Source organism: Xyrauchen texanus, chromosome 29 (genome assembly GCF_025860055.1).
Source record: "Xyrauchen texanus isolate HMW12.3.18 chromosome 29, RBS_HiC_50CHRs, whole genome shotgun sequence".
Lineage (NCBI taxonomy): Eukaryota > Metazoa > Chordata > Actinopteri > Cypriniformes > Catostomidae > Xyrauchen > Xyrauchen texanus.
The window spans coordinates 38,053,777-38,125,865 of record NC_068304.1 but is presented as its reverse complement, the minus strand read 5'-3'; the positions used below and the strand labels follow the sequence as shown (position 1 = coordinate 38,125,865).

At 39.1% G+C, this 72,089-nt stretch overlaps 3 protein-coding genes across 3 annotated transcripts in view; 1 reads left to right on the top strand and 2 right to left on the bottom strand.

The window, feature by feature from the left end:
* gcsha (glycine cleavage system protein H (aminomethyl carrier), a) overlaps window positions 1–3,567 on the top strand; it is a 3,646-nt gene extending 79 nt beyond the window's left edge. The window contains exons 1-5 of the mRNA XM_052097752.1: window positions 1–80; window positions 371–450; window positions 2,326–2,389; window positions 2,502–2,633; window positions 2,951–3,567. The exon at window positions 1–80 is cut by the window's left edge and continues 79 nt beyond it. Coding sequence (XP_051953712.1) covers window positions 1–80; window positions 371–450; window positions 2,326–2,389; window positions 2,502–2,633; window positions 2,951–3,048 — 454 coding nt within the window. The 3' untranslated portion in view covers window positions 3,049–3,567. The remainder of the gene's footprint in view (window positions 81–370; window positions 451–2,325; window positions 2,390–2,501; window positions 2,634–2,950) is intronic.
* Window positions 3,568–7,890: 4,323 nt separating this feature from the next.
* On the bottom strand, window positions 7,891–8,309 carry LOC127623071 (uncharacterized). Its single transcript, XM_052097268.1, is given in 3 exon segments — window positions 7,891–8,033; window positions 8,036–8,126; window positions 8,205–8,309. Coding segments are annotated over 3 exon segments (339 nt in total).
* Window positions 8,310–46,617: 38,308 nt separating this feature from the next.
* On the bottom strand, window positions 46,618–69,427 carry LOC127623328 (zinc finger homeobox protein 3-like). The gene is made up of 8 exons (XM_052097741.1): window positions 66,692–69,427; window positions 65,106–65,331; window positions 57,521–57,610; window positions 57,267–57,388; window positions 56,220–56,417; window positions 54,345–54,453; window positions 48,657–53,975; window positions 46,618–48,494 (listed from the first exon to the last, which is right to left on the bottom strand). The coding sequence occupies exons 1-8, from the start codon at window positions 69,425–69,427 to the stop codon at window positions 47,236–47,238; spliced, it is 10,059 nt and encodes a 3,352-aa protein (XP_051953701.1). The 3' UTR covers window positions 46,618–47,235.
* Between the last annotated feature and the right edge of the window lie 2,662 nt (window positions 69,428–72,089).

The window sequence follows — 72,089 nt, the reverse complement described above, 5'->3', positions numbered from 1 at the left end:
AAACGCTCTGAATCATGCTAGACTGTTGGCGAGGACAAGCTGTAACAGATCCCTGAGCTCAACCACTCGATCCTGCGCAGGTATCCACACTTATGAATGTTTATGGGTGCCACGTGTAAAAGTTTGTGTTCACACTTATATTGACGTTTGATATTTTGAGAGTAGAGTGTAAAACACTTACAAATATTGCTATAGTGCTGTTGTGGCAGTGATCAATAAAGTTACATCCGTGTTAACAACATTACATGCATAAATGACAGCATATTTATGGACATACTGTAGTTATGTTAAATTTAGGTTGTCTAGGTTACCTGTTATCTTGATCCAGCTGAGATCCAAACAAACCTGCTCTCTGTTTGTATCTCCGCAGCACTGAAGTTCACAGACAAACACGAATGGGTTCGTGTGGATAGTGGCTTGGCAACCGTGGGCATTAGTCATTTTGCTCAGGTGGGTGGGTTAACCTTGGGAAACCTGTCAAAAACATGTCCGAGTGCAGGGGCTGAAATTAACTTTACCATTAATTGACAATATTTGCGTTTTATTCTTTTAAAGGGCAACCAAAATGTATTTTTTTGTGTGTTATCATTCTTTGTCAATTACTTAAATGTAAACAATCCATTATCATACAGTGCATTCTCAATATGAACTAATAGATTAAGAATTTACCTCTTAAATTCAATCAGAACTTTTGTCAAAAATATATTTTATAAACCTCATAAAGGGATCACCATCCATTTTTATTGTTTTTTTTAACTTGTTTTTATGGTGTTAAAACCAGTGCTGTAACATATTACATGTAATCTAAATTATGTAATCGGAATTCAAAAATCAAGTACTTGTAATTGGGTTAAATTACATTTTAAAATACTCGAGTTACTTTTTTATAGATTACATGATGTTAAGTAGGCTACGGCATTAAGTTGCTCATAATTTATTGATCACAGTAAAAAAAAAAAAGATGTCACTTTAAATCAGACTACCTACGAAATACATTCTGTAACTCTTTGAGTGTTTTCAGAAGAGAGGGGGAGGGTTGTGAAATTGCACATGTGTGAAATTATACTTCTCATTAGCTATGTGTTTGGAATGGTTATTAAAATGCCCAAATACACATCATTTCATGTTCACAATGTAAACCAATTAGCGCCGTAAAGTTTTAGTTTCGTGAATTGCTTTTGCACAAGGCTTTAAAAATGTAAATGAATGCACTTTTGCATTAGTAATAACTTTGAGGCCTTTTTTGTGACTTTCATTCTTAAATTTAACTGGTCTGGGCTGCGTTTCCCAAAAGCATTGTAAACCTAAGTAGATTGTCGAAATCTTTGGCGCCAATGGTCTCTACGATCAATTTAATTTTACGATGCTTTTGAGAAATTCAGCCCTGATCTCCTACCACACATGGATGTTGTTTGTCCAACATTTCCATATTTCTAGAAACTCCCATAAGAAATGCCTGTTAAACGCAAACATAAACTCAAATAAAAGAGTTAGGATGGAAGAAATCCAAAAGTAATCGGTTTAGATTACCTCAAAAATGTAATCTGCGAGATTGCGTTACTGACTGCAATTTGTGTCATGTGTTTTGTAATTAGTATTGATTACAATTCAGAAATAATCTACCAAAGCACTGGTTAAATCACTTAAAAACAAACCATGTAATCAGTCAACATCAAATTATTACATATATAAATATGCTTAAATAAAGGAATTATTTTTTCCCCAATTATTTGAATTTTTGGCACTTTCAGTGGCATTTTTGCCCAAGCCCCCACTTAATTTCTGACCCTGTATGATAGGTCATATTTTATCCCCAAATTAAAAACATATGAGGTAATTATATTTTGCTTAAAGAAAATAAGTCCCATTTTAAAAACCCAGTTACCATAATGCAGAACAACAACAACAACAACAAAAATGTCATGACAAAGTCTTATTTTATTTAAATTATAAAATATTCATACATAGTGGTAGAATTTGTTGTACTGCTTTAGTTTATACTTTTTGTAAATGTATATATTCACCCTATTCCAGTAATGACAATCAAATGAAAATCACCATAATAGGAATTGCATGTAAAATGTGTGGGCACGTTACTGAGGCTTTGGGGAAAATGTGCCGCCTTGTCATGAAAATAATATCACATTACAAAAGCCAAAGATAATTTCTTTTTTTCCTTTTTTTGGGGATTGTGAGTTGAAATTTATATGTCCTGGATTTGTGTTTTTTGTGTGAAGCCCTGTAGTGGCTTTATTTGTGTAGCCCAGTGTTTGTATTAACATTGAATGAGGTATACTCACTGTAGTTGTGTTCTGATGCTTTCAGGAAGCACTGGGGGACGTAGTGTACTGTGGGCTTCCTGAAGTTGGCACAAAGTTATCACAATCAGGTATATCTGCTTCTTAAACATTTACATAAAATAGTTTTGTAAGCATCTGTGAATGTAATGCATAATCAGCTGTTGTTTTATTTGGTATATGTACACCCTGTTTGTGCTGTAGATGAATTTGGTGCTCTCGAGAGTGTTAAAGCAGCGAGTGAGTTGTACTCCCCTTTGACGGGGGAGGTGACGCAGGTTAACCACGACCTGGCAGACAACCCTGGACTGGTAAACAAGTCCTGCTATAAAGACGGTGAGACCTGTGATGCATTTATCCTAACTTATCTTGACTCAAACAAGCCTGAAGTCTTTTACCTTAAAAGGATAGTGCACCCAAAAATGAACTGTATGTTTTCTTCACACAAAATGAGATGTTACCCAGAATGTTCACGCTGCTCTTTTCCATGCACTATGTTTTCTAAAGCCAGTTATTCACTGAAAATCTGAGCATAAGAGGGTACATTGTTGATTTTCTGTAACAGTATTATAATATAGATGTACATTAACAATTCTAGTTTTTCTGAGTTGTTACTTTAATGGATTTCAATGAAGAGTGTGTTTTGATTTCAGGCTGGTTGATGAAGATGACTGTGTCTGTTCCTGAGGAATTGGATGGGTTAATGGATGAAGCTGCTTATGAGAGATACATCAAGTCTATAGAAGACTAGTGTGTGCTGCTGGGAGAGTGAACTGGGGGAGAATGTATAAAGTATTGAGGAATGTGCATTTCATCATCAAATGCATTTCTATTTGTAGTTGATTTAGTTTAGATATACTTATCTGAAATAAATATCCACATGAACCCACACTAAGTGAATGAGGACCACATGGACAACATTATGCACTAGGCTTGAAAAGAAACAAGCAGGTTCTGTTCATTATGTTTTCTAGACACATAGATCTGGATGTCAGATTTGCAGCTTATGTAACAGTTTCAACTCCTTTACAGATGTTACACAGATGTTCCTGTGAAAGTGTGTCAATGCTTGGAATAAGCTAGAAATAAAATACATGGAAATTTGTATACTAAGCATTTGTCTGGGTGACTGAAGAGTGGATGACTGCTATTTTAGGAGGTGAAATAGTCTTTCTAGATTGGTAAAGCTATTAACATTAACACCATGAAACAAATATCCAAACTCACATGTGTTAAAGGGATCGGAAATAAAACAAAACAAATTAACTAAAATATATAAATGTAAGAAACCCTCCTTATAGAAACAATTCAAAAATATTTTTATGTTACATTTTGATGTTTCAAGACCGTTTCGAACACCGTAAATTGGGAGTGTACACAGATTTTATAATACCACCAACAAGGGATCCTTAACTATATCACTCAGACAGTGTGTCATTACTTTGATCCATAAACCTAAAAAAGATATTGTATTATTAGAAAATTGGCGACCTATCTCATTACTAAATAATGATTATAAAATAATGGCAGCAGTTTTTGTAAAACGTATGAAAAATGCTTTAAATGAGATAATTGATGAAACTCATTGTGGATTCATGAAAGGACGCCATATTTCCTCTAATATTCATTTAGTTATTGATTTAGTACAATATAGCAATTTACTAAATTGAGACCCTTTAATATTTTTTCTAGATTTTAGAAAAGAGTTTGATATAGTAAACCAACAGTTTATATTTGATTCCTTAAAATGTTTTAGTTTTGGACAGTATTTCATCAAAATGTTAATCCTATGTACTATGGTAGTAATAGATCTATTAAACTTGCTAATGGAACATCTTCCAGATTTGAAATAAACCGAGGCATCCGACAAGGCTGTCCAATTTCTGTATTCCTTTTTTTGGTTGTAGCTCAAGTGTTAAGTAATATGATAAACTAACACCCCTTTAAAGGTATTGAAATTCATGAAAGACAAGTATGGTAACCTATTTGGAAATTAAAATCTCTAAAAACACTGATGTAATGGTCAACTCTAATTTAAGGCATGTTAATGAAAGAATGCAAAAGAAATATAACTCATAGTTGACAAGAAATCTTTCTATTCAAGGGAGAATTCTATTGAGAATGGCAGAAGGTCTCTTGAGAGCCGCATACCTTTTCTCTTCACTTAGTGCCCCAAAGGATATATGCTCACAAATGGATAAAATAGTCTTGCATTTCATCTGGAGAAGCAAACCTCATAAAAGTAAGGAAAGCTTCCTTGTTACTAAATTATCTGTTGGTGGGTTAAATGTTTAAATTTTACTATTTTCAACCAAATGTAAAAATAATTGGCTTAACATTTTTTAAAGAATCAAAAAAGTATGTTCAATATCATCGCATATTATTTATTTGAAAAACTTGGGGATTACATTTTATGTTGCAGTGTGCTTATATAACTGGTAAACTTCCTATTGCTTAGGCCAATTATCACAAACAAGCATTACTGTTCTTGTCACGATTCACTGTTGGCCTGTGTTTCTCCTCTGTCATCTGTTACCGGAATACACTTCCCATAATTCTCTGCTCTCATCTCTGCTGTCCTTCATTGTCCTCACCTGTGTTTCATTTAGTCATTATCCTATGTGTATTTAAGCCCTGTTGTATGATAATTTGTTGTCAGTTGTTGAAGGTATGTGTTTGACCTCCCGTGGTCAACCAGTGCCCGTCGTAGATGTTGGTGCCTGTTTATGTTCTTGTTTCCCCATTGTGGATGTTTTATTTGTTCCTGTGTCTACCAGTTATTTATATTTGTTTATTTTCATTAAAAATCCTTAGCTGCTCCTAGATCCAGCTCTCTTGACTTCCCATCGTTACAGTTCTGGTCACTTTTGTACAAACACAATTTTTCTCCTTGCAGGTGTTTTATATGGAACAATGGTAATATGATTCATAATAAGAAGTCATTGTACATGAGGAATTGGATTTGGCACAACATATAAATTGTAAACCAGCTTATTGACAAGAATGGGCAATTATACACATACCCTAATTTTATTTCAATATATGTTGTTGTTTTTTTTTTTCTTGTAAATGAAAAAGTAATTAGGGCTATCCCCAATGGCATAATAATCTTAACCAAATTCTCAAATGTAGATATCAATAATACAACCTTACAAAATCCTCAATTTTGTGTAAATGGTCTCTCCTTCTTTGATAAATGTTTTAATAACAATTTTATAAGAAATTCCTTTAATGTCGTATCCAGTCCTCCATGTAGATCAAAATGGCTTAAACCTCATTGTATATCTTGGCGCAGCATTTGGACATTACCATTTAAATGATCTATTTCTAATAAATTAAAAAAATATATTTTACTAAATAAAAAACTTTTTTTTTTACATATATGTTCATTTTAAGTTTTAGTTGTTGTTGTTAGTCTCTGTTTCACATACTCTGAAATGTACCACAATGCCTTATATTTGCCTTTTACTTGTCTGTAATTGAACTAAATAAATAAAATAAAAAACTCTGGATAAAATGTCTGCTAAACGACTAAATGTAAGAGTCTCTTAAAACAAGGTTACTGTCTCTTTAAGAACAGCGCATCTCCTCACTGTGAAAAAATGGTTCTTCTGTGCAGAGTTTTTGAGAGATGGCGATACAATGGCATGATGTAATACTATCAAGTATGATATTGTTTTGTTTTGTGAAGATATTAAAGATGTTTCTCATCAGCCTACATAGGCTACACTGTCCTGGATTTTACACAGTATTACCATATACTGGGACTGCCAAATGCAATAGGATTATTTAATTAAACACTGCTATAAAATATTTTTGCATAGTTAATGCATTTAGCCTACTTACTTTTATTGGACATTAAAACTGTTTTTGCGGTTGTGGCATCAAAAACTTGAATTGTACTTTTGCTTCTTTCTTAAGAGTGCATTAAGGCTGAATGCATGACATTATTAAAAAGGAAATAAAAGCTATGATGCATATTTCTCCAAATGAAAACATTGAGAGACCTATTCATTTCGATGACTCCAAAACATGATTATGATTAAAGAACCTGCCCAAATATGGCATTGTATCTTTTATGGTTATTTCAAAACTTGCAGCTATCTGTTTTTTGACAGATAGTTGCAGGGTTGGAAGGATTACTTTTTAAATGTATTCCACTACATATTACAGAATACATGCTGCAAAATGTAATTTGTAACGTATTTAGTTAGATTACTCAAGGTCAGTAACGTATTCTAAATAGGACCTTCAAATGAAAATTCGAATTTCGAATATTCGTCGAATTGAAAAAAAAAGTGCACATTCGAATGCAAAAACCGTGCATTGGAATTTTAGATGTGTCAGCAGGTGCGCGAGACATGATGATGACGTAGCTGACGCGGTTTGCTTTTGTTTGCCTATCCAGTTCAACCCATTAGATGCGGCACGGCTACGTTGTGTGGATTCGAAGAGGACGGTCAGCCCTTGCTGCAGATCAAGTTGACCGTCTGGTATTTTTAACAAACAATATGTAGATGTATTAGTGAGTGGATAGTTTAAGAATAACAGTTTGCCATTTTGTGTTAACATAATCAATTACGCTGTCTGTTGAAGCGTGTTTTCTCATATTACTCATGCTCTTCCACTTATATGCACTTTTGTTACCTCAATTTCCTTGCGTGCACATTTAGGAAATTATATTTGATCTGTGAACGATTGTTTAAAACGTTATGCACCTTAAACAAGTCATGCCATTTCATTTCAATAGAAAATGCGATGCTTGATTTTGATATTTGCTCACTTGCGCCCTCTGGTGGGCTTAGGAGACAATGCAGTACCTTTTTTTCTCTAACATAAAGTCTTTAGAATTCGAATATTACTATTATTTAAGGAAGAAATTAGAATTGAGTTTTTCAGAAATTTTGACAGACCTAATTCTAAATACTTTGGATTACTTCTTCAGCACTGGTCGTATTTTTCTTGGTTTGACTATAAAAACTTCAGCCAGTACAGTCAGACAAAATACACATGTTAAAAATACATTCTCTGAAAAACCTAAATATCTTATGCAGTGTTGTTTCTAAAACAAGATAAATCAAACTGATCTTGTTTTAAGGATTCTTAGATATTTTACAGGAAAATACTACAACAGTTATGATCAAGAATATTATTTTTGACCTAATATCAAAGGTCTTACTAGAAAAATACATTAACATTACGATCTATGTACTATTGGACAATGTTAGAAGACAAATTAAAGAAAAATATTGAGTGTGAAAAATGCTTTTACTTAATAAAAATCCAGTACTAAAAGTGGCCAAAGTTGTAGGAACACCCTTAAACAATGTCACACTGAAAAACCTCTTAATGTGCCTAAAAACCCAGAATCAACTTTGGAGCCATAATAGAGAAACGACGTTGATGTAGTCATCAAAGGTACTTAGATAGCTAACATCATGCTAATGGGAGAGTTAAAGCAGGCTCAGGCTCTTAATTATGTGAAAATTGAATAATTTGTTCACTCAAAATTATTCAACACTACCAACTTTCCTTTTAAATGTGATATTATGTGATTTACGAACCATTTGCATGTGATATTCACTGTATATATTTAATCTGAGTCAAGGTCTGAGATAACTGTGAGGTATGAGGATAAAAGACCTGTCCTGCGAAGCACTGAAGCCAGGCACTTCCAGAACTTATAGATGAGCTCATCAGGAAGTGCCGTCAATTCAGGACACCACTGCCTCACATCAATGCTGCATCAACAGGGTGCTCCAGACCACACATTCCTCCATTCTGCCACATCATGGCATCAATGGCAACATCAGCGTCTACCAGTGTGTCCTTTTCAAAGAGAGATTACATTGTTCATTTCTGTCAAAGTTAAGGGGTTTCTGCACAAATGAGGACTTAATGTTTCACATGAAACCAGCGGTATTCTTCCTGCCAAGGAATGTCCAGATAGGCGATGAGGAAGGAGGCCACCGCGTGTCTCATGTAGTTGTTCATCAAGCCAGTTAGCCACATCTGTCACATCATGTCGAAATTAGAATTAAAAGAAAATGTAACGATACCAGTCTTTTAGCAGCATCAGTAGCGCCAACTTCATTTGGTACCAGGGTGCAGTCACCATTGATAGGTCAAGCCAGTTGCAACTAAAATACTGGTAAGAAAATTACAGCAATCTCCAAAATGAATGGTCTGACTAGTGCGTCTTTTAAACTTGTCTATAAGCTGTAAACACATGTTGGCTTATAAATAGAGTTTGAACAATGACATTGTAAGTGTTTTCAATGACCATAACTGTAGACTGCTGTAGACTACATGCCATTGCTATAACATAATCCAGAAATATTGATATTACTATTGATAATATTAGTGTTTAACATAATAAGGAAGTATAAGTTTTGCTGTGTATCAAAATTGGTATCAAGAATTTTACTGGTATTGGTCTCAACAGACATTTTGGTATTGTGACAGCCCAACAGCCACCTATATATTACCACCAGCATACATGCACCATACACGCATCGGCCATTTAAAGAAATACACATAAACTGATTGATCACATGACGCTTAAAGGTATAGTTCACCCAAAAAATGAAAATTCTCTCATCATTCACTCACCCTCATGCCATATCAGATGTGTTTGACTTTCTTTCCTCTGCAGAACTCAAATGAAGATTTTTAAAAGAATGTCTCAGAATACTTCACAATGCATTGGTCTGGGTGAGAAACTTCAACTGTCGGTCCTTCAATATTTAAAGGGTAACTAAACCCTAAACCAACTTTTTTTAGTTAATGATCTGTAAGCATGGGGCTTTATTAGTACTGGTCATTGATTCAAGTAATTTTTTTGACATTTGTGTATAAAGTGTTTTAATTATACAATATATGGTGTAAAAACGTCTGAGTGCTGCCCTCTTCAGGTTGAACGGTGGCTACTGCAGTTGAATTTTCCTATTGGCTGTTGCGGTACTTCGTGACGTAAGCGGTGACAGCTGACGTAAGCAGGTTCCAGCTCACCATGCCAGATTCATGTACATGTCGTCTTGCGACCGTGTGAGGAATAATGATTACATAGAGTCTGACAGCAGCTGTCAATTAATCCGTCACTACGAGTCTCAGGTGCCAACCCCCCCCCCACCCCGCTCAGCCCCGCACTCGGTTCGTTCCCTCTATCCCCGCCGGGGTCTGCCCACTTTTCCAGCATTTTCAAATATTTCTAGTGGGTGGAGTCAGACTCTGAGCAGGTGTTTAGTTACCCTTTAAGCATCCAATCCACTGACAGGGTTTTGCAGGCAACAGTTAGAGACAGAGCCAATACCTGGAAAATAAATGAAGAATCCCTGCGTAACATTTAAACTACATTTTTACGTTCTCTAAAAAACACGAACAAAGCCTGTTAGTGCAAAAGTTAAAGACTTTTTAGGGAGTCGCAGGTGGTTGACAGGATGTTGCTTAGTGGTTGCTTAGATGTTCAGATTCATTAATTCACAAACTGCATTTGTAGCATAATGCTGATAACCACAAAAATAATTTTGACCTCCCCGTTTATTTATATATTACACTCACCTAGAACTTTATTAGGAACAGTATGGTCCTAAAAATAGTTCCCAATATGGTCTTCTGCTGTCGTAGCCCATTCGCCTCAAGGTTCGATGTGTTTGCATTCTTAGATGCTATTCTGCACACTACAAATGTACAGAGTGGTTATCTGAGTTACTGTAGCCTTTCTGTCAGCTCAAACCTGTCTGGCCATTCTCCGTTGACCTTTTTCATCAACAATGTGTTTCTGTCCACAGAACTGCCGCTGACTGTATGTTTTTTGTTTTTGGCACCATTCTGAGTAAACTCTAGAGACTATAGTGTCTGTTGTGCATGAAAATCCAAGGAGATCAGCAGTTATACCAGTCAAACCAGCCTGTCTGGCACCAACAATCATGCCACCAATTTTCCCTATTGTGATGGTTGATGTGAACATTAACTGAAGCTCCTGACCCATATTTGCATGATTTTATGCAGTGCATTGCTGCCACATGATTGGCTGATTAGATAATCAAATGAATAAGTAGGTGTACAGGTGTTCCTAATAAAGTTCTAGGTGAGTGTGTATATATATATATAAATGGTTACAGACAAGTAAGGCACTTACAATGGAATTAAATTTCATAAACACTAAAATACAAACAGTTTTAAAAGTACAGCACAACATGTAACATAAAACATTTAAAACTTTTGTTTAAATCAAATGTTTTTCAATAACTGTCCAATAAGTAAAAAGATAGTATTTGAGGTAAAAAGCTTTGCAGGGGCTAAATGGGGTGGCCAGGCTTCGGTTCATGGTGGCCATGGCAACCCCCTAGCTCCGCCACTGGAGTGGAACAACCTTCTGTTATTATTTATTTTCACACAAATTATGTTGCTCCATTAATTCTCTAAAAAAAAAAAAATTCAGTCTTGATAGGGTACAATGTGGTGAAAGACTCCGTGGGGGTGAAAGGATCCATTGATTTTATTTTCACCCAAAACATTAAATAGCATCAAAATCTAAAACAGTATTTTCCTAAACATCTGTTTGTCACTATGAACTGCAAACATTTCCAGCTCTATGAGATCTTTGCGTGTGGTATCTAAAGGATGATTTTGAGGCAATTTGATCTATTTTGTTTACAGTTACATTTATTCATTTGGCAGACGCTTTTGTCCAAAGCGACTTACAAAAGAGGAAAACATAAGGGAATCATCTTAAGGAGACATTTGTACAAAAAGTGCCGTACTACAAAGTTTTACTAGCATCAGAATAGTATACAAAACAGATTTAAGTGCACTTTTTTTTTTTTTTTTTTTTTTTGTAAGTGACTGGTTAAGTGCTCTTGGAAAATGTGTTTTTAGTCGTTTTTTGAAGACAGAGAGTGAATCAGCTTCACGGATGGAGTTGGGAAGGTCATTCCACCAACGTGGTATGATGAAACTGAGAGTCCGGGAAAGTGTTTTGCTGGCTCTTTGTTTTGGTGTAACAAGGCGACATTCCTTAGCCGACCGCAGGCTTCTGGTGGGAACGTAGCTCTGCATAAATGTTTTTAGGTATGCTGGAGCAGACCCAGTGACTGTTTTGTATGCCAGCATCAGGCCCTTGAATTTAATATGTGCAAGAGTGGTGTAACATGCGCTCTGTTTGGTTCATTAAAGACCAGATGTGCTGCTGCGTTCTGGATCATTTGGAGAGGTCTAATAGCACATGCAGGAAGGCCTGCAATGAGAGCGTTACAGTAGTCCAGTCTAGTTATGACAAGGGACTGAACGAGCAGTTGTGTGGCATGCACAGAGAGGAAGGGTCTTATCTTCCTGATATTGTAGAGTGTAAATCTACATGACCTTGCAGTCTTTGAGATGTGGTCTGTGAAATTTAGCTCATCATCAATGGTTACCCCTAGATTTCTGACCGTTTTGGAAGGCGATACTGTAGTTGAACCCAGCTGCACGGTGATGTTGTGTTCAACAGCATGGTTGGCTGGAAAGACAAGGAGTTCGGTCTTGGCTGGGTTGAGTTGCAGGTGGTGTTCCTTCATCCAGGCTGAGATGTCTGCCAGACAGGCAGCGATTCAAACGGTCACTGTGGTGTCGTTGGGCTGGAAAGACAAGTAGAGTTGCGTGTCATCAGCGTAGCAGTGGTAAGAGAAACCATGTGACTGAATGATGGGTCCCAGTGATGTTGTGTATATGGAGAAGAGAAGTGGCCATTTTTATTTTTTTAAAAGTTGGAAATTTATGCAGCTAATGAAAATCCCTGAAATTAACACATTTATTTTGAGACAAAATGCTAAAATTTATACCATTAGATGTCATATTTCCCTAAGAATCCTTTCGCCCCATTGTAGCCTACAATGCAGCTAACTCTTGTGCAAAGTTTGAAATCTATTTTCATCTGAGCTTGCTTGGTTTGTTTAAACTTTTGATTTGTGAAGTAATTTAGAAATCAGAAGTTTGGATAGAAGTATGGAGATTGCAATGTGTTAGTATCAGTACAGAGTACTGAGTCCCTCTGTAAACCTTCAGATGAAATTTTGGTTTTTGTAAAGAAATTCATACTTTTTATTTGTCTAAAAAACTCATTTTGAAATTTTCAATCTTAGCATTTTGAAAGATTAAAAGATTTTGAGAGGAAAAACCCAAATTCACATTATCTTTGAGAAATACTCCAGAAAGTTTGTGGTCAGTTGACTGTGTAGATGTTCGTATCCGGATGCAAGGGGCTTGATAATGTCCAGAAAGAGTGTTCGAATGTCTGTGTCCCCCAACAGAGACAAAAATAGCCCAAAAAACCCATCCGGATCCCAACATCAGCTCTCTCATCAGCTCGCAGACCTGAAAGATGGGCTTCTTCACTGAATATAGACATTCACTTTGACTAAATCTATCACTTTAATTTAGGAATTTATGCAACAATTTATTTGTCAATTAATAGATAAGCAAAATAAATAAAACGTTACATTTAATGTCAGTGATGTGTTAGTACATGCTAAATGAATTTTATATTGGATATCAATAGTAACAGTAACAAAACACACAATTCAGACACCTGAAACCTCTATAGCCACAAAAAAAGGCCACTCAAAGAGGAAAAAAAACATTTTGTTTTAAGATAACAATAATACCTTTTTATACTTTTATGATTATTCCTTTCAAGTTTAGAGCTACTTTTTATCAGATATATCTGTATTTGACCAGGTTGATATATGTATTTTGCAGTGACAGGAAAGTGCAGTTATGTAATGATACCAGCAGGGAGTGATCTTCTGATTTCATGTAAATCATCAGATGATCTTCAGCTAGCACCATCATCATCATCATCATTTAATCGATATACTTGTTTCAGAATTATTCAATATTCAGACATTTAAAAGCTTTACAGTTTTCAGATGGGTTTCTCTAAACTATTGCGATTCTAACAACAGCCCACAATTTGATTTAATAATAGAATAATGATCATTAAAATGTATTATATTTATATCCACCTTTAAAACGTATGGAAGCATTAGAACTCTTGCAAGCATAGGCATACTGTAGATATAGACATACCGAAACATATGCCGTACACGATGTAAAACAATGTGTTACTATCTTTTTCTTTCATGTGTATTGACTTACAAGTGCACTAAAGCCTTTCTAAAGAGGAACAAATAGCTTTAAAATGAGAATTGAACAGGGAGCTTTTGCTTGAGGCGGGTGTAATCAATAATGTTTAGACGGTAGAACAAGTCTAACAGACAGCAGATCAATACCACCTCGCTCCCGCTCTGTCCCACTGACCTCATCGTATGATCTGATCAAGTCTTTATTTAAAGCTCAGTGGCTGGTGAGTGAAGGCTGAGGGAGAGCGAGAGAGAGAGTGTGTGTGTGTGAGAGAGAGAGAGAGAGCGAGAGAGAGAGAGCAGGTAACCAATCAATAAAAAAAAAAATGAAATGAGAACTAAAAGTTTACCCAAGACTACCACAAACTCGATTTTAACTACATTTTCTGAAGAAAATGTGAATGGTGTTTCCTGTGCAAAACTCACTTGCCACAATGCTAGAGTGCTGTTGGTGGTAACCAAGGCATTGCTATGTGGTTGATAAAGTGTTACAAATGTTTTTAGAGTGGTGCTACTGTAATGTGATATGTGATTGCAAGGGTTTTGTGTTCAGAGTGGTTGCAAAGGTTTCCTGGTTGGTTGTTACAATTTTCTAGGTGGTTGCTTGGGTGTTTTGGGTGGATGCAAGGGTGGTCTATTAGGGTTTTCTGGGTGGTTGCTATGGGTGGTTACCAGAGTATTGCTATGTTGTTGCAAAAGTGTTTCAAAAGTTTTTAGTGTGGTGCTACTGTATGTGATTGCAAGTGTTTTGGGTAGTTGCTAGGGTGTTCAGAGTGGTTGCTTGGGTTTTATGCATGGTGGCTGTGGTGTTCTGGGTGGTTGCTAGGGTTCTTGGGGGGTTACTAGGGTGTTCTGTGTGGTTGCTATGTTTTTCTGGTTGGTTGCTAGGGTGTTCTGGGTGGTTGCTAGGATGTTTTGAATGGTTGCTAGATTGTTTTGGGTGGTTGCTAGGGTATTCTGTTTGGTTGCTATGGTTTTCTTGGTGATTGCTAGGGTGTTCTGGGTGGTTGCTAGGGTGTTTTGAATGGTTGCTAGATTGTTTTGGGTGGTTTCTAGGGTATTCTGTTTGGTTGCTAGGTTTTCTTGGTGATTGCTAGGGTGTTCTGGGTGGTTGCTAGGGTGTTTTGAATGGTTGCTAGATTGTTTTGGGTGGTTGCTAGGGTATTCTGTTTGGTTGCTATGGTTTTCTTGGTGATTGCTAGGGTGTTCTGGTTGGCTATTTGCTGGCACAGGTCAAAAGGGCCCAACCGTAGTCGCTATACTCTTCTGTGTATAGATATGGTTCGGATCCCTTCTTCAACTATGGGATTTTTGGTTTTATCTCCTGCCAAACAAAATTTGTATGTCTGATCACATAGAAAAGTAATAGCAAACTCCTCAGTGAGCTCCATTGAGAAATCATTCATGTCTATGACATAAATGGTGTGGGAGAATTTGGGATTGTTCACCCAAAATTGAAAATTTTCTCATTATTTACTCACCCTCATGCCATTCCAGATGTGTATGACTTTCTATCTTCTGCAGAACACAAATGAAGATATTTAGAAGAATATCTCAGCTCTGTTTGACTCCAGTGGTTATATGTCTTCATAAGAGATCTGATAGGTGTGGCTCAGAAACAGATCAATATTTAAGTCCTTTTTTACTGTAAGTCTCTACCTTTGAAATAACCCTACCAGTAGATGGCTGAATGTGAAAGTGAAAGTAACTTCAACACCAGAATGTGGAAGTGAACGTGTTGATTTACAGTAAAAAAAAAAAAAAAAAAAAAAGACTTAATTATTGATCTGTTTCTCACCCATACTGCAGTTAAAATCCACGATCCCGGTACCGGGATTTAAAATTACGTCAGTAATAATGTACTTCCAATTTTAAATGTATGCGGAGGAGTTATGAGCTCATATCTGGTACCATTTGAAAGCTTAGAATGTCTACTTTCTTGAGATATGCATCACTTTGGCATTTGTTTTACACTAAGTAACTTATTTACCATAAATTACATAGTTCCACCCATCAAAAATCGTGTCATAATTATGTGCGTTTTTGGATACATATGTCTCATATCGCTCAAATATGACGCACATGTACAAACCATGTATCAAATGAAAGCTCTCATTGCCAGTAAGAAGTTCCAATAAGTCTTTTTATTGAGGTATAATCACATATCTAATACACTTCGAATGAATCATGAAGTATACAATCATACAAGTGAAATTATTGAATATTTGCCATGCTACTCGCACTAGACAGCACAGTTAGCCACAAATGCTACATAATCCTTTACCTTAGGTTATTCTCTGCAAAATGAGCCATTTTTCAGTGTTTTCTGTGGTTGTGTGCCCAAGTAATCCCTCGAGTGCAGAAACACCACAAAGTAATGTTATATGATATTCAACAATCCAGGAAAATTTGTAAACATCCGATCCGGATAAAGCATATATTGCCATAAAGCTTAGACCCTCCGCTTTCCGGCAATGTCTCTCAATATCAAATAGACCAATCAGGGGCTGTGATATTGCATCCAGACTGTGAAGTGATCACTGGGTAGGTTACGTGCCCAAAACACACAGACGCGTCTCACCAGACACCAGAGCGCATATTTACCACTTTCAACAGTGTTTTATGTAATGACAAAGGGTTTTCTGTAAAATTACACTGGGATTTTGCATTTATAGCACTGTATATGGGTATGGGGAGACTTTAGATTTGGGTAGGCAGAAAGTACACCAAAAAAAGGTAATATTCCTCCCTTCAAATAAATTGAAATAGATATTAAATAAAACATGATACAGACAAAATTCCTTTTTCAGGTATTTGCTGACATCTAGTGGAAACAGCCAAAACTGTCTGCTTGCTGCTAGGGTTTACAGGGCTTGAGTTATATATACACTTTCAAAAATGAATTTATATAAAAAAAATCAAAAAGCGCCTCTTTTTTTAGGAGGGTTATTACTGTTCAGACAACATATATTTAATTTTTTTTAATTTTTAGCAGTGTTTTATGCAACTTCAAAGGGTTTCCTGTAAAATGACACCAAAACTGTGTATTTAGGCCAAAGTATGTGGGAATGGGAAGCTTTTTAATTTGGGTCCAGGCGGAAATCCCCAAAAATGGCAAGGATCTTTAACATATCACCTCAGAAGATAGAGATTGAACCACAAGAGTCTTATGTAGTACTATTATGCCACCTTTATGTCCCTTTTGGACCTTCAAAGTTTTGAACACCATTCACGTGCATTGTATGGACCTTCAGAGCTGACATATTCTTCTACAAATCTCGAACTATCCCTTTAAGTTCCATTCTTTAATAATTCTTTCAAGAAAATAAAGCTCTCAAGGCATGTAGGTGGAATCTCATATGGATCGTGTTGCCATGGCAATGCAGGGACTCCTTTCAATTGGCTACTTTGTGTTTGATCTCCAGATTCACTGACTGCTCATACACAGCCACATGAAGTGGCATAACTCACCATACAAAATCTGGGGTAAAATCTATTGCCACAATCTTCTATGCCATATTTGCCATTTCATTTGCTATTGAATTATGGCTTTTTAATATACATAAGCAAATATGAATATGTTTCTGAATCTACCTCTCATATGCCTCTTTTTCGTCTCACTTTCTCATTAAAGCTCTGTTCAGACACTGTATAGCAGGTGACAGGGAGAACTAATCGCTACGAAGATTAAAAATAAATGAAGAGAAACGCGTTTTAGAAAAACGCTGCAACGAGAATCATAAATCATCCAAGCTGGATCAGGTTTCTCTTCACTGTCTGAATACTGACACACACACGCACATTACAAATTACATTACTGAAATCACATTGCTGCTGCCTTTCAGGAAGGACATGCGAAGGGGAAAAGAGGAAGAAGGTGACAAAAAGAGAGTCATATTAGATATGGTATGAAGTGGTAGAGTTTAAAAAGAGGAGAACCAAAATATGTCATTCTTGTCTCTAAGATTTTAAAGTTGAATGCTAGTTATTATTGAGAGGCATGAGAGCATATTCATTATAATTATATTTTAATATTTTTTACTAATACGTAGTATTGTTATAACGTATTTATATCATTAATACGTAGGTGTATTAATATCATTGCATTACATATACAATATATAATTTATTTAATTATCTCTTTATTTACACTGGCGGCCAAACGTTTGGAATAAAGTACAGATTTTGCTGTTTCGGAAGGAAATTGGTATTTTAATTCACCAAAGTGGCATTCAAATGATCACAATGTATAGTCAGGATATTAATAATGTGAAAAATTACTATTACCATTTGAAAAAAATGTTCAGCACTTCTAAGTGTTCTCAAAGAAAATCCTCCACGTGCAGCAATGACAGCTTTGCAGATCCTTGCTGTTAGTTTGTCCAGATACTCAGGTGACCTTTGACCCCACACTTCCTGTAGCACTTGCCATAGATTTGACTGTCTTGTCGGGCACTTCTCACGCACCTTACAGTCTAGCTGATCCCACAAAAGCTCAAAGGGGTTAAGATCCGTAACACTCTTTTCCAATTATCTGTTGTCCAATGTCTGTGTTTCTTTGCCCACTCAAACCTTTTCTTTTTGTTTTTCTGTTTCAAAAGTGTCTTTTTCTTTGCAGTTCTTCCCATAAGTCCTCCTGAGTCTTCTCTTTACTGTTGTACATGAAACTGGTGTTGAGCAGGTAGAATTCAATGAAGCTGTCAGCGGAGGAACTGTGAGGCGTCTATTTCTCAAACTAGAGACTCTGATGTACTTATCCTCTTGTTTAGTTGCACATCTGGTCTTCCACATCTCATTCTGTCCTTGTTAGAGTCAGTTGTGCTTTGTCTATGAAGACTGTAGTGACACCTTTGGATGAAATCTTCAGATTTTTGGATTGAATAGCCTTCATTCCTCAAAACAATGATTGACTGATGAGTTTCTAGAGAAAACTGTTTTTTGCCATTTCTGACCTAATGTTGACCTTAAGACATGCCAGTCTATTGCACACTGTGGCAACTCAAAAACAAACACAAAGACAATGTTCAGCTTCATTTAATGAACCAAATAGCTTTCAGCTGTGTTTGATATAATAGCAAGTGATTTTCTAGTACCAAATGATCAATTTAGCATGATTACTCAAGGATAAGGTGTTTGAGTGATGCTGCTGTCTAGATTTGATTAAAATGACTTTTTTCAAATAGTGATTGTGTGTTTTTTTTTACATCAGTAATGTCCTGAATATACATTGTGATCAGCTGAATGCCACTTTGGTGAATTGAAGTACCAATTTCCTTCCGAAACAGCAAAATCTGTACATTATTCCAAACTTTTGGCTGCCATTTATACAAATTAATATATTTATGATATAATTTTAAATAAATATTAAATGTAATATATAATGTATAATAAATAATTGTATGTAATATATAGAAATTGTAATAAATGGAAATGTATATAGATCTTTTCAAAACATGATGTTTATTGAATTAGGTCCTTACTAAAATATTGATCTGCTTTCATTCTTAGATTTATCATGAAGTTATCATTTATCATAAGATTCTTAATTCTGTGTGTCTTAAGACATTTAATGTGAATCTTGCAATATTTACACTTTAATGCAATAGAAACGAATACTATTATAATTGTATGCATTTTTCTTATCTCTTATTTATTTTCTCTGAATGTAAATAATTTCTTTGATTTAATGCAGAGTGATGCATGTGTTGAGTAGACTTTCTGCCATGTACCACTGAGTATGTGACATGGGGGACTTTTTAAAAAGGGGATTTTTGTCCCCAGCACTTTTCCAAGCTAAACCCACACCGAGTCAAAATGGTTGATTTGTATACAGTATTCTTTGCGTTTTGTTACTTTGGGCTGATTGAGCGACCATCCAGCCAATCACAGGTGAGTTTTATGTGCCAAAACAACCCTTATGCAATAGGCCGTCAGTCTGATCAATGCAGCTCCGTTCATGTCAACAAATCTCATTTTTCCATGTTTTTTATCGGCACTGATGTTGATCTAAATTAATAATCTAGAGATTGTGAAGTGGAGTTTATATCAGTGCATGAGTCTCTGTTAAGTTATGCTTTTTACACAGTACTGCTGCTCCCTATAAGCAGTCTGCGTAGGGCACCGACTCCATAGGGGGGCACCGACTCCATAGGGGGGCACCACCTCTTTGTAGGTCTGTAGACATACACATTTTAAAGGATTCAAATTTATATACATATATATTAATATATACTATAATATATTAATGCTGCACAGGTCTGTGCGAGCCACCTAGTGACAGCTGCCCACACTTTTAAAATGACTGCTACGCCCCTGGTGAAGACAACAATCAGGAAGTCGCCACAGGCTGCAGTTTCATAAATGTCCTCTGGAGGTCACTGTTTGACAGTAAGTGCAGCATCAGCACAACAGCAGCTAAATCACACTGCACTGATATCAGATTGCGGACAGAAAATGCCAGACATTATTTGACATTTTGTTATGCCAGTGTCTTTGTATGTGTTCATTTTTGTATGTGCACATTCATCTTTTACGTGGTGTTAGAACACAGGAAAAACGGCACAAATGGACAACGAAAAACCAGCAAAAAATGTATAGTGTAATAACAGTAGGGAGAACAGAAGAGGAATCATGCGAGGAGTGCATAATCCTTTGTTCTCCACTATTCACTTGGAGCACGTGTCTGACTCCTTATAAGCGGAATTACATTTGGCAGCATCTCTCTCTCGACACACACACACACACACACACAGCATGTTATTTGCCCTCCAGGGACATCAACATTTTTGTTATTTCTAGCTGTGTTTTTTATGTGTGTGTCTAGATCTCAGGCCAGTGTACATCTGCAATGCTCTCACATATAAAATGCCAAATACTGTACTAAGCTATGAAATCAAAACTTGTGCTTTTAATATAATATCACACATGAAGAAGAGAGCTAGTCATAAACTGCATGTGATTAAGGGGTATTTGGGAATCAAGAAAAAAACTAAAATGCACTGTATTACAATAAGTGCAAATGCCCAGTGTTGTTTTTATCTGAACTAATTTAAAGTTATGTATAGATTGAACAGAAATTCAAAGAATATATTTTAACTCTTTATTAACTTTCTAAACATTAAAATAAATTAAATACATGTAAATAGGCTACATGGATGGATGGAGGATGGTTGGATGGATGGAGGATGGTTGCATGGATGGAGGATGGTTGCATGGATGGAAGGATGGTTGGTTGGATGGAGGATGGTTGCATGGATGGATGGATTGAGGATGGTTGTATGGATGGATGGATGGTTGTATGGATGGATGGCTGGATGGAGGATGGTTGAAATGGATGGATGGATGGATGGAAAGATGGTTGGTTGGATGGATGGAGGATGGTTGCATAGATGGATGGATGGAGGATGGTTGCATGGATGGATGGATGGATGGGAGGATGGTTGGTTGGTTGGATGGAGGATGGTTGCATAGATGGATGGATTGAGGATGGATGGATGGTGGTATGGATGGATGGCTGGATGGAGGATGGTTGAAATGGATGGAGGATGGTTGCATGGATGGATGGATGGATGGAAGGATGGTTGGTTGGTTGGATGGAGGATGGTTGCATGGATGGATGGAGGATAGTTGCATGGATGGATGGAGGATGGTTGCATGGATGGATGGTTGGTTGGTTGGATGGAGGATGGTTGCATGGATGGATGGATTGAGGATGGTTGTATGGATGGATTGAGGATGTATGGATGGAGGATGATTGAAATGGATGGAAGATGATTGAAATGGATGGAGGATGGATGGATGGATGGTTGGTTGGATGGAGAATGGTTGCATGGATGGATGGATGGAGGATGGTTGGATGGATGGATGGAGGATGGTTGAAATGGATGGAGGATGGTTGCAAGGATGGATGGATGAATAAATAAAAACAAAAGTAACTGTTTGGAAAATTTAGAGCTAACGATTTGGTGTATAAGAACGGGGGAAAAAATTATCTGCAAAGCTCATAGCAAACAAAAATACAAATACAGGACATGCATTTAACTTCAATGTAGATAACATGCATAATACTGAATTTGTCTTTCATAATGCTTACAATTCATTTTAAAATGTATATATTATTTTCTCTTTTTTTTCTTTTTTCTTTTTCTCTTTCAAGTCCTTTTCTATTCTATTCTATTCTATTCAAGTTTAGTCTAGTCTAAAGTACAATCTTGATAATATATGACTCTCTGTACATTTTGCAGTGGTGGAGATGAGCTGTTACTGTAATATTGCACTTTTCCTCTCAGTTCAACCAGCAAACATCAGTAGTGATTTAGGTAATGGCTGATGAATAAGCAATGCTATTTCACTTTTCCTTGGGAATGTTGTTGTTGTTGTTGTTGTTGTTGTTGTTGTTTGGCAGAGCTACAGCCGATTTAATGATATTCATTTGAGTCTAGGAGAGCTTCACAGACTATATAGCTCGGAGCAGAACACAATTTGAGAGAGAGACGCTCCTAATCTTCAACCATTAGCCATAATAAAGAAAAGTGCCTGAAGTATTCCCACTGCAAATGGAAATAGCATGAAATAAAAATGCGTAACAATTCTGAAATTATACGTTTGTTCAAAAGAAATATGACGTAATAAATAAAACTCAGAGGTTTGCTTCCTGTATGGAAAACTAGAAGGGAGTGAAAGCTTGCATGTCAACACACACACATGTAAGAGCATCTGACAAATAAGATGCTGGCACATAATAAATACACCTGCTGTTGATCGCCATGGCAACGCTACCTGACAGCCCTGTGACATGCATGGTAAGTTATATTTCATGGTGATCTTACAGTAATATCACACCTCTTCTGTCTCTTGTCTCTTGGAAGGTTGTGTGTGTGTGTGTGTGTGTGTGTGTGTGTGCACGCGTGTGTGTTAGTGAGAAGATTTACTCTCTGCGGCCCTGCTAATGGACAGATGTGAGAATAATGTAGTGTAGAAGAGCAGAGATCCTGAAGCTATCGACCAAGAGACACTCACACAAGCATACACACCCACATTCACACATATCTTGAACACCATATCAGAGCGGAGGTCAGAGCAGAGGCTGATGGAAAATGTGTGATTTATATTCCAACATAGCCAAGTGGCCTCCCATTATACTGTTACTCACCTTAATGTGTGAGCATAGTGCACATGTCTGTGTATTGGTGCATCTTTCTGTGCAACGAAATTTCCACTTGAATGTGCATATGCAAGAGTGAGCAGTTTGGTAGTCATATTCAAAATGACACACAGCACTGTCTTTAAAGGGGTTAGTTAACATGGAAATAAAACCGTCACCTTTTACTCATCCTCATGTAGTTTCAAACCTATATGACTTGCCTGGAACACAAAATGATGTTAGGCAGAAGCCTCAGTCACCATTTACATTCATTGCATTTTTCCTTGTTAGTGAATGGTGACTGAGGCTAACGTACTTCTTAAAATCTCCTTTTGCCTTACTATCATTTTATGGCAACACAGTATTCATTTCTGGATGAGAAAGAGAGACGTGGGTATTAGTACATTAGTGCATTATGGGTAGGATTCAGGCACCAGAAAAGTAGTTCCACACCAAAAAGTATGATTTAAACAACTTTATTGCTCAAATAACAAACAGGTTTTACCGAGTAAATGCAAGTGTTTTATTAACAATACAAGATTTACATTTCTGCATTTAAACCCTGTGGAACGCTGGTCCCATTTACTTCCATTGGAAGTATATTACTGAACCTAAGATTTTTGCTGTGTGATGGGTCACAAACTATTTTCTCTGGTACTCAACATAATCCGAAACAATGCAGTAGATAGACCTTTAAATGGAGATTAGAATCCTACACTACTATTCATATATTATTCATATTTTTCAGGAATAAATGTAATGGCCTCATTATGCATTTTCAAAGACATTGTTGTCTTGAATCACTGAATATAAATCATCAATATGATGTAATTAAATTGGCATTATCAATCATGCCTGGAATTGTAAATTGTGTTTAAATATTCTCATCTGTTCATAACATATTGTATGACCCTCATTTTTCTAATTTTGTCACAATAGATTTTTTTCCGTTGAGCGTATATTTTGATAGTAAAAGTAATGCTTAAGACAAATTATGTTATGTCAAACTGATAAATACCCCAGCTTGATTGTTATTCAAAAGAATGTTCCCAGTTCAGTACAAGCTAAGCTTAATCGAAAGCATTTGTGGCAGAATGTTGACTACCAAAAAATGTTTATATAAAAAAAAATATATATATATATGGACTGGCCCTATTAATTTCCATTTTAAGTGTCTTAATGTAACAGATATTTGCTGTTTTTTTCTTTTAAAGGAATAGTTCACCCAAAAATGAAAATTCTCTCATCAATTTCTCACCCTCATGCCATTCCAGATGTGTATGACTTTCTTTCTGCAAAGCACAAATTAAGATTTTTAGAAAAATATCTCAGCTCTGTAGGTCCATACAATGCAAGTGAATGGTGACCAAAACTTTGTATCTCCAAAAATCAAATAACGTTAGCAGAAGTGTAATCCATATGACTCCAGTTTTTAAATCCATATCTTCAGAAGCGATAATTAAGTCCCTTTTTACTCTAAATCTCCACTTTAACTTTCACTTTCAGATGTGAAGATATGGATTTAACCAACGGAGTCTTATGGATTATGGATTTTTCCTTTATGTGATTTTTAGAGATATGACGGTCAGATCACCATTCACTCGCATTGTATGGACCCACACACACACACATGCTTTACAATAAAGAACGGGACAGTACTGTGAGAGCAACATACAGATCCTAAAATTATCAGTAATTTCTCATAAGATAGGTTGTGCTCCATTTGTCATGTCATGCAACCCCAAAAAACATATTATATTCAAAATATAAAGAATTTGTCTCATTAAATAGAAATTGAAAATGAAAACACCTATAAGTACATATTTTAGCCTGGGATTTGTTTGTTGCATTGCCCCCATTTTGAAAATGACCTATTTTGTGGTTACTTTGACTGTTTAAATCAGACATTCTCTAGCCATGATCTACACAGAAAGTCTGAGTATTTCCTCCAGCATCCACGCACTCTGTAATGTGTATTGGGAGTTGATGCCCAGCTGGGTAGACATGCCACAGGGTGGACCATTTTACCTTGAAACAATCGAAACACTCCTTGGTAATTTCGACGCCATGGCATTCCTCATTACAAACCCTCTGAGACAGAAAGGTGAAGAGTAAATGAACCAAAAGGCAAATGTGAGAGGGAGATTAGAGATTTTAAAAGGAAAGAGGTAACAAGACAAACAAGAGACATTTCAAAGCCGAAAACTCAAAGAACATTTGCATATGCATTCTATTATATGATATGCTAATCTAGTTGATTTACATTGCAGTGACCTCCTGTTGCAAAACGCTTCATGCTTAGATTCTCTGAATGAAAGGACAGAAAAAGAACAGAAGGGAAAACAACTTGTTGGGGCCCACCGAACAGGCTGGTGTTTCTCGGGAACAGCGATTCTTAAGGGACACAGAAAATACACTTGTGATCTTTGAATAGCAAGAAATAAAAGACCCGTCAAACCTGAAGAGAAGGAAGGAAACGCTATAGAAAGTTAGTTGCTGTGGCACGTTGGAGCATGCACTTACTGGTTTTGTTTGCGATTAGCTTAAACACAGTAGGAACACACATATAAGAAAGATTTTTTTACCACTCTGACATGAAAGCTCATGGCGAGACAGAATGAGGGATGAAAGGAGAAATAGGGTGAAGAGGTAGAAAGGGAGGGTGTGGGGGGAAGGGCATGGCGCAGCGTGGCGAATGAACACGATGGTTTTGCGAGGTTGGCACGGTGCCATCCACTCAGCGCCGGTGCCAAAGAGGGCGTGTAGGCAGGGTGGCATTACAGAAGAGAGAGGAGGAGAGACAGATATCAAGAGAAAAGAGAGGGATCGCCCTGCTGCCAATCCTCCAAATAAAATATTTCCTGGAATTGTCGAGCATTGGATTAAAAAATTGGAGGTTCCATCCGTCAGCTCATCAGCATGGCAACTGCGTGAGTATGGATGCTTAGAGCGTAACTTAACTGATTAACTGATGTGGTACATCTTAACGAATGTCTTTATCTTCTTATTGTTTCAGAAAAGCGCAGATCTCTTCGCCATGACCCATAATTCGATTCCCAATCGCTTCGATCCCTATCTCCTTCCTGATTGTTCCAGGCTCTAATTAGGAACCATTTTCCATGCCCCCCAGAGAGGAAATGACAAGCGGGATGCTTGCAGCAGCATATGCCTGATGTCGATGCCACCCAACGCGGGTACGACCGCATCTGCTGTGTCATAATGGAGATATGCAACTCGTCTTGTTATTCTCGTTGGCATGCGCAAATGTTCGGCAGTGTGCCAGGATTTGCCTCTGGGAAGTTGGCACTGGTTCGGGAATGGCAGAGTGCCAGCACGTTTCTACCCGCAACCTACCCCTGACGAGTGCCACTTGGCAAAGACAAAGAGCCCCAGGGACGATATACAAAACATGATTGGCAAACACAGTGATCCGACAGCTTAATTAACTCCTACAGAGTTTGTTGGGTTAATTAGTGTGACAGATTTGGTGAAGAGGAACGTGGCAAAAACACATGTGTGAACAAAAGTGATGGGCGACCAGGACTGAAGGAATGTCGATGGATGCCAACAATCCACATGCCCTGTCTGCGCTGTGCCAAACCCTGCAAAAGCTCGCTAGGCATTCGACAGGGTTTGAAAATCGATGACGAAATAGTCTGTTATTTGAAACCAGATTTGCACCAAATATGTTCCTTCAGAAAATTTTAAGATGGTGGACAGGGGGGATAATGAAGAATTGTGGCAACAACTGAGGATGCAATTGAACAGGGAGGAGCTAAGAAAAACCAGAGGCCTTGGCTTATGATGCGGTGACTCAACATATCAATCAAACTGAAATTATAATGACATTACGGAATACGATTTCCATCTAGTGCAAAAACCCAGAATGAACTCCGTATTGGTCTAAACGAAGGCATACAAGCAAAAGAGTATGAAAATTGGTATATGGCAAGCACTTTAAGGTCCGAATATTTTTTAAATGAAGGAATCTCTTCTGTAGCACCTAAATGGACCTACTAAAGCTTTTTCTGCATGTGCAAAGAAAGGAAGTAATGTAATGACATGAGCAAAAGTACTTGACTTTGAGCATGAATACTTGTTCTGGAGCCCTTGAGACGTCCTGTTGAATCTGACATGTGTTCAGGCAGCCCGGAAAGTGAGTGAGAAGATTCAGTCGCACTCTGGATGTGTTTGACAGCATAGAGAGGAGTATAAATAATGCAGATTTTCTCTCCTCCTCATCCCTTTTCTCTCGGGAGGAATGGATCTACACATCTGTGTCCTCTGAAACTTGCATCGCATGTACGGTTCAAACTAGCACCTGTAACTGAGCAAGGATTTGTTGTGACCAAGAAACCGGCATTGTTTTTGGTGTAACCTTTGTAAAACATCTTTAAATTAGACGTTATAACGGCGCAAAAGGGGTCGTTTAATTTACTGTTCCTGATTTTTCCGTTTTATGTCTTTTTTTTTGCGGACGATTATGTACAGATATGCTGATCATGCTGTATTAATGAGGTTTGTATCGCCGGGATGCTCGTCTGTACTCCTGTGGGGATCTTAATTTTACCTCATCTTTATTATGTAAATGGATTATGCCAAAAAAAGAAAACACAAAAGGGGTGCAGTCAAAGGAGAGAGAGAAGAAGGCAACAGTGGGGGGTGAGGAAAAGAAAATGGAGGATACACTCCCTCAAAACACTCCTTCGCTGTCTTAAGCACCAAAGAGCAGGAAATCACTGCAAATGTGAAGGGATTTTTCTCCTGCATGTACCAAGTACCAAGATGGAGGACTAATTCATTAAATTTTTGTCTTTTACCTCTTTCCTCTGGTTATTTCTGCTGCACCAGATCCGTAATGAAGTGACAGAGCAACGGATAGGATTTACTGGATGAAAAGAGAGAGAGCGAGAGCGAGAGAGAGAGAGAGAGGGGTTAATATCCTGTGCTTAATCATGGCACATGAGATTGGCTGTATGCATATCTCATTTGCATCTCATTAAATTGCTCGTGCACCTGCAGAGAGAGGGGAGGGGTGGAGAGGATGGCTTGCAGAGAAATGAGGGTGTTGTTTCAAAATGCAGAGCAGTTACTTCACTTTATATTATGAATTCTAAATGAATATTTAATATTTATGAATTTAAATACGCATTGCACATGATATCTTTAAAAAGCGTGTATGTTATGTTTTTGTTTTGTGTCATGATGAATTGCACATGAAACATTTTTCCTATTTTTGTGCAATGCATTCAAATAGTTTATTATCCATAATTTATATTAATAAGAGTGAATATTCTATGGCCTTTATATTTAATGTCTTAATTATACAATTCATTATAACATCCAGTGCCAATGGACTATGGCATTCAATTCTTAAAAACAATCCCTGGGAGGATAAAACATGCATCTATGTTTAATTCAGATTTTGGCATATTAGAAGCATAAAGCAATCAAGTCTCTCATGTATTATATGTTTAAGAGTATGTAAAGTCCACCACCGGCCACCAGTTTAATATATGCATGATTAGTATGCAGCTCTTTGCGTTCTTTTAATAGAACTCAGGGTGAAGACTATTGTCTCTGATTCCAGGATGTGCCATCTGCCCGGCTGCAGAGACTGGCCTTACTCTTTGTATTCCACACAATGGGCTATTCTACATTGGACATCCACAAATAACTCAAATAAATCATGCTCCAGCCAACAGGCCACCAGAGGACCACTGAAATATTTTCCATAAAAGAGATGGAAAGGACTGCACTTGGAGTTGAGAGGAGATTAGGAAAATTACATTTTTTCCATTACAGACCTAAATAATGACCTTCAGTTGGAGGGAAAAGTGGGATGGAGAGGAGAAGAACGAGAACGAAAAGGAAACGACTTTAAAAATGGAAAGGAACGGACAAAGAAAAGAAAGAAAAGATAAATAAATGAAATGGAAAAAGAAAGCACTGGAAGAAGGAATGAAATAGTAAAGGACTGGAAAGGAGAAAAAAGACTAGGAAAAGGAAGAGGAAACAGTAAAAGAAAATGGGATAGGAAAGAGCAAATAAAAAGGAAAAATTAAGGAAAAGGAAAGCACTGGGGAAAGGCAAAGAAAAGGGGGAAAGAAAAAATGAAAATAAATAGGAAAAGGAGAGGACTAGACAAGAGGGAGGAAAAGAAAGGAAAAATTAAAGAAAAAGACTGGAAGGCGAAGTGAAGAGGAAAAGGAAAGCACTAGAAAATGGAAAGGAAAGGACTGCAAACAGGAAAGAAGAAATGAATTGGAAAAGAAAGCACTGGAAGAGGGAATGAAAAAAAGGACTGGAAAGGAGAAAAAAGGAAAAGGAAAGGAAACAGAAAAAGAAAATGGGAAAGGAAAGAACAAAAAATGGCAAAGGGAAAAGTAAGGACAGGGAAAAAGAATGCACTGGGGAAAGGCAAAGATTGATTTTTATAAATAGGAAAAGGAAAGGGCTAGAAAAGAGGGAGGAAAAAAAAGGGAAAAAAGGACAGGAAATTACAAGGAAAGGGAAAATGGAAAGGAAAAGAAAGGAAAAAAGGACAGAAAATTACAAGTAAATGGAAGGGAAAATGGAAAGGAAAAGGCTAGAAAAGAGGGAGGAAAAGAAAGGGAAAAAAGGACAGGAAATTACAAGTAAAGGGAAGGGAAAATGGAAAGGAAAGGGCTAGAAAAGAGGGAGGAAAAGAAAGGAAAAAAGGACAGGAAATTACAAGTAAAGGGAAAATGGAAAGGAAAGGAAATTACAAGTAAAGGGAAGGGAAAATGGAAAGGAAAGGGCAAGAAAAGAGGGAGGAAAAGAAAGGGAAAAAGGACAGGGAATTACAAGTAAAGGGAAAATGGAAAGGAAAGGAAAGGAAAGGAAAAAAGGACAGGAAATTACAAGTAAAGGGAAGGGAAAATGGAAAGGAAAGGAAAGGAAAAAAGGACAGGAAGTTACAAGTAAAGGGATGGGAAAATGGACAGGAAAGGGATAGAAAAGAGGGAGGAAAAGAAAGGGAAAGAAAGACAGGAAATTACAAGGAAAGGGAAGGGAAAATGGAGAGGAAAGGACTAAAAATTTAGAAAACAAATGCAAAAGGAAATGGAAATGGAAAGCAAAGAAAAAGGGAAATTAAAAGGAAAAGGAGGAGGAAAAGGGGAAATGGAAAGGACTAGAAAATGGAAAGGAAAGAACTGCCAAAGGGAAAAAGGAAAAGAAAAGAAAAGAAGAGAAAAGGAAAGGAACAGAGAGAGGGGTTGAAGATAATATTGAATTTCAAATACTGGCAAAATACTCCCTGACCTCCCATTGTTTATTGCAATATAATTTTCCAGCAATATTTCATAACTAAACTGCAAGTAAAAAGAATGCCTGACCTCCAAACCCGAGAATGGCTACTCTCTGACGTGGCTTTAATGTAATTACTCTGTGACGGATATATATATTTAAATCTGTATGTAAACACTGAAGCAGTAAGGTCTACGTATGATAGAAATGTCTGTATCGATTATCCGCTATGAATGTGAAATGTTTAATCTCGTTAAAAATCTCATGCCTAAATTAGACTCCCTCAGCAGCTTTTTAAATTGGGCTATCCATCATATATAATAAAGAAGTGACAGTGTGTGTGTATGCAGGGAGTTCTAATATAATTTCTTTTAAATATTCTCATATTAACTCTGTTGTGGAAAATGGCACAGCTATGTGCAAACCCTCTAGGTTTCCTTGACATGGTAAACACAAACAGAAGCCCAAATCCAAGCTTTTGTGTGGACCAAGTCACAAAGCATTGCAGAGGGACGGACGCTGCTTCAAGGATGTATTCTCTTTTAAGAACAGAGAAGAAAGTATAAGAAAGAGGGAAAGACATGTGGCGATGCCCACCACCTGGTGAGATGTCATGTACGATTAAGTGTGTGTTTGTCTGGCACGCTTCTTGTCGTTATCAAGTGCGGACAGCTCAACGTAACACTACACTGTGCACTTTTCTTATGCTAATGAGCTACACTTGGATAGACCCCTCCTCCTCCATACCTCTCTAACATTGATACGCACCTGCCCACTTTTTCTGAAGCATGCCCACCTGTGCCCATACTTGCTACCTCTCTAAATTGGTTGACAACTTGCAAACCCCACTTGCAAACTTGCAAAACCCCAAACTCTGACTGTTTCCTGCACCACACCACCTGTCCCAAGCCATACACTCTATACAGGGTATAGGGTCCCAAAAACAAATAACCAACCTTCATACACCAGACTCCCTGAGGTCATAGGGTCAAAGATTTAGCATAATTTATCATATCAGTGCGAGATATTCACGGCAGCCACGCACAGCCTGTTCATGCCCCTGCTGCCTCTGATTAGCATCTCATTTCACAGGCTTGGAAAGACCCCTCCACCCCGACTCCATCCCCACTAACATGATGGCTCAGTTCCTGACCTGTACAAACAGATGCTCACCCAAAATATTGTACAGCATGTCAAAGGAACAAAATAGTATCTTACTCAGTAAATGTTTGGATGTGGCATTCTGTGACTTATTGGTATTATGATTAACATTAACATCCAAGCACACACTTTTATGACATTTCTCAATGTAGCATTGTAGTTGGAGATGCATGTTCTGCGAGTACAATGGTTTAAAAACATTCTAAAAACCAATTCTTAATCAATGCATTGCATGCAGTTTACGCATTTGGGTTATGAAAATTATCTGAGAATATTTTTGTGGCAGGGCTGGGTCGTGATCATACACACCTGGTCCCATATTAGGCTAATCAAGACTTCGAGAGGGATAAAGGTCGACTGCAGAGGATCGTGTGGGAGAGAGAGATTGTTCACGGACATGTCCGTCATGTGTGTGTTTGTCTTTTGTTTAAGTTTTATATTAAACTAGTATTTATATCGACAAGCCGGTTCTCGCCTCCTCCTTTCCATTGATCCCTTTACACTAGTGCTGAAACCCGGGAAGGAGGAGGGATACGCCGTAGTAGAGTTCTCGCCAATACCGTCCACCCCAACGGAGCAGCCGCGACCATCTGCCGGGGGACGAGGAGCCCAGTCGCCTGAAAGAGGACGATGGCCGTCGACCGCGAGGGGAGGAGGGGCTCCTAACCGACCGCCTGGAGCGGTCAGGGCCACCGCCAGGGGCGCAGGAGTCGCCTACCGGCTGCTGAAACACACAGGGTTTGAGACCGCCGACCGCGAGCGGGGAGGGGCTCACTGCCGACCGCCTGGAGCGGGAGAACCACTGCCGGGGCGGGGGAGACCCCTTCTGTTCCCCGAGCACGCGCCGGGGCGTTCCGTCTGCCAGGGGCTGGAGGTCTGCCTCTGATCCGCCCGGAGAGGCGCGGATGTCATCCGATAGAGGGTGGAGGAGTGGCCGAGGAACAAGCTACAGCGTATCAGAGAACTGGCCAGTAAGAGGTTTTTTTTTTTTTCATCTCTCTCTCTCTCTCTCTCACTGCCGCTCTGCATTGGCCTTTTCCCTCTCTGTTAAATTTTACAGTGTTTTTTGGGGGTACTACACTGTTACAGGAAGTACCCCCCCCCAGTTTATTTATTTATGTTTCCCTCCCCTTGTCCCCTCCCTCGTCCAGGTAGATGTGGAGGGCGGGGCCGGGTCGTGATCATTCACACCCGGTCCCGTATTAGGCTAATCAAGCCTTCAAGAGGGATAAAGGTCGACTGCAGAGGATCGTGCGGGAGAGAGAGATTGTTCACGGACATGTCCGTCATGTGTGTGTTTGTCTTTTGTTTAAGTTTTATATTAAACTATTATTTATATTGACAAGCCGGTTCTCGCCTCCTCCTTTCCATTGATCCCTTTACACTGATCATTTGAGAAAAGTTACATTTTAGTAGCAAATACATCTTAATTTTATAAAACAGAAAATGTCTGGGAAAACATTGTGAAAATAAAGACCTGTAGCTCTTCTTAAAGTTGTTTAAATTATGCCAATGTAATGTACTTTCATTACATAAACAAAACTAGACCAAACTGTGTAATTCCTAACTTAGTAGTTGAAAATAGCTTTCCTGCAATTACATTTTTGTTATGATCTAAACACCCTGAAGATGTTCAAACCCTGCTCATATATTGTGACAGTACATGTAATTGCCTTACTTTATATCATTTTATATTGTTGAGGAGGGATAACGGTTAGGGGCTTCAAAATACAGTATCTACAGGTGTTTCTTTAACTTCAGGCACATTTAGAGTACGTCCCAAGGGTTGATTTTTTATAAAAACAAACTTTTTGTTACTTGTTATGCAACTTTTTACCATTCTTTCATCATTTATTTTTGGTACTTTTCAAATCCCTTTAATGTCAACATTTTATTGTTTTAGCCTTGTCCCAGACTTTCAATATCTGGGATGGCATGAGGATGAGTAAATGATGAGAGAATTTTCATTTTCGGGTGAAATATTCCTTTAAATTATATAATGTGCATTATATATAATGTATATGTATGTATATATATTCCACTACAGTTACAATTTAAATCATTGTTATTTAGAATACAGTTACATTCAAAAAGTATTTTGATTACTGAAGAGATTACTTTGCATTTTATTGTCATTTGTTTAATTTAATATTCAGTCCTTTCAGATGGAAAACATTTAGAAATATAAATGATGTGATCCAAAGTGCATTTGAACAGCGGTGAAACACTTTCTTATGATGTGTTACATTCATACGAGCAGACAGAGAAGTACGTTTGAAGCAAGTTTGGAGCAGAAGAAATAGAAATAAACCTTGTGTAATTTGTCAGCTTTATGCTAAGCTAAAATGCTATTTCTTACATGTGCATGTTACAAGACACGATCATATTTTTTTAGCAGGAAAATTCAAGTTAGATCATAATTAATTTTTTTCTAGCAAGATCTTTGATATTAGGGCAAAAATCATATTCTTATCTTGCATTATTTTCCTGTAAAAATATCTAAAAATCCTTAAAACAAGATCAATTTGATTTATCTTGTTTTAGAAACAACACTGCAAAAGATATTTAGGTTTTTCAGAGAATGTATTTTTAACATGTGTATTTTGAGTTTTTATAGTCAAAACAAGTGAAAAAAATCTACCAGTGCTGAAGAAGTAATCCAAAGTATTTACATTAGAATATGTTACTGACCTTGAGTAATCTAACCGAATATGTTACAAATTACATTTTACAAAATGTATCCTGTAATCTGTAGTGGAATACATTTCAAAAGTAACCCTCCCAACCCTGTATACATAAAATAAGGTTAATTACAAATGAACTGGTTATGAATTGAATTAGTTTTAACTTCTTTTTGTGGCATAAAAAGCAACTAGTGACCGCATAAATAACTCTGAAATAAACTATTTTGGATAATAAAAAAAGACGTTTAAACTCCAGCTTCTTTTTTTCCCGTACAACTGAAATAAAATGATGGTATTTCCATATATCATTAAGTATGTGTGAATTTATTGCTATGAATTTATATATCATAACCCTCCCAACCCTGTATACATATATATTACATGCATAAAACTGATAATTTAAACAAAGAGTCGAATAAACTTGAGCCATTGCAATATTTATTGCGTATATCTTATATGTGTATATGTGTATATATATATATATATATATAATGATAGGTGTGGCATCGTTTCCGCAAAACAATATTTTCCCCAATCATTTTTCATTAGTGTCAGTGAAGAGCATGTTTGAGATAAAATATGAGACAAGTGAAATTTGTTTAAGAAAATAAAATCAAGGTAAATATCACTTCTTAATTAAATTCTATTAAACATGATACATAATTTGAGAAGTGCTGGAAATGACACTGTGATGGGAATATTTATGACTTTCAGAAACAATTAAAAAATGTCAATGTGATGCTTATACATTAAGTTGTTGGATTAAGTTGACATAATTAAAATTGAGAGTGTGAAAAAAAAACAAGGATTTACTTTTCACAAGTCCACAGTGCTAAAGGTGCCCCAAGATGAAGAAACACCCATATATAATAGTAATATAATTCCACCAGTATATCTATAATATAAATATAATAAAACATTGTGGTTGTAGCCACTTCTGTGTTTTATGTCATTAAAACACATACTGTAACACTATACAAAGATTGCAGACTTTTGACAGAATATTCTGAACTGGGGTGAGAGGGATATTTTGGTGGTGCACAAATAAAAGTCACTTTTCAACCTTACTCTGTTGAGCAAAAGAGAAAACCCCTCACAGATGAATTTTCCTGCTATTTCCTGTAAAGTACTGCATATGGAACTGCAGATGGCGGCCCTGTGAGCATTAGTAACCAAATCTATTTGAGCTTATCGGGGAATCAAGAGCACCGCAGACCTGTGATAGATGAGCAAATCTAGTCAGCCATTAAAAAGTCATTTCAGAGACAGATAGCTTGCAGATTCCCCTCTAAATGTCTACTGTGGAAAACATACTTTAATGGCACGCGAGAGAAAACAGAAACAATATAGCCTATTTCCAGAAATATAAAGATAACAGGTGACATCCTGCGGTTTGCACCTAATGGGGTTCTTAAATGAAAAGCAGATAGAGGATGGCATGTATCCGTGGCAGAATTTGCTGTTCCAATCTCTCAGCGCTGCCATGCTAAGGGTGTGCATTGTCTTAGTTAAGTAACATAGTGGTGGTTTTAATGAGTTGGAAGCAGGGCACTAGCCGGTACTATTTCAGATTCTGGGAGATCATTAGAGCTGCCTTGACCTGCTTCACTGGAGAGAGACAACATGACACACACAGTCCGTGAATCTCTTAATGAGTCAACCGAAAAATAATGATAATGCCGCTACAGGCTAATCTTCTGTGAAAAGCCTTCATAAGAGAACAAGCAAACAATATTCATTAAACAAGAATCATTAAGAGGAAATTGAATTATTTGATTTACTCTTAAGCTTTGTACAGCAAAATCAAGATTGTTTTGGACGGATCCCAAATCCATTTAGTTGTTAGTAGTCAACTTTTTACAAATCTGATCCAAGCTACATCCATAAGTTTTTTGAAATTAGATGAAAATCAAATATATATTTTTTAAATGCACCTCAGACTGAATTGCACTAGCATAAGCATGCGTGGGCCAGTGCCACCCAATGGCATTGATTCCCACCCAATCATTCCAATTCTGAGACCGTCAATCCGCGCATCTTATCACGTGGCTTGTTGTGCATGACACCGCAGAGACTCACAGCACGTGGAGGCTCATGCTACTCTCCGTGATCCATGCACAACTTGCCACATACCCCATTGAGAGCGAGAACCACTAATCGCGACCACGAGGAGGTTACCCCATGTGACTCTACCCTCCCTAGCAACTGGGCCATTTTGGGTGCTTAGGAGACCTGGCTGGAGTCACTCAGCACACCCTGGATTCAAACTCGCGACTCCAGGGGTGGTAGTTAGCATCAATACTGGCTGAGCTACCCAGGTCCCTTTATTTACACTCTTAACACCCAAAGTGGCAATGAGACGTGCGTTCAGTTGACGAGCATCCTGTATCATGCAGCAGTTCCTACCTTATTTTCCCTGTCTAATAAAATATTTCTAACAGCTGCCACATATGTGAACTGATTGCTATGAAATGTATTAATTAGGCTACATATTTAAATAACTTCTAAACTGTTCATCAAAACCAGATCGAGTTGACATGCTAAATTAAATAATTTTGGATATTAAAATGCTCTTAAAATAAGGTTAAAAATGTCCATTCTGATTTTAAAAATATTCTAGGGTAAATCCCCCGAATCCGCATATAATACCCCATTTAATTTTTTTTTTATACATTTCTGGAAGGATGTCTGGCTCATGTCAGATGTCTTGGTTACTGTCGTAACCTCCGTTCCCTGATGGAGGGAACAAGATGTTGTGTCGATGTAGTGACACTAGGGGGACACTCTTGAGAGCCCCGAACACCTCTATTCTTTTGAGAAAAGGCCAATGAGTATTGGCGAGTGGAAATTGCATGCCATCTTCTATAAAAGGAGAAGGAATGCCGACTCTCATTCAGGTTTCGTGCTGAGGAGCCGAGACAAGGTCCGGCCATTTCAGCGGCTAGTAGAGCGTTGTGGCAAGAGGGACACAATGTCTCGTTCCATCCATTAGGGATTGGAGGTTACGACAGTAACCAAGATGTTCCTCTTCTGTCACTCACTCAACGTTGTGTTGATGTAGTGACACTAGGGGTCCCTATATAAAAATGCCACAACAGCTGAACCGTGTTACTTGAACTGCTGATGCAAGTGCAAGCAAGCTACTGCGTGCATAATAGCAGGTTCATCAGTCTGCACGTAACCTCCCCCAATGCCCCAAAAAGATGCCATGTAGTTCCCCACATCTCTGAGGGGGGGAAGCGATGTAACTGGCATGGGAGCAGGCTGCGCCAAACACAGGAGCTGGCCTTTTCTCTCTATGTTTTCTCTCCACAGAGTATTAGATCCAGCTGGGGCCATCTAACGCTTTTATACGCATCGGAGAAGATGTTCTTTTCCAATCCTATTCTTTCGGGGGAAAAGACCCTGTGGAGACCAAATCCTGCCCAAAAGGGGAGGTCAACATGTAGCAGTACGACACGTGGGCACACCAGCCGTACATGGAAGGGGCACGGTGGTAGGTCCTGCCTCGAAGGAGAGGAGCTCTAAAAACACAGCGGCCGGGGGTCTGCCATCAGGGAGACTGTACTGCGGAAAATACATCACAGGGGCTTACCTGAGTAATCGGCACCTGTGGAGCACCTATCCCAGTACAGGGCATATTAGTACCCGTAGTGGGTAAAGCTGCAAACTCCTCTGCCGAATTCACGAGCCACAGGGCAAGGGAGGAAGGACATCCAGGGTCCACGACTTTGTGAACTCGACTGGGGGTAAAAGCACATGCTTTTGCCTGAGGGGAGGGGAAGGCACTATACGCAAGCAATACACCTGGCCAGTTGTTCCATATTACCAAACTCTTCCGTATTACCTGTTCATTCCTGACAAAACACGGGACGAAACCGGCTCAACCCGGAGATTGTAAAATCTCGCAAAGGTATTGGGTGTAGCCCAGCCCACTGCTCTGCAGATGTCTGCTAGAGAGGTGCCATGTGCATTTGCCCATGAGGATGCCACACTCCTAGTAGAGTGTGCTCGTATTCCCAAAGGTGCGGGCACGGCCTGGGCCTAGAGCAATGGCATCAATGATCCAGTGGTCAAGCCTCTGTTTGGAGACAGTGTTCCCTTTCTGCTGTCTGTCGAAGCAGACAAAGATCTGCTCAGAGTAGTTGCGCAAAGCATGCATCGGATACAGCACTGACAGAGCTGGGTCTGCCTCCTCCCGGGGCAGCGGTCATGGAAACCTTGGGCACATAGCCCGGCCGGGGTCTCAGGATCATGTGAGAATCTTCTGGTCCCCAACCCTCTTGATGGAGGTGAGCGCAATCAGAAGGGCCATCTTCAAGGAGAGGGCTTTCAGCTCGACTGACTCTAGCGGCTCAAAGTGGGATTCCCAAAGGCCCAGGAGGACCACAGAGAGATCCCACATGGCCTGGGAGGATTCAGCCTCCGGGCACCTTACATCACTGCGTCATGGTGAGCCGCTACAGCTGCTGCATATACCTTTAAGGTGGAGGGGGACAGCTGCCCCTCCAGCCTCTCCTACAGGAAGGAGACGGAAAGGCATCTTTATAAATACACGTCTTTAAAAAGACGTTCAATGTCAATGTGTGTGCTCTAATAGAGAAAAAAATTTCTTTAGCAGGAATATACACGTTTTTAGTGCTGTCGAAGCACCCAGGGGCAAGATCAGCACTTGTCGTGCAGAAGGAGAGAAAGCCACTGGAAATGCGCCATATATCCAACAGCATACGCTTCTTAAAGAGGTGAATGGAAGAGCGGTAGTATTCAGCTCGCTGATAGTACAACCGCTCGGCTCCGAAGAAAAAATCTGAATGAGAATGGGCATTCCTTCTCCTTTTATACCCCTATGTCCGGGGGAGTGGCATGCAAATTCCACTTGCCAATTCTCATTGGCCTTCTCTCAAAAGAATAAAGGGGTTCGGGGCTCTCAAAAGCGACTCCTAGTGTCACTACATAGACACAACGTAGAGTGAGTGACAGAAGGGGAACAAAAACGTTTTTTGTTTTCGTTCATAAAAATGTTTTTAGTCCCTACTTTTAATATAGTTAAAGTAGACAACCTTAAATAGCTAAATGGCCTCAATACGCCCCTGGAAACAATTAGCTAAACATCAAAAATGTTTACATATCTTATGCAATCAGTCATTTCTCTTAGCCCGTCCATTCAAAGGTTTCTGCCTTTGCTATAGTCAGATTTTTTTTAGTACTTTTCTTTGTAATTTGAGACATAACACATATGTCACATACTGTCTGGATCTGTTTCGAAATACATTTTATCTCACTTTTTCCTCCTTTACAAACTATGGAGCAACCTGGTCTCATAGGGAACGAAATTTGTATCACAGCAGTTTCCTGGTGAAATGCACACTAAAGACTCTACAGCAACAATGACTTTTATTCACTTTCGCTCTCTTTCTACAATGACAGCTACTCTGTTGTTTTGGAAGAAGGTGTCTTGGTATCATGCTGACGATTAAGGTATTACTATGGAAACCGATGTAGATAAACCTGATATTGACTACACTGTCTAAACAAACAGATTTCATCATTTATAAAATGACAGTTCGAGTCAGTGCATTCTGCGATTCTCTGTATTACAATCAAAATTACAGATACTGTACACTACACATAAACATCCCTGCAAATGTTTTTTTTACAACATTTTACAAAGCTGCATATTGATTGCAGTTAGGTTACGCATGTACTGCGATTACAAAAAAATTGATTACACTCCAAAAAATATTTATACTTTTTTAAGGTTTACACATTTTAATTTAATAACAAAATACAATTTTAGTTTAATAAATAAACATTACATTTTTTTATTTTATTAAAGATTACTCAATTTGGGGGCCTGGGTTGCTCAGCGAGTATTGACGCTGACTACCAGCCCTGGAGTCGCGAGTTTGAATCCAGGGTGTGCTGGGTGACTCCAGCCAGGTCTCCTAAGCAACAAAATTGTGCCTGGTTGCTAGGGAGGGTAGAGTCACATGGGGTAACCTCCTTGTGGTCGCGATTAGGGGTTTTCGCTCTCAATGGAGCGTGTGGTGAGTTGTGTGTGGATTGCGGAGAGTATCATGAGCCTCCACATGCTGCGAGTCTCCACGGTGTCATCCACGACGTGCCACGTGATAAGATGCACGGACTGACTGTCTCAGAAGCGGAGGCAACTGAGACTTGTCCTCCACAACCCGGATTGAGGTGAGTAACAGCGCCACCACGAGGACCTACTAAGTAATGGGAATTGGGCATTCCAAATTGGAATAAAAGTGGATAAAAAAAAAAAATACAATAAATGATTACTCAATTTAATTTGACAGAATTTGGTTATGAAATTTAAATGCATCAATCATAAAATCGTTTTTTTGTGTACGTTAAGTTGATGTATTTTGATCATGAAAAATGTTTGACACCAAACTACAGCTTTGAGAAAAGTAAAATTTTAGTGGCAAATACATCGTCATTCCAAATAAACTGTTATAAAATATTTGGGAATCATTGTGGAGATAACAAACTGTTAGCTTTTCTTAAAGTAGTTTCAAAATATTAGTATAATGTATTTTTACTACAAAATCAAAACCAGACAAAATGTATCAGATTTCCAATCCTACAAAATTACAGTATGGACTGTAAGTCCTAAAGATCTTATTTAAAATATGATAAAAAAATAAAAATAAAAAAAACTTGGTGGTGTTCTAAAATCACAACAATAGCAGTGATGCGTCGGCACCATAGAAAGGCATGCTTGCGCTGCAAATTTATGGCGCACTGTCTCTTTAAGAGAAACCACAGCTCTAAGCTCATGAATAAAGATGAGCTGGCCTTTCTCCTCATACATCATAGATCATGTATCAGCAGGGCCCATCTATCAGAGCACAAGAGGAGCTGAAATGCGCCCTGCACTGCCCAGTATTAAAACCAATGAGAGGGGGGAAGGGTTTCGTAAAGAAGGTACAACGGCACCACCAACCACTTTGTTTATGAAACACTGGTGGGCTTCCCTTTTATTGCAATTTTTACAGATGATCTCCACGCTAATGTGTCGCTCTTTCATATTCTATAAATTATGTCTAGTAAATTACTGAAATTATTCGCCATTAGCCTTCACAATTTGTCTGCTGCATTATGCAGTTTCAAAATGGATCATTACCATATGCATCACACAAAAACATGTTGCGTTTAGCATCCCCTTAAAGAGATAGTTTACCCAAAATTGAACAATTCTGTGATTATTTACTCACCCTCATGTTGTTCCAAACTCATATGATTTTGTTTCTGTGGATCCCAAGAGGAGAAATTGTGAAGAATGTTGATGCTGCTCACTGTAAGTGTCGTTTTCATAGAAGAACGAAAGCCATACGGGTTTGAAACTACATAAGAGTGAGTAAACGGTGACAAAATTGTCATTTTTGGGTGAACTATCCCTTTAAATGAATCTTCCAAATAACAAGCTTTCACACACTCAAAACTCCTGACGCATCACATTTAGGTTTAACAACGACTATGCATGAGGCAGGATCTTCATATCCCACACTGCTTTTTTCATTTTAAAATCTGCTGCTCGAGAAAGATTCAATCTCTCTGATGCCATAAAAAAACCAGCTCGGTTACAGCTTCTCTTCACATAGGGCCGTTAATATTAATAATATCATCCTCACTCAGAGGAAACTCATCTGGCTAAATGTCACAAGTTTAATTCATGACTGGTCCGGGCTGACCTCAGTCTTGCGGCCCCTAATGCCATGCAGGCAAACTGGAATAATTTAGCATGTTAAACGCGAAGTCAATTAACCTTCCTCCACAGCCAATGACGTGCAGCCCCCACTCGAACCGCCATCATTTTATAGAATCATCTATACCTCGCCGGACAGATGAAGGTATACGAAGATACATGAGTCATTAGTGGGAAATGGTTTCTGTTTTCTGCATAGCCTTGGACTAATTGTACAATAAAAAACAATTAGTGTGTATTGATTCGTTTATGCAGTGATTTACCTCAGCTCGAGACAGGATTATGATGCGCTGTAAGAGTAAGTGGTATGATCTATGGCTGTGAAGCTCTCAAATCTTTAAATCTCAAGCTTTACCACCTAATACAAATCAAAGAATTGTAATGTTGAAGGCTGTTTTAAAGGGATTGTACACATCAAAAGTGAAAATTCCGTCATTATTTACTCACCCTCATGTTGTTCCAAACCAGTATGGCTTTCTTTCCTGTGAGGAACACCAATGGAAAAGCTGCTTTCTTCTATGAAATGAAAGTGGATGTGGAAAAGCACTATAAAACTGCATAAAAGTAGTCCTTGTGCATTATATTCTTAAGTCTCCTGAAGCCTTACGATAGCTTTTGGTCATTATTCGCTGAAAGTTTTGTTTAACAGACATGATTCACATTCACATGGAAAAGAGCAGCTTGGACATTCTGTTCTAAACAACACATTTTGTGAAAAAGGACAAAAATGTATTATAAAAGTAGTCTGTACCACTTGCGCACTATATTCAAAGTCATTCGAAGCCTAATAATAGTGTAGATATAATAATAGAAAGTAAACACCATTTACTTTTCACACCATTTCACTTTTACATTTTCTCGACCCATACTCAAGACCGTGGGGCGGCTGTGGCTCAGTTGGTAGAGCGGTTCAGCTGACAATCGCAGGGTTGGCGGTTCAATTCACGGCCCACACAACTCCACATGCCGAAGTGTCCTTGGGCAAGACACTGAACCCCAAGTTGCTCCCAATGGCAGGCTAGCACCTTGCATGGCAGCTCTGCCACCATTGGTGTATGAGTGTGTGTGTGAATGGGTGATTGGGAAACAGTGTAAAGCGCTTTGGTAACCTCTAAGGTTAAAAAAAAGCGTTATATAAGTGCAGACCATTTACCATTTTACCGTGTGATCCACACCCGGCCCAAAAGATACCGTCAGATTTTAAGCCCAAACCTGAACCCAAAATCGCTCGCTATCAAATTTCATCTGATAGCAAGTACTGTTGCAATAGGCTGTATTTTATGTAAGCATACTGGTGACATTTTTAACAGTACTGAAACAGTAAACATACACAGTTTTAACAAGGCACAGCAGCCCCTTAGTACACTAGAGCAGAAGGGAAAAAAAGCATTGACTAACCGTTTATTTGCTGAAACTTCACTTAATCTGGAATAATATGAAACACTGCAACAGTCACCTCTATGCAGCCTGAACTTATTCAGATTGACATTGTTTTTAAACAGTGCCGGTCATGCGCAAGATGCTGAAGAAAAAGCGAGATGCGGTGCACGTGTCAGAGACTTTCATCCAGCATGTGTTTACATAGGAAAACAATGGGAAAACAGAACAGATGCACACAAAGACACGTTCATGTGAACGGTCCCTGACTTGTCAGTTCGTGCATGTCTGTGAGTGAGAACACGTGCGCGAAACAAGTTCAGTAAGCCTGTTTATTTTTGCATTCATTCAAACCCAAACGGAACTCGAAGTCCTACTTGAAAAACGGACCCAAACCAGGCCCCAAACCTGTCGGGTTCTCGGGTCCCATCAGGCCCGAGTCGGGTTGCAGACCTCTACGGGGAAAAGAGCAGCTTGGACATTCTGATATAAATAACTAATTTTGTGGAACAGGACAAAAAAGCATCATAAAAGTAATCCATACATCTTTTGCACTATATTTTAAGCCTTCTTTAAAAACAACAACTTACATTTATATAGCGCTTTTCTAGACACTCAAAGCGCTTTACATAGTATAGGGGGAATCTCCTCAACCACCACCAGTGTGCAGCATCCACCTGGATGATGCGACGGCAGCCATAGTGCGCCAGAACGCCCACCACACACCAGCTATTGGTGGAGAGGAGATGGTAGAGTGATGTAGCCAATTCAGGGATGGAGATTATTAGGAGGCCATGATAGATAGGGGCCAATGGGGGAATTTGGCTAGGACACCGGGGTTAAACCCCTACTCTTTACGAGAAAGTGCCCTAGGGATTTTTAATGACCACAGAGAGTCAGGACCTCGGTTTAACGTCCCATCCGAAAGATGGTGCTTTTTTTTACAGTATAGTGTCCCCGTCACTATACTGGGGCATTAGGACCCACACAGACCGTAGGGTGAGCACCCCCTGCTGGCCTCCCTAATAAGCTACAATTTCACATTCTAGAGGCATTGATTTTTAATTTTGCAATAGTCGTGTTGTTGAATATCATTGAAGTATATACCCTCCACGTTATTTTAACATTACGAAAAAACATTTTTATATATATATTTAAGAAACAACGAGGGTGTGGAAAAAGGGTGTCCTCTTATCAAAGCACTCAAATGATAACTTCAATATAAGCTTAAAAAAGAATTGGTATAAGGCATTCAAACATTACAAACTTTTATCAGATACTAATAACATCATAACATTAGCACAAACTTCATATAATGTTCATTTTAGCTTTCCGTTGGGTGGGTTGCATTGTAACCCGCTTCTATTCAGCAATAGCAAAACCTCCGAAATCAACTCTCCCACAAGCACACATGAACTTGAATCTCAGTTTGAACTTTTGCTGTATTGATTTCATCTCGTTTAACCTCCATTGATTTCCAGTGCGTTGGCTGATTGCCCGTCTCCTTTACACTGTCTCAGCAGAGTAGTAGGTGCATACAATCTGATTAAGGACATAGCTGAAACACATTATCAAATCATAGAACTTCGATCAAGGCAAAACTGCTGTGCAATTTTGGAAAAATATGTTACTTGCAACCTTCCATTTATCAGAAATGAAAGATATCTTTTGTATGGATTTTAGACCATACGTGTTCGCTTTAAGGCCATCAATATGCTTGTGTACATTGACAAAATTCACATTAAAAAGCTTTTAAGATGTATGCATTTCAATCTCAAAACAAAATTCATTCAAATTGAATTGTCATTTTTAACTCAATAACAAAACTTGAAATATTAAGTTTTTATTTTGTGCAGAATTCGAACAGGCATCAGCCGACATGGGAGGCGGTCCTGCTAACAAGGAGGCTAAAGGCTACAGCCTCTAGTGTCAGTCGCCAGTGCACCTCTTGAGGCCAGGGGGGGTGAGGATTTACACATACCGCTATCAAGTACCAGCTAACTAGCAAACGTTTGTAGAGACAGGTGCGTAAAACACAGTAAATGATTCTATCTTATGATAATCGTACAACCATAGAACAAATGCCAGCATTGCACATCATCATTAATTCTCCTCAATTTGATTGCAAGGAGACATCTCTATTGTCAATTGAACATCTGTTAAGCTAACGGGAGCATTGCAGTTTGTTATAAGTAATTTTCCAAGCATCGGCAATGGAATGCCTTTATGGTTGGAGATTGGAAATATCAAGTTGGAATGCAGCATTCGTTGCGGCCCATCCAAAATACGCAGACATAGTAAAGAATAGTAAAGGAAACAGATTTTATTCACTTTGAATGCTTGTATATAAGAGGATTGGAAACATTAGCCCAGTGAGTCACATGAATAAACACAAGTGCATCATGAACATGTACATTATTTGGCGAACGCTACATTAATAACATTTCCAGGAACACGCAGAGTAAACTGTCTCTCACAGAAGGTCCACACGCAGAAGTGAGAGCACACGTTACAGTCAGTCCCATTAAAAGCAGAACAAAACAACCAAAAAAACAATAAATTGAAATGACAATGTGATATTTGGAATACAAACTTTGTATAAATATAACATCATTGGTTTTCAACATTGGTTGGATAACATCATGTAGTTAATCATCATGTAGGAGAACATCATGTAGTTAATCATTATGTAGGAGAACATCATGTAGTTAATGGAGAGTTCACAGTCTTCGCAGTCATGTGTGGACAGAGCTGCAGTGGGACAGGGACTTTGTGGCTACTGACGGTCGTCATTAAAGCTTCAGCAAAATCAAGCATGCATCTTAGTACAAACCTACATTAGCAGCACACTCTATTTCCTCGACAATAAGACCCAGAACATTTAGTAGAACAAACAATAAGAAAAGAAATCCAGCCAGACACAGAGGAGCACACTGCGTGATCTCCACCTCTATATATTACAAACAACAATGGCTGCACAACAGTGCTGTCCCATATCTTCAGAGTAAGCTTTCTGTTTTGTTTTGAATTTTGGTTCTCAGGTTGTTTCATATATGAGGTCACAAATGTTCTAATAAGTTTGCTAAAACAGTATTCTCATAGCTGGCTCCATCGTTTAAAAAGATTTCCATCCCTTAAAAACAGCAATATTTTCTCAAGTATAAAGTTTTTTTCCCATACTTTGTATGCACCAATGGTAAGACTACTTTATCTTTGGATTTTCCTTTAAAGAAATACTGTACGTTATTATTGTATCATAATATCATCACTGTTATTATTGTTATTCAGGGAAAGTAAAGAAATGTTTCGAAATTATATACCATGTAGTGAAAGAGAGTGAAATACTACCGCCTTAAAAGTGAAATTACTGGATTGAAGGCAAAAGAAGAAAATAAAATTAAGTGCACCATTGAAATGTTCAGTTTAAAAGACAACTAAAATAGAAACTATCTCATAGCTGTGCATCGGTCTAATTCATACACAGATAGGGTCCATCAACTTGGCTCAGTGCAGGAGAGGAAGTTGGTTGTACAGTGACAGTTTTTAACAGCATTACAAGGTAAATGCTATGTTTTAACATGAGCATAAGTGTCTTTGACTGGGACATTACAAAAGTTAAATATACAAGTAATTTGTTTTAAATCTAACATACAATTAAGTCATTTGTATTCAACAATCTATGCAACACCAACATGTTCATACATGTATCTATCATTAGCACATAATGTTTTTTTTTTCTTTTTTTTTTTTTCGAGAAAGTAAACAAAAAAGCTAAATCATACCTTTTTTCACAATTTACATTGATCTGCAATACACTTTGTGTCTGGACGAGTATGTCCACATAAAAAAAAATAAATGCAATTTCAGAAGTTTGAAAACAAATCAGAATTTGACAATTTCCTTCATTATGCAATTCTTTTGGGCTTCATATATTTTCTATTGGTATGTCTTGTAACAGAACAAAATCGAGAGCTGTTGACCTGAGAGAAGACAACATCAAAGTACATTACATCACTTCATTAAGCCAATAATATAATATCTTAACACTTGACAGGGCAAAAAATAGTGTGGGTGTTTTGTGAGTGTCTGTTTAAAAGTATATGTTAAAAACAGACTTTTGGTTAGTTAGGTCATAATGAAAGCATCTTAGGTTCTTCACCAGTCTTTAGATGTGCACCCTTTATTTCCCCCACATATACTCAAGTTTTAGTTAAAAACCAGCATATTGAAAAGGAAAAAAACATTCTACTGACATGTGTTTTTGGTTACAAGCACTGGAAATGCAAGTTTGATCCTACAGGACCCATTTAAAAACGTCTGTCATGTCTTTCCCCCAGTGTAATCTACAGTGGAGATGTTTATATTTTACATTCCTCTAGTTGTTTTTTTCCCCATGGAGTCTCTAATCAAGCTGGCCAAGCCATAAAAACAATTGCTCCTATATATTATGTCAAGTCTTGTCGCTATCACAACACGCATCCACAGAGTCTGTTGGTTTTTCGTGACAAGCCTTTGCAAGGCTTGTCAGGCTTGAGGTAACGTTTGAAGGCGAAAGAACATGATGTGAAGCCGGTGAGCTTTGGGAAGCCTCAGATAAAGCTGAAGTCTGGGAAGAGCTTTGGGAACATCGTCTATCTGATGAACTCTGGTCAGAATTGGTTGGTGTAGGGATAGAGGTTTCAGAAGAAGACTGGGCAGCTGAAGAGAAGCTCTGGTCACTGGGTGGATTTGGCTGAGAGGTAGATGAGGGACTGATGTGAGGTAATCGTGGAGAAGCATGCTCTTTGGCATTCAGTCTCTCTGCCTTACTTTGTTTTTGCTGAGGGTTCTTCAGGTGCTTCATGAGCTCTGCATGCCCAGCAAGAGACTCCTCACAGGCGAGGCAGTCATTAAGATGACAATCCTTGCCTTCCCCTCTATCCACTGCTTTGGAGACAATACAGTGGCTTTGAAGAATGTTATCATTCAGTTCTGGCTGCTTAGAATTTATGAAGGGGGAATCTGTGCCATTGGGTGTGCCTTGCTTCTTGTCATGTTTGGATAAATCCAGGACAGGTCCTCTAGTGTGGACGGTGTCTTGGCTGGGTTTTGGTTTCTCTGGTAGCTGCACTAGTTGTTTCTGTTGCAGCTGCATTCTTTGTTGCATCAGTGCTCCCTGCAGATTTTGTTGATATTGCTGGAGGAGTGAGCCCGGGGAGAGTCCCAATAGAGCCTGTGGAAAGACTGGAACATATGGGAAAATGCCATCCATACCAAACATGGGCTGCAGGAGGCCACTGGGCATTGGTGTAGGGATATGGGGAGAGAAGAGTGGAGGAAAGCCGGGCATCAGACAGGGCATGAGGGAGCTAGAGAGCAAAGCACCTGGGTCTGTTTTCATTGCCCCATGAAGAGCTTGTAGCTGAAATGGATCTATGGCATATTCCCTTCCAGTATTTGGAGTAGATACTGCTAGTCTGGAGGAGTCAAGCTTCTCTTTAGCATTACAAGAAGAGTTTTCCAACGGAGTACTGTCATGTATGTTCATGGGAATCTTGTTACTCTCTGTGTCATTTTCTTTGGGAAACTGGAGTTGATGTTCTTGTTGTGTGATCTTAGAGGTCAAAACAGAGTTGGTTGTGCTAACTACATCTTTGTCATCCATAGCTGATATGGCAGAAGAGGACATCACAGGTGGTTTTGCAGGAGGGTCACTGGCACCTTCCAAAACTATACCAAAACAAAGAAATTCAAGATTACAGGAAATCAGAATTTTGATATAAATCAATAACACCAGAACTAACTAACTTTAAAATACAGCATGGTCTACAGTTTTTAAACTGATGCACTCTTTTCTATTTAAAAATCACAACGTATAGGTTACCTACATACCTGTTTTCATGGAAGAAAAACTTGCCATCATTGTGCTGCTACCACCTTGTATGCTTGCAGAGGCATTTGTCTGCTGACTTGAGTACATTGAGGATTGGTTCAGACACTGAATGGCAGTTTGGTTAAGTCCTAGAACATCACTTGTCTTCTTCAGATTATCTAGCTCTTGCTGAGCCATCAGCTGGCGAGCAGATACTGAGCCCAAATGTTCCTTGTCCCTCTCCATCTGGCCACCCAGGGCCTCCTTAACTTTAGCAAGATGTTGCTGAGAGAAGACGTGGTCACGAATAGAAAAGCAGCCAATGTATTTGACTGAGCACAGAGTGCACTCTGTCTTGGGTCTATCAATAGAGGTACTCTCTATACCAAAGTGCTTTGCAAGGCTAATCTTGGCCTTTCTCTCCTTGGCACGAGAATTCTGAAACCACACCTGAACCACCCTCTTGGCAAGTCCGATGTCATTGCCCAAGGCTTCACACTCAAGCATCGTTGGTGTTTTATAGTCACTAAAGCAGGCTTTGAGCACTTTCACTTGCAGGTTGGTCATCTGAGTCCGGTAGCGTTTTTGACTGTATCTGTCATTGTCAAAGCCTTGGCTGTTGGAGCTGCCAGGGCATGGTGAAGCTGGATCGGCCAGGCTAGAATTTTCACTGTAATCCAGGACTAAATCATTATCAAAATCTTTAGCATTGAAGCTCATTGCTGGGCTAATCAGTCCAGCAGACATCTTCTCATCATTTTCTGAAGATCCCTCTCTTTCGGTGCTGAGAGATATGTGGTTCATATTGCCATGTGTACCATCTAGTGAGTCATTTCCTTCATCATGGGTCATGTTTGTGGTGGCCTCACATTTATTCAGTTTTCTCTGTTCAAAAGTCTGATGGAAGACTGACATGGAAGGTATTTCAAAATCTTCAATACCCTTGCCCTTCATAGGCTTTGGGCTCAGACGCTGCTGATGTGAGGACAGATCCATGCTTTTACTCTCTGGAGAATACAAATCATTGGTTAAATTAAAAAACTGAGGATAATTGGCAAAATCAAAGCAATCAGCTTTGATTTGAGAACACTCCTGATCCTGAGTCATACTAGATATTGCCATACTGTAGCCTGAATTTCTGGCTTCATGCCAGTGACGTGAACGTATGTGAGCAGCAAGAGCAGTCTGTGCCTTAAAAAGAGCTCGACAGAAAGGGCACCGGCGATGCATTTGAGTTGGACCCAATGCCCGAAACTGACCTTTCCTCTCACGAGCACGGGTGTTCTGGAACCAGACCTGAACCACTCTTTTCTTAAGACCCACCTCGTTGGAGATATGGTCAAGCATCTTGCGTGTTGGATTGGAGTCCAGAAGATATTTCTGGTATAATACCTCAAGCTGCTCTGGTGTTATGGTGGTCCTCATTCGCTTGTCTCGTTGGGGTTCATCCCCATTATTTTCCCAGTCATTTTCCACAGAACCAGATCCTGCCTTCTCCTCAAGTTTCCTTTTCAGAGAGTTTATTGTTGAATCAGGATTCACCGCTATCTGTGGGATCGTTCCTGAGAGCAAATGCCTTGCCAGTAGGGGATTAGAAGGGTCAAACAGCATAAGAGGAATGTCTACAGGACGGTCCAGGAACTGTGGGGTAGGGAAGTAGCTTTGAGTAACTAAGTGCATTTGCTGGTGCTCTTGCCAATGTTCAAAGGAAGGGAAGCTCAATTTGCACTGGATGCAGTGGTAAGGGCTCATCTCCTGGGCTAGCTTCTGCTGCTCAGATGAAGAAATCTCTGAAGGACTAAACATTTTTGGGGAACTATGTGATGGAACTGGGCTTGTTTGGGATGTGCAGGAAAGTTGTTGTTGTTTAGGAGATGAGTGAGAGGGAATCTCTGTGCTTGCATTTTGTTTTTCCTCACAAAGGGGCTTTGGCCGCTGCATTTTGTTCTCTAGTTCTTCAAACTCAGAGTTGGTACTAACAGTTTGTTCAAGGACAGCAGATTCTACATTAGTATATTTAAACTCTCCAGTGAGATTGTTTGTGTGTAACTGCTCAGAATCTGACTTTAAATTAGTGCTGGATACAGATGAACTAGAAGGACTTGAGCAGAAGGGTGCTTGTGTAAAACATAAGGGTCCAGATATTGGAATATGACACTCAGACTTAAAATCCATTGCAGTTTCATTCAGTTCATTCTGCATCATTTCATCATCATCATCATCAACATCATCATCATCATCATCATCATCACCATAATCATCATCATCTTTGTAACACTGCTTTTTCTGATGATTGATGAGATCAAATATGCACTGAATGACCACGTTACATTTCTTACACTGGAAATTGTTGTTGGCAGTACGAGAGTAGCGGTCATTAGGTAGGTCTCTGCGTTCAGCATCCTTCACTCCCTCTCCTTGGTTCTCGTAGTTCTTCCGAGCTTTTTGTCTGGCATTTTGAAACCACACCACAATCACACGGGTGGAGAGATTAAGGAGGTTAGAGAGTTGCTCAAACTCATCATCTTTAGGGTATGCATTAGCATCAAAGAAATCCTGGAGCACTCTCAGCTGGTAGTCAGTAAACCGGGTTCTTGAAGATCTCTTCCCACCATAACACTCTTGTCTTGGTGGATCAGGAGAGGGTGGTTTGGAATCCATCTTTACATCTTCCAGTGTTGTGATAGGAGGGTTACTGAAGTTGTACGGAGAATCCTTGTTGCGCTGGCGTTCTTTGAATAGAGTGTTCCGAAACCAGTGCTTTATGACCTTGTGCGGCAAGCCAGATTTGTTGGCCATATCATGAATTTGATCCTCATTTGGGGAGTTGTTGATATCAAAATACTGTCGCAGGATTCTCAGCTGGTCATCCATGATTCTGGTTCGGGGTCTTTTGCTTTGTTGTTCCAACATGGCTGGAGTTAACTGCTGTTGATAGAGTTGAGTCAAATCAGGTGGTAGACCAGCCTCCACTGGGGGCAGATGGACAGGTACCTGAGGAGTCAAAGCTTGCAAAGGTATGGAAGGCATCAGCAGAGGGGGGAAGAATGTTAGTTCCATTGGTAAGGGAATTTGAGTTACTGAAGCTTTAACTTGGGAAATGGAGACAGCAGCAGGAGTGGCACTGCGTGTAGATGTAGGAATAATAGGTTGCACTTGTTGTTGTTGCTCCTGCACAGGAGAGGGAAGAGGTGTAGGCAGTGAAGGAGATGGGGAGGAGACAGGAGGAGAAGCCTCAGGAGTTGCAAGTTTCAAGGGGAAGTGTTTGTCATATTGCTCCCTGTATTCATTGGCAAACTTCTCCAATGACTTGATAGGAAATATAGAATGATGAATCTGCTCTTTATGGCTCTTTAGTATCAGTGCATTTGAAAAAAGCTTCCTGCAAGACCCGCACTCCAGCTTCTCCAAGTCCTCAGAATTATCTGCCTCTTCGGTTTCAGCCACATCCCCATCATTTGGTAACATCTCTGTAAGATTTTTCTGATATCGCTGCTTATTTTCATTGAATTGCATGACCAACTCAAATCCAATGTTTTCAAGCAACGCCTTTGAAGCATTCCCAGGTGCATCATGGGCTATTCTGGGTGGAAAGAACTCAACGAGTTCTCCATTGACTGACACCTCTTTGTTTAGGTCTTTTCGTTCCCTATATTTGGGATTATCTATTTTTTCATTGGTGACCATATCATCCATTTCCTTGGATTCTTCATTTATCTTATTTCCATCTGTGCTCTTCTCACACTGTGGATTACTTGCCAGTTTCTGTTCATTAATGGTATAATTTTCTGCAAGGTCCTCGGAGGGAGTCTGATGATCAGTATTGGTTTGGTCTACATTTTGTTTGTCATTAGGAAAGCATGTCTGGACATCCTTTTTTGAAGACTCAGTGGTATCATTTGTCGTAGGCTTTAGTGTGCTTAAGTTTACCCCAGAGCCTTTAAGGCTCAACTCTGGATTCATACAGAAATCTCCTCCTGGAATGAGAAAAGGAAGAAGCAATTGCTGTTGTTGCTGCACTGGAAGAAGAGCCTCTGTTGTCATGGGAAAGGGGTGTAGAAGGGCAGGATTGAATAAGTGGGACTGAAGAATAGTAGCATTTTTCTGGAGCTCTTGCTGAAGATGGGCTTGAGCCTGGACTAACTGCTGTTGTTGCTGAAGTGGTTGTTGTTGTAGTAACATCTGTTGTTGTTTGGTTGCTGAATCAGTAATATCTACTAACTTCTTCCTCACTTCAGATGTTGAAGAATGGCTAGTGTCTGGGTTTGCAGATGTGCCAATGGGCTCAATTTTATGTTGGTGGCTCAGGCTAAGGTTGTTCATGGAAGTCATAGGTTTCAGATCTGTAGGAGTGTTGGACACTGCTCTATCTAGGAAAGGGCCATTAGACTCTGAGGTGGAGTTTGATGAATTAAGTTTGGATCCACGAGCTTTGGTCTGGTGCAGGACTGAACGCATATGAATCTCTAAGGTGGAACTCTGGCTATATGCTACATTGCAAATGCTACATTTGAATGGTTTGTGGTCTGTACTGTTGATGGGCTCTAGAAAACCATTTGATGTGTCTTGCAGTGACCGTTTAAGTTTGTGCAAGTGTGACACAGAGTTATAATGAACCAAGAGAATATTATTCTGGGTGAAAGACTCCTTACAAACAGTACACTTGAAAGGCCTTGATGGATCCATAAATTTCTCCACTGTGATATTTGGGCCTTTTCTAAGTGGCAAAACAGGCTGTTTGAGGTCACATTCAACGCTGTCTTTACCCAAACCTGAATCATTGTCAGAAACACTTAGTTTCTCCTCCAAGTCACATTCTTCATCATCTCTCATGCCATTTTCCTCTGGCGATCCCTGATCTTCAAAACCTTGGTCGACAGAGACCCCGGACTCTCCATTCATCATTAAACCACCATAAATCTGCTGTATCTGGGATTCACTTAGCTCCAGGTGGCTTGTCTCAAGGTGTTTCCGAAGGGCCTGCATTGTACGAAAACTGCGTTGGCAGAGGCAGCACATGGTCGCTGCTCTGATGGCGTGGTACTGAGAATGCATTTGCAACTTTTCAGGGGTTTTGAAAGCTAGGCTGCACTGATTGCACCGGTACTTGTAAATGTGTCGGTCAGATATTGGCATTTGAGATTTCTGGCTATGGAGCTGGTTGAAGTGTGTCTGGAGTGCACTTGAGGATGTAAAGACTTTGTTACAGCTTTTCTGCCAGCAAGGAAACGCAGCACTGTTCTCCTTGGTTGATTCTGCATCTTCTGACGGCTGCTTATGTATTTTTGCTGTATCCTGAGGTGTGGAACCTCTCTCAGGTTCAGCATCTGTTGAGATTTCTAAAGAACAAACAGTTTTCTTTTAAAAACAATTTCCATAGGATTTCTGTGAAAATATAATGATGCAATAGGGATAGTTCACCCAAAAATATAAGACAGAATGGCAGGCTCAGTCACCATTCACATTTGTTGTTTGGAGAGAGATGCAATAAAAATGAATGGCAACTGAGGCTAACATTTTCACTTACATCTCCTTTTTGTTTCACAGCAGAAATAAAGGCAAATGCAATTTGTTAAGGAAAAATATTTATACATTTAATCTGAATGAGATATTAGTTGTTTACCCTGTTTACAATTACAATAAATATAGCACTATACTCAATGACCAAGATTAAATTAGAAAAGAAATGAGCTGGTATTTATACTAACCATCCAGTCTCTTTGTTTCATTAGCATTTAGACCAGCCATTGTCTGTTGGGTATCTGAATTTTGCACTGGTAAAAACATCTTCTCTGGCAGCACATCAGAAGCAATCACCTGATCACAAGGGGAAAAGGGGAAATCATAATAGGTTTGATTAATCTTTTTTTGTGGATTAATTAATGGATAAATCTCATTATTAAGTCATTTGATTGTTGTCTGTAAAAATGATTGGTCATTATGCCGTGCTCTCACTACATTTGCATTAACGATGCATCGTCCTTGAGAATAGACCCTTAACTTCAGATGGCAAAATGGAACCGTGCTCATGAACCAACACTTAAAGGAGTTCAAAGGTTAAGTATGAATGCAAGCCCTCTTTGGTCTGTGACAAAACAATTAACCAACTTTGGATGTAAAAAAGCCACTTTATTTATCTCCCTCTGCTTTTCTCCTTCTGTACCCATTCAACATTAAAATGTGTAAATCAATGCAACTATAAGAGGAAACGGGAGGGAGTGCAACCAAACAAAATGGCAGCTATTTACATCACAATGCACACCATTTCAGGAAAGTGCTGCATTAAAGGGACGGGAGGCAAGCACACAAGTCTTCTCAAGGTCACATTTAATTTAGAACATAATTACCAGGCACGCTTCATATGAAAATTACCCAGTGCCAGCTCAGAACTAATGAAGCACAATTACTTTCATTACTGTATTTCAGTTCGGCTGGGGAGGGAGGAGAGGAAGTCGAAGATAGATGGCACGATAGAGGGCAAGCAAAACCAAGATTGATAGTAGAGGTGAGAACACATGAATGAAATGACAGTCAGAGAAGCGATCGACGCAAGCTGACTGAATTGACAAAAATGTCCAAGCGTTCAGAGACAGTGAGGCATGTCTGCTTCGGGTTCAAACAAGCTCAGGGTGCATTAGTATCAATTTATATTCTGCACATAAAAAAAGCTCATTTTAAAATTCATTGGCGCTGCTGCAGCTACCTCCCCCCACTCACTTTCGTTACTCGTCTCCCAGAACGAGACGGACAATCTTGAGTCACTGAGCAGCAAACACCCCTCCGTACACAAACATTTGCGAAGTACAATTCTGGCATAAATACAGTTTTTACACTAAAGACAACTGGCACAAAATAGTGGTCAACTGATATGGGTTTTTAAATGGACGATCTCTAGAGAGCATGGTGGTCAATTTAATGCAGATCAATATAGAATAAAATCCAATGATGTAGGGTACACAAAATTACCGAATTGAAATGTGTAAAACTTGTTCTACACGCAATACACTTCAAAAATGATTATCTTAATAAATATTTTAGTAGTTTCTTAATATTATCAAAACAAGATAAATGTATTTAATACATTTATGAGAAGCAAAATTGCATAAGAATACATGTTTATGTAAGTAAACAAAAAAAAATGCCAATGGGTGATGAAAATACCCCCTTAAAAACTTAATGATATATTCTCTAAAAAGAAGTAATATTATCTTACACTATTTTGCTTCTTGAGCAAAATATATTTACTGGAAAACAAGACAAAAACAGATTCAAATGTATTTATTTATTTAGCTGCGTATTTACTTAAAAAACCCCAAAAAGAATCACAGTATATTTGACAAATACTAGCATTAATCAGCCAAGATCTACTGCGTATCATCTCAAAACAGCCAAATATGAGCCAGTTTATCTGCCTGGCTGATAATCCCTCCACAAGTAATACATGTAGGAAGTAGCTGGAACGGAAGTTTGCGAATTGCCTAAATGACCTGGTTCAATTCATTCTTCGTAAAAGCACAAATAAAACATTTCACACTATATCAATGTGCACTCAAATCTACCTGACACACCGTGTATGTGCTCACCGTGTTGATGAGTTTCTGAGTGCAGTCTGCAGTAACACTGTGCAGATTTGTGAGGTGGGTACGCAAGAGGGCAATACTGTGTAGTATGTCCTGGCACAGCGGGCAGTGGAGAGCTGGCTGAACTGCGTGCTGATTCATCACATGAGTCCTTAAACTCTCAATGTCAGAATGACGGAACAGACAGAATGGACACTGCATCTGAGAGAGAGATGAATAGAGATACTTACTTACAATAATTACGTCTTGACTTCAAAGCATCCTGCTCATTTACATAAGGAATTGCTTAACTTTACAGTTTAGTTTTAGTTTACTTGTTCTGATCTTTACTGTGGTAGTGCCATGATACAGTGATGGTATCAGACGGCTCTTTGATATATGCCATGGTATTGAATGATTATCATATTCATGTACCTTAGAATTTACATGGTAGTTCTAAGAGAGGGGTCCAAAAGACTCCAATATGTAGAAATGCTTCTACTCATATTATTTATCTTTTAATGCATTATTGTTTTTACAAATGACATAATAAGCATCGTGATTTGAGTGAAAAGGTGAATTGAAAATGTACATACATTTCTGAATTCCTTAGCATTTGATATGTCGCCTTTTGCTTTAATGACAAAATGAACAACACTGTCAAGCTGACATGCCCGACAACTCCATCGCAAATTTATGCAATGATCTGATGAATCCTTTTATCCAGCATGATTAAAGAATGTTGAAAAAGCATCCTGTGCGCTTCGGTGGAAGCAAGGAAATCAGAAATGTAATACAATTTGTCATTGTCACAAATATCCTTTTCTGATTAGTGACCTAGAAACAGTGTCAATTCTTAAATATGTATTATCTATTTTACGTCATAATGTTTCGTTGTTTTACATTTTTCAAAAACCAAAACGTTGTTTACTTACAGGTTTGCATTAAGACATTTTATTGTCCTGTTTTTAGTTTTTTTGGGGATATACGGTAGCATAAGCCCAAAAACAACATGGTAATGCCATGATACATTTAGGAACTTTTTTGTTAGTGGGGAGAGTTTCAGCAGACCTCTTCCTGTCCTCGTGGCCGTTTGCAGGGAGAGGGATCATCTGAGTCACTAGATCCAGACGAGGGACGCTTGGGACTGGAAGATGACTCGTTTTGCTCCACCTCCGTCTGAATAATGGCTTCTATGAGCAAAAGATGCAAACAGAGAGACAATTCAAGGGCATGCATTATTTACTGGAACACGTGGCTTATTGTAGTAGAACAATTTTATTGTTCAAATAAACTCTGAGTCAAATCAGTGAGACTTTAAGGACCTTTTTTCTTTCCCGCTCTATCTCCGTGTTTATTTCTGTCTTCCAGGTTAGCCGTAATCTCTGTGGGCGACTCCATCCCGTTATGATCTCCTTGAAAAGAAGAAAAACATCTAAATCAGATATTTTTAAGAACAGGACTGTACCACCACAGATATTGAGGGGGAGGAACAGTATACTCCACAATGGTCTGTTTAGTGGTCGAACAATATGGGTCAGATTTTTTATATTTGGTTAGTTTATTGAGGCATTGCTTCTGCAAATATGTGCCTTTCAGCACCAGGTTAAATGCAGGACTATATTCAAACCCATAGGGGTCAGTCTACGCTAGCTCGGAAAGACTCAAGCAACCTTCTCAATCACATTAACACAAACACACTGCAATACACTACAGTAGCTAGTTTTATATAAACATCCTAAATTTCCTATAGATTTACACACATTTATATCGCCACTGTAAAACATCTAAAAGAGACACGAGAGAGAAGGAAAGATGAAAAGAAGGATGAGATTGAGTTGGCGTTGTCAGCAGAGCTTCGTTTGACCTGTGGGGATTAGAAAAGTCACAGGAGGGAGATAATGCAGCAGAGGTCAGCAGGATCACACACAAAGAGTCCATTTCAAAGCACAAATTGAGGAACAATGCTGCCATGACAGGCTTTACAAATGATCATAATACAATAGGCCTCTGTTTTTGTCTGTTGTAATAATTGTAGTTTTGTTAAAGGGATAGTTCACCCAAAAATGAAAATTCTCTCATGATTTACTCACCCTTATGCCATCCCAGATGTATATGACTTTCTTTCTTCTGCAAAACACAAATGAAGATTTTTAAAAGAATATTTTAGCTCTGTTGGTCCTCACAATGCAAGTGAATGGGTGCCAAAAATGTGAAGCTCAAAAATCAACATAAAGGCAGCATACAAATAATCCATGCGACTCCAGTGGTTAAATCCGTGTGTTCAGACATGATATGATAGGTGTGGGTGAGAAACAGATCAATCTTTAAGCAATTTTTTGTCATAAATTCTCCTCTCTGCCCAGTAGGGGGTGATATGCACAAAGGAAAATAGGAGAAAGTAAAAGTGGAGATTTAGAGTAAAAAAGGACTTAAATGTTGATCTGTTTCTCACCCACACATCATGTCACTTCAGAAGAGATGCATTTAAACACTGGAGTCGTCTGGAGTACTTTTATGTTACCCTTATGTGGATTTTGGAGCTTCAAAAATTTGGCACCCATTCACTTGCATTGACCAACAAAGCTGAAATATTCTTTTAAAAATCTTTATTTGTGTTCAGCAGAAGAAAGAATGTCTGACACATCTGGGATGGCATGAGGGCGAGTAAATTATAAGAGAATTTTCATTTTTGGGTGAACTATCCCTTTAAAGCCATTTTTTTAAAAGCAGTTCCTAAAAAATTGCATTGACAGTGCATAGCCAAAAACACACAATGCGTTTGGAAATTCTTCTGTTTTGCCTTTTTATAATTTAATATAGTTTTTCATTATAAATCACATTATTAGTGTAACAAAGTTTAATTGTAAAAACATTTAATTGAATTTCAAGGAGGAATATGGTTACATGGTCAATTTCACAAATTAGCTTTCTTGATTAGTGACCTAGAAACTGTACAAAATATATATTTATATGTTCATTTTATGTAACAACATTTCTTTGTTTTATTTTTTTATACGTCCAACAAGTTTTGGTTTATTCCCACGTTTAAATGAGATTCTGAATATCAGATCTTTTCAATGTAATCGTTTGGGACCTCAAATCTGTCCAAAACTACAAGGGATTACCTTTGCACAATGTTTAAAAACTGGGTAATACCATGTTACATTTTGATACTTTTGTAAGTGGAGAGTGTTTCAGCAGACCTCTTCTATACTTGCAGCCATTTGTAGACAGAGAAAGCCTCTATTTATTAATTTTCTATTTATTTCAAGGTTAGTTTCAATTAAATTAGCTATTCAATTCCAGATTTTCAGTGTGGACTAAGACACATTTTTATCAAATCTTCTCTATGAATCCTAAAGCCCCATAAAATGAAAGACATTCAGAGGTGGAGCAATGCTCTTGTTGTTCTTTTGCAGCATCTAAAAGCCTCAGCTGAGCTTAGTAGGTACAAAACACACAGCCTCGGGACACACTAAACCAGATATCCCATTCAACCCCTCCCTTTCCCTCTCTTCATCCTCTTCTCGCTTTCTGTCTTTCTGCTTTCTTAGCAGAGTAATTGTTCTCCTATGTGGGGGAAGGGAAAAGAGGAACGGAGTTGATTTAGGTGGGGGGTATTATAGAAGGGGGGAAACAAAAAAAATGCATGCGGGTTGTCATAACAGGCCAATCAAAGGCAGGCCGAGGTATCTTCTGCTGGTTCTTTGAGAAGGTGATTATGGCAGCGGTTGAAAGCGAGAGGGAGAGAGGCCATCCGAACACCAATTATCCTGACAGACACGCTATTGATTTCCTATCAAACCAACACACCCATAAACACAGAACACATAACCTGAAACTGTCAAATCCGCTCTAGTTACAACCGCCCCATTGAGTCCTCTCACTCCGTTATTCTCTCAAAAGTCACACACACCAAACTGAACCTGACCAAAAAATGAATCTATTGTTGATCATCTCTCGAGGGGAAAAATCAAAGCTTAGGGATGAAAAGTAAAAGGATAACAACAGTAAAATCCATAGCATTGAAGGGAAACGGTTAATAAGTGAAAATTCTGTAAAGGCATTCTCCATTTCCAGTTTTATTTGTATAGTGCTTTTCATAACACATGTTCAGGGCTCAACAAAAAAGATGTCCGGAATGGGGCAAGTGTGAGACTGTTTTGGGTCAGTTGACAGTATTTGACACTTGCTAAATCTTTAAGTGGTTTTATCCCTTTCAAATGTGTAAATTTGGTTCTGAGTGTGATATATTGAGCATTGTTACAAATATAAATATATATCAATATAAAGTAACATTATTTAGCTGGCTAATACAGAAGATGTTTTGTCAAAATTGTGAGAATAGTTGGTGAAAATCATGGAATAATTAAACTTATCAATAATGTTTTGCCACCTGTATAATTGTTTATACACAAAGGTGTGTGTGTATGAATTCATAGCTTTCCAGAAGTTAGATTATAGGTGTATATATCATGTACAGTAGCTAATGTTGCAAATTAACAAAAAATATATATACTTTTTTTTATATTTATTTTTGTAAAGAAAACTGAATGTAAAATGAAAGATCTAAATAAATACAGAATTAGGATGCAAATAAAATTTATAAAAATTAAAAAATTTGTGGAGCCCGTGAAAATATTTTCACAGGCCATCAGAAAAATTAAATAAAATCCTCATTGTTGAGCCCTGCTTATTGTTTCAAAGCAGCTTTACAACAAATAGACCCTTAAACCCCCCAGTGAGCAAGCCAAAGGCAGGAGTGGCAAAGAAAAAAAAAAACAATTAAGACGTTTAAGTAGAAGTGCAAAATAATCTTAGGAAGAACCAAGACTCAGTCCGTACTCTTCTGATAAAACACACTATAAAGGGATTTTTGGGAATAATTGTAGTTTTGTTAAAGGGATAGTTCACCCAAAAATGAAAATTCTCTCATTATTTACTCACCCTCATTCCAACCCAAGATGTGTATGACTTTCTTTCTTCAGCAGAACGCAAATGAAGATTTTTAGAAGAATATCTCAGCTCTGCAGGTCCATAAAATGCAAGTCAATGGTGGTCAGACCTTTGTAGCTCCAAAGATCTAATAAAGGAAGCATAGAAGAAATCCATACGACTCCAGTGGTTTCATCCATGTCTTCAGAAGTGATGTAATAGGTGTGGGTGAGAAACAGATCAATATTTAATTCTTTACTCTAAAACTCTACTTTAACTTTCACTTTCAGATGTAAAAGTGTATATGGAGATTTAGAGTAAAAAAGGACTTAAATATTGATCTGTTTCTCACCCACACCTATTACATCACTTCTGAACACATGGATTTAACCACTGGAGTCGTATGGATTTCTTCTATCCTTCCTTTATGTGATTTTTGGAGCTACAATGGTCTGACCACCATTGACTTGCATTGTATGGACCTACAGAGCTGAGATATTCTTCTAAAATCTTTGTTTATGTTCTGCAGAAGAAAGTCATACACATCTGAGTGTCAAGAATAAGAGGCTCAGGACCCAAAAGCAATGTGAAAAATAAAGGTTTATTTAATACAAAAATAAAACACAATAATCCAACATAAAACTCCCACAAGGAGGAAAAAACAAACACAAACTACCCCGTAAGGGAAAATGTAAAGCAATTAATCCAGGCTGGGCAGATGTTACGGGGAAGAGAACCGACCGGACCGAGAACAGGAACAGGGATGAAACAGGACTGATTAAACACCCCCCAAACTACAGACAAGACCAACTGGAAAACAAGATGAACTGGCACTGGACAGCAAACACGATGGGACTAAAACTGGGAGATAAATCAAGTGGGTTAACAGGGGACAGTTGAGGCAAATTAACTAATAAAAAGTAAACAAGGAGGCGGGGTCTGACGTAAGACAGAGAGACACGTGGTGATACAGCAATAAAACAAAGCCACGTGCCCTTAAAAGACAACAAAACACCTGAATGGCATGAGCGCACATCGCCAAGACAATAATGGCAATATACAGCCATGCCAACCGACAAACGAGGAGAGAATGCGTAACAACGCCAAACGAAGTGATGCCACGCATTCTCACACTAAACAAAACCTGAGCGTACATCGCGACGCAAGCACCACACGATGCACGCAACAGGTGACAAAAAAAAGACAGGACACCTGTACGAGAGTTTGGCCATACCCAAACCCAACCTCTCAGACTGAAGTGACTGAACCTCAGCACAGCGTGAAGACAGCTCATGACCCAGGTGCACAACACGAGGTGCACCCGTGTTCACGAGAGACAAACATAAACTATTGAAGCGAGTACATGCTGCCAAGATGACATAAGCGTGATACACCCAGACAGACATGGATCATGAGTGTCCGGATCCCGACACAGACCAAAACCGAATCAGACAGGAAGTCAGGACCCAGACACCATATTCCAGACATGACACAAGACAGGCGGAAGAGCGAACGGCAGGGAATACAACCAAAACCGCGCTCACACAAAGACGAACGAAACGAAACACAAGACAGACATGGGACGATGATGCCACGGTCCTGTGAGACAAAAACACCAATTGACAGATTGACAGAACCTTGACACTGGGATGGCACGAGTGTGAGTAAATCATAAGAGAATTTTCATTTTTGGGTGAACTAGTCATGTGTTTATTGAAGAAATATAGAAAATTATCAAACTATATACGTAGATAATGACTAAATACAGTATGTTAAAATTGTAACAAAATGTCATTATCTGTTTTATACATAAGCTGTTAATGCACTAATTTCACACACACACACACACACACACACACACACACACACACACACACACACACACACACACACACACACACACACACACACATAAACTAACCTGCCTGCCACAACTGAATTATTTCAATTCTATTAATTTGAAACAGCTAACGTATGCCATTTAAAATATCTTATTATTATAAATGATTGTTTCTGTGCAGATCACTCAGACAAAACAGATGGCCAGTAATGAAGCGATCAGATGCACACACACACACACACACACACACACACACACACACACGCACACACGCACACACACACACACACACGCACACACACACGCTAACACACCCCCTGTGCACACTTCATCAGTACTTCCTACTCGTCCCTGAGATCAATATACAAATGCTCAGCAACATTGATCCAGTATTGATTATAAATTAGAGAATGCCCTGGTGTTCCGAAAGAGATCAATAACCAGCCATTCAAACTCCAGCGCTCCAGGAGGTCGGAAACAGCGCTGATACGATGCTCCTACAGGTTCAAATTCACACTGAAACAGCGACTCACTCTCATTCACAGACTTCAGCATTGATTGTACAAGACACATCCACTAATAACAATATCTAGTGAATGTGTGTGCACGTATGCAAAGGTATTTGGAGGTAATTGGAGTACAACACTAATGTGTTTGAGATTTGTTTGTTTTTGAGCTTTCTGCATCATTGTTTTCAGTTCTGCCTTTTATTTATTTATTAATTAGAGTCATTACTAAATAAAAAAAAATAGCATAATATAATATATATTTATTTAGTTTCTCCCCTTTTCTCCCCAATTTGGAATGCCCAGTTCCCAATGCACTCCAGGTCCTCTAGGTGGCGTATTGACTCAGTAAGAGGATGAATCTCAGTTGCCTCCGCATCCGAGACCGTCAATCCACGCATCTTATCACGTGGCTTGTTGAGCGTGTTACCGCGGAGACCTAGCGGGTGCGGAGGCTTCATGCTATTCTCCATGGTATCCACGCACATCTCACGCGCCCCACCGAGAGCAAGAACCACATTATAGCGACCACGAGGAGGTTACCCCAACGTGACTCTACCCGCCTTAGTAACTGGGCAAATTGGTTGCTTAGGAAGCCTGACTGGAGTCTCTCAGCACGCCCTGGATTCGAACTTGCGCCAATATTTACATACTATTAATAATGTTTTGTTGTCAAACATGATCTCAGTGATTCTTGTTGTCTTTTCCCTTTATAATTGGAGAATGTACATTGAAGAATGATTATTAACTCATGCCTTGTTAGTGGGTGGCACCTTTATTGGCTACATTGACTGGCTAACCCTCTAGTTTAGCCTCTTTCTGGCCAGTGAAGATGTTACAAACTTGATTATTGGCAAGTCAATTAACAAAATCAATTCCCACCATTCTGTACAAAAAGCACACACTCACTCTCTTTTCTATTTTTCTTTCTCTCGCACATCAATGTCTACATATATATTTAGACACACGTTTATATCTGTATATATAAATGTTGCTATTCAACGCATTCATTTAGCTTATTCTGGGTCTGAACTAAATGCTAATTGCCTCTACCACCCGCTTTTCTCAATTACCCCAGTCTATATTTCAAGCCTTATTTCATCCCTTTACAATACTCTACTTTCCTAGCACACAAATATATCTCCATCATTTATATACATGTACTCACACACATGCTGGGTGCCAAGGTTGGGCTATTGTTCAACTCATTAGTTGAGCTTATTCTCAGTTTGAACTTAATGCAAATTGCCTCTACCACCCACTTTTCTCAATTACCCCAGTGTAAATATCTGCACTCTTCCCTTTTCCATTCTGTCTGCTTTTAGTGTCTGTCAGCCCTCCCCCTCTGATGTTCTGTTTTTATGTTTTAATCTTTGAGCACAACACACAAGGCATTGTTAGTCTTTTGAATTGGGTTATTAAAGAATCCTCCTCACTTTCCTCTGACATTAATTTAGTATCAAAAGCTGGCATGAACATGTCCTATTTTGAAAGCACGTGTGTGCTCAGTTGGAACTACCTGGTTTCTAAACAACAAGAACTGTTTACATTTTTAAAGCTTTGCATATGCAAAATACACAAAGCCATTTAAAATTGACAAAGCGATCAAGCATGTATGCCTCATACCATTTTCTTGAGTGGGGCTTTTTCGGATTGTGAAGATGGCACTGAGCTCCTCGTCATCCTGCAGGCCCTTCTGTATTTGCTGTATTCTGAGCAGCCCCTCCCCTCTCTGATGGCCCAATGAATGAGAGTGTTGCACCAAAGAAAGTCTGTTCTGAGTGGAGAAATCACACAGCACGCAGTGCAGCCACACACCTTCAGATTCCACCCCTTCCATCTGCTGCAAATACTGCGAGAACAAGTGAAGAGAACGATTAGTCATAGTATGCGTCTATGTTTTTTATATGTAATCTGGTAAATATTTTATACAAGCTGTGTAAAAGGAAAGGAAAGGAAGGAAAATGAAAAATAAAAGCAAGTGAAAAGGAAAATGAAGGCAGAGGAAAAGAAATAGGATGAACAGAAGGGTAACGGTAAAGGGAGATGAAAGACAAGGAAGAGGAAAAGAATAGGGAAGCAAAGGAAGAGAAACATTAAGAAAGGAACAATAAGAGGAAGTGAAAACATGAAGGAAAGGAAAGGAAGAGGAAGAAGAAAGCGAAGAGGAAGAGACAAATGAAGAGGATGAACAGAAGAGGAAAATGAAGGATAAAAATTAAGGAAAGAAAAGGAAATAACATATACAATAAAGGGGCAGAGGCAGAGGAAAAGATAAAGGATGAACAGAAGGGTAAAGGCAAAGGGAGATGAAAGAATAGAAAGAGAAAAATGACAATGAAGAACCGAAGAGGTAAAAGGATGAGGAAAAGAATAGGGAAGCAACAGAAGAGAAGAAATTATGAAAGGAACAATAAGAGGAAGTGAATACATGAGATGAAAGGAAAGGAAGAGGAAAAGAAAGAGAAGGGAAGAGAAAAAGGAAGAGGAACCAAAAGGCAAAGTAAGCAAAGAGGAAACTGAGGAAATGAAGAGGAGAGGAGGTTCAATCAATGAGTAAAAACATATACTCCCACTCTCTTCATCCAGCTCACATTTCAACACCAGTAAATAACATGCCTAACTACATTAGCGGAAGCTTTATATTGACTAGTCATAAATTATCAATATGTGACTTCCTCTAATGTGGACACCATAATATAGACTAAAACAGGATCAATACAACCCTGTAGAAACACCTATGTAGATGTTACTTAACAGTGCTCAGAAGGCTATCACTAGTAAATCCCTCCCTCTGTCTGAGATCTGGTGAAAGCTGAGCAGACAGAAACTACATAAACACACACACACACACACAAAGACAAGAACACACACAAACAACCCCAGTGAGAAACACAAGTCCACTTGTTTTACAGAACTCTAAACTGATTAGAGATATGCTGAGTTAATGGACCACATAAGCAAGAATGAAAAAATAACATTCAATCTATCTCAATTAGCAAAGAGGCCTCACAGGCCTTGCAACATAAGAGAAGTGGACTCAACAGGGAGCCTTGAGTTTTTTTGTATCTTACTGACAAGAAAGCCAGACCCCAGACTCCAGCTAAAATAGCCCTAAACCCAATTTGGAAATTATTTTTGCATGTGTGACATGCAGTTTCATGAAGATTAATGCTATTCCAGCATTTCTAATTTTTAATAGTGTGATTTACCTTGTATAGTCTTAGGCTTGTCTCGTGCCTGGAGTTCATGGTGTGTAGTTTCAGTTTCTCGATACTGTTGGCCTCGTAGTCACATGCATTGCACCTGAGCTGCAACTGGTTTCCTGCAGTGACACACCTGAGACGCCACTCTTCTTCCTCTTCCTTGATGTTTCCATGGTAACTACTGGCCTCTCGAAGGTGAGCAGCTAGCTGGTAACGCTGTACATGTTTGTCTGTCTGGCAGTGCAGCTGGAAGTTGGCTCGGAGAGGCGTTGCATAATGGCAAAGCTGGCAATGATGGGTGTCGCCGGTTGTGCTCCTCCAATATGCATTGGGCAATGAGCGCTGCATGGTCAGGTGCTGACTGAGCTGCTCTAGAGTGTCACAGGAAAAGCGGCTGCACAGAATGCATTCAAACAGTTTCTGCGAAGAGTCGTGCACAAACTCATTGCTTGGAAGAAGAGCATTGGAGTCAGACAGGTTGGTCTGGGGTTGGCAGTGGCGGTAAATCTCGGCGGCTTTGTGCTTGCGCTGGCGTTGCATGTGGGCCAGGTTCTGTTGCAACAGAAGCACATTGTGCGTGTGCTTCTCACTGGTCATGTGAATGCGGAGGTTTCGTGCCACATTGGTTTCATAGTCGCAAACTTCGCACCGCCACGATGCACGTCCTCGGAGCTTGGATGGAGAGGGGGAGTTGGCCTGGGTGGGGTGTGTAATAGTTGGATGTGAATGGGATAAAGGACTGGGCAGGGCTGCTGGGGTGTGTGCCTTTGACTGTGTCTGAAGGCTCTGCATGTTGATGAGGTGCTTATCTGACTGCATGTGGATGCTTAGGTTGCCCTTGGTGGTGGTGGAATACTGGCACACCTGGCAGCGGAAAGGCTTGTATCCACAGGAATATGTCTCGCCTCTTGCTAGGCGTGGGTGGCTCTGCCTGCTGCTGCAGTATGGGCATTGTTCTGACTCTGACTCTGGGTGCTTCTCCTTCATATGGGCCTCCAGAGTTTGCTGGTATTTGTAGTGCCAGTTGCATTTTGGACACTTTAACGTCTTGCAGGAGTTTCTAGTATGAGCCATAGAGGCCTGAATACCATAAGTGTAAGATGACCCTTGGACATCATCTGCAACAGCAAAAAAACCTCCGTCAGCAGCCACTACCAACCTCCCTTTAGAGGCCGTGTCCGAATGTCCTTCTTCGAGAACAGACTGACTGGTCTGGGCAAGGGTGGGACTGAGTCTATGGGATGTGGAATGGCTATTATTATTGGGCAGGTTGGAATGAGTGACAGCAAGACTGTCATCATCAAACAACCTGTCGGTTGGTTCCATTGCTATGGCGCTACCATTCTCTAACTGGTCATTTGGTTCTGCTGCTGTGGCACTCTCTTGGTTGTCAAGTTGTTCTGTAGAAGTGACAGTGGGCGGGTTTACCACAACAAGGGAAGCAGGTGCAGGGTCCTCGTGGCAGTTAAAGCTTGTTCCACACTCTGACTCAGAGTCTGTAAGGGTTTTGGTGTTGTTAGTAAAGCTGGTTGCTATTGTTGCAGAGTTTGGAGATTTGGAAATGCTTTGGTTTGACAGAGCAGCTTCAGTACTGTGCTCTTGTCTGCTACTGCTGCTAATACTGTGTGCACTGTTGTCCACAGTGCTACCTTCCTCTAAACACATTCTCCTCTCTGCTCCATCTTTCCATCTCTCATCCTCCTTGCCTTTCTGTGTGCCCTCTCTGCCCAGGGTTGAGGGGTCTTTGGCAGGGCTTGGTTCTGAGGTAGCAGGGGAGATTCTGGGTGTAGAGGGCAGGAGAGGGAGATCTGGCTTAGATGTCCAAGCCTCTTTGTTGTCTTTCCGTCTAGTGGTGTCCTTCGTGCTGTTCCCAGAGGTTGGTGGTGCTGGGTTAAGTGGTACCACAGACTCAAAATTATTTTTTGGTTCTAGGAAACAGAGGAGCGGGAGGCCTCCTGGGCCTGCAGGCTGCAATATGGCAGAGGTGTGTTTAAACGAGAGCAGATGCTGTTCTTCATCGCTGAAGGTGATGTTGTGTTGCCGTGAAGCATGAGCCCTAAACGTGTGTGATCGACCGAACGACAGCCGACACAGAAAGCACATCAGGATGGGTTTGGTTAGACCACACCGTTTCACCCATGCCTCTGAAATCCCTGCCATGTCAGGAGCACTATCTTTGGATTGGCGGGTCACCAGAGCTAGACTATCACTGTTGTCAAGGTGATGCAAGTGGAAGACATGAAAAACCTGTGGTGCCAGACTTTGAGAAGAGGAAATGTAACAGGTACTTATGACAGAAGACGGGGCACCTAATGAGGAGGAGGGCACACCTCGCGTAAGCTGACTCTCTCTCTCCGTAATGTATGCAGAGCCATCACGCTGGTACAAGATCTCTCCAATAGGGTGCTCCTCACCTTCACCTTCACCTTCACCTTCATCCTCTTCCACCTTTCTCTCACCTTCATCTTTGAACAGCTCTCTGTTAGAACATTCATTAACCTGTTTTTCCCTAATTCTGTCTTCACACCTTTCTGCTAGTTCCTCCTCCTCAGTTCGTCCCACTTGTCCACCCTGTTTGGACAGAGTTACTGTGCTCAGATGAATATCTTGCTCTTTGGCCAGTATGAGTGGACTGGGGGCCAGTGGTCTGCAGTGCCCAGGGGGCTGTTGTGTATGGGGGCCAGAGGCTCCATTGTTGGAGACAGAGTCACAACACTCCATCCTCTGATCTACTGAGAACATTCATCCCACCCTGACCTAGAGAAAGAACGAGAGGGAGATGTGAGGAAAATGTCAAATGAAGACCACTTTACAAACTGCATTACATTTTTCAAATCACTTTTAATGCACTACATGTGAAGTGTATTTGTACCAGAGTACAGGGAAAGTCTTTAAAAAAATGACATCAACACATGGCACACTTTACATTTTAAAAGCATAACAAACATTACTGTCACTGTTCAGAGAGGAGTGATACAGGGTATGATGAAGGAAAGCAGTGAGAGGTCTAGACTATGATCAATAGCTCTTTGCCAAGCTGTATTACCGAGAGCTGAATATTACATGAGAGACAATTCCAGGAATCACCAAGATCTGTTCAATTAAATGTCTCTGTCTGTCTCTGTCTCTGCCTCCCCCATCCCCCGCCATCTGCATTGTATTTCCCTTTAGGCAACTGAGCAGAACATGGGGCCATGTCTATGGGGGATTGCACAGTGACAGAGCCTCTGGAATAAGTTCCCTATTGACTCTATAGTCCCAGGTTTCTCAAGAGACACGGCCCCCACAGGCCTTGATCAGTAAAGCAGCTGAAGTGAATTAAATTGAATTATATTAGAGCAGCCTTTCACAACAGGGTTCTGCTTCTATTAGGTGCCTTGAATAATTGCAATTTGCATTAATGCAAAGTAAAAACACATTTTGAACAGGCACGTGCTTTTACGATGTCCTTCCAACATACCTCTTATTGCCAGCATATACATACATACACATTTTACCAATGCAAACGTATGATGTTGCAACTTAATTCTGCCTTGTGGTTACACCGTGGGCTACAGTTAAATCATTTAAATGTGCTTATAGTCATTACTGGGTTTATCTACAGTTAACTTACCTAAATAGTGTAAAAACAAGGAGGGGGGCAGGGGGGGTATATGGCTTACGGAAGGCAGTTGGGGGCTAAATACTCCATTCTAGGTTGAAGACTGCAGATTCTTGAACTCAAATTCATCTGTTATATTGAGCTCCCTCTGATCCTCTCTACTGGAGGAGGCTAAAGTGATAATGGGAAAATCAATAGCGTGAATGCTAAGCATCTTGCTGGAAGCCAGAGCAGGATGCTAGCACCTCAGGCTAAGGGATGTGTTCACTCAATTAAGCTCAAACTGGTCCTCAGACCAAGAACCACATGCTTTAATGGTACCAAGCAAAATAAGTAATCCTTTTTATGTCATCTATATGCTAGTGTAGTCTTAAATGTTGACAGAATTCACTTTTAGCAGATATATACGCATTTAATAAGTAGGGGAAGATGGGGGAAGATGCCCCTGGGGTAAGATGACCCCTCCTCATCTGAATATCAACATTTGTGAGATTTATTCCATCCAAATAGTTTTGAGGTGAAATTATCAACATTTTCTGTCAATGGAAAATAGTGATCTGTGACATTTTATTATGTTGGATATTAAAAAGTTGTTATGTCCATTTGTTAATGGGGGATCTGTGGACACAGTAAATTATTTTGATTTTTGATTATTTCGATTATTTTTAAATGGTTCTATGCATTAGATGCACATTTCAAACATCTTCTCTATTCCTTATAACCTAATAGACTAATTGAGAGGAATTCAATCTATATTCATAGTATTGCTATTATGACATGCATTCAATTAAATATATGTGTGTCTTTATACTGTATGTATATATTCATATACGTTTACCTTTCAGATGAATCTCTTTGACTGGGATTCTGTTATTTTATCATCTTCACTGTTTAGTTATTCAGTTATTCATCTAAATTGTGAAAATAAACAATTACATAAAATATTTGATTTTATATTTTACTTTCAATTTCAAAAATACAATAATAATGTATTTTATACATTGTGTAAAAATTGGATGACACCTTGGACAAGTTTACATTGGGGGGCCCCTGGTGGGGAGTCATCTTGTCCCAGTAGTGGGGTAAGATGGTCCCTTTTCGTAATTGTAAATTTTGTGCTACTACAACAAAATTAGCAAATGTTTCTATTTATTTCCCTTGATAATATGCAGGATGATGCATCATCGTCCTGTACATGCTAAAAGTTTATCTACATTTTTATGTGTTAAAATTTAGAAGTAAATGAACATTGTTCTTAAGGGGGGGCGTCTTATTCCCTCTTCCCCAACATTCTTTCTCTTGAGGGAAAACAGAGCAAAAATATTGATGACCCAGAATGCACTACATCTTGTCCAATCTAATGCTTTCTAGAATGAGAGTGTCCTTCCCCTAATACCACATATTTCTGACTAGCAAGTAGCAATGTATATGCACCTGTCATATAAGTCACAGGGTTTTAAATGACCACAAATGCTTACATTATATTAAAGATACACATTTAGAAACAAACCACCATGCTGACACAAACTAGACGTTTTGTTTCAGGTAGATGAATATCCAGTCTTATTTGCACTGTTCAAGTGTGTGCGTGTGTGTACGCGGGTGTGTGTGTGTGTGCGTGCGTGAGTGTATGCATGTATGCATGTGTGTGGTGTAATTAGTGATGTATCTCATTAGCAGCCAGGTTAAATACCCATCTCTCTGGGATTCCTGATAGGGGGCACACCACTGGAATCAAGACACATCTTAAACCAATTACTGTGTGTGGATTTGAACCAAGATGTAGGCTAAGAACTCGACCAA

Coding starts and splice junctions, on each gene's coding strand:
- LOC127623328 (XM_052097741.1), bottom strand. CDS start 69,427: ATGTTCTCAGTAGATCAGAGGATGGAGTGTTGTGACTCTGTCTCCAAC. Junction 65,332..66,691: donor CAAGCCTAAGACTATACAAG/GTAAATCACACT, acceptor TTGTTCTCGCAG/TATTTGCAGCAGATGGAAGG. Junction 54,454..56,219: donor CTCAGAAACTCATCAACACG/GTGAGCACATAC, acceptor CCTTGTGATCAG/GTGATTGCTTCTGATGTGCT.